Source organism: Cetorhinus maximus, chromosome 9 (genome assembly GCF_964194155.1).
Source record: "Cetorhinus maximus chromosome 9, sCetMax3.hap1.1, whole genome shotgun sequence".
Lineage (NCBI taxonomy): Eukaryota > Metazoa > Chordata > Chondrichthyes > Lamniformes > Cetorhinidae > Cetorhinus > Cetorhinus maximus.
Genome location: NC_135887.1, coordinates 74,246,299 through 74,318,387, shown reverse-complemented (window position 1 = coordinate 74,318,387; position 72,089 = coordinate 74,246,299). Strand labels below are relative to the sequence as shown.

The following is a 72,089-nucleotide window of genomic DNA, read 5'->3' as shown; positions in this document are numbered from 1 at the left end:
TGTTCGCTTTGCAGAACACCTTTGGTCTGTCCGCAAGCATGACCCAGACCTTCCTGTCACTTGCCATTTCAACACTCCACCCTGCTCTCATGCCCACATGTCCGTCTTTGGCCTGCTGCATTGTTCCAGTGAAGCTCAACGCAAACTGGAGGAACAGCACCTCATCTTCTGATTAGGCCTTCTGGACTTAACATAGTTCAAGAGCTTCAGACCATGAACGCTCTCCTCCATCCTCACCCTCTTATTTTAATCCCCTTTTTTCTACATTCATTTTTATTTTTTAGCCACTTATTTTTATTTTTTATTAATTTATTCATGATTTTATCTCCTTTTTTATCCCCCCCTTCTATCCCATCTTCTATTCCTTTTTTCCCCCCACCACTGCCGCCTCCCCTCACCCCATCCTTTACAAGGCCATCTGTTACTTGTCCTATGTTGTTCTTTCACACAATGTGACCCTTGTTCTGCTATTATCACATTCTGCTTTCTTACCTTTATACCACTATCAGCATCTTTTTTTAGCACTAACCACGACCATTAACACGCCCTTTGTCCTTTAGTTCATGACATCTTTGTCAATCCCTCCTTTGTCCCCACCTATCACTGGCCTTCTACCCAGCTCCGCCTGCCCCACCCCCTTGTACAGTATAAATTTCATCACATTTCCACTTCTCTTCAGCTCTGAAGAAGGGTCATACGGACTCGAAATGGTAACTCTGTTTCTCTCTCCACAGATGCTGCTAGACCTGCTGAGTTTTTCCAGCATTTTCTGTTTTTGTTTCAGATTTCTAGCATCTGCAGTGTTTTGCTTTTAACTCATTAATCTCACTGCTGTTTGTGGTATCTTGCTGTGTGCAAGTTAGTTGGTGTGTCTGCCAAATAACAGCAGTGACTACAATTCAAAAGTAATTTATCTACTGACTGTAAATTGGCTTCAGTCACTGTCACAAGTCCCACTCCCTAGTCACTGACTCCATCCCTGTCCTTGGCAGCTGAAACATTTTACCTCTTGGTGTGATATCTGGCTCTGAGTTGAGATTCCAGCCATATATCTGCACCATCATTAAGATCACCTATTTTCACCTCAGTAAAATCACACAACTCTGCTCCTGTCTCAGCTCACCTTGCTGTTCAAACCCTCACCTATGCCTTTACCTCCAAACTCAACTATTCCAACACACTCTTGACCAGCATCCGACATTCTACCTTTGTAAACTTGATGTTATCCAAATCTCTGCTGCTGCTGTTTATCTATTACCCCTGTTCTCGCTGACCTACATTGACTCCTGATGAATCAATGCTTCAATTTTAAAATTCTCATCCTTGTTTTCAAATTTGTCTGTTACTTCGCCCCTCCCTATATCTGTAATCTCCCCCAGCTCCACAACCCTCCAAGATATCTGCGCTCCTCTAATTCTGGCCTCTTGAGTTTCCCCAATTTAAATCGCTCCACCATTAGTGTCCGTGCCTTCAGTTGACGAGGCCGTAACTTCTGGAATTCCCTCTCTAAAGCTTCCTGCCTTTTTAGCTCCCTCTCCACCTTATTGATGCTCCTTAGAACCTGCTTCTTTGACCAAGCTTTTGGTCATCTGACCTAATATCTCATGTAGCTCAGTGTCATTCTCCTGTGAAGCTCTGTGGAATGTTTCATGTTAAGGCTGCTATATAAATACAAGTAGTTGTTGTAAAGCCTTTTAAGGCTGTGAAAATGCAAGTTCTTTCATCAAGTCCAGCAATATCCCTGTGCACATTTAGTAACATCTCAGTATTAACTGTAAATCAGGAGGTGGAAGGGAGGGAGGAACTCAAGAAAATTACAATCACCAGGGAAGTGGTATTGAGTAAATCATTGGAGCTGTGGGCTGACAAGACCCTGGGTCCTGATGGACTTCATCCTAGGATCTTAAAGGAAGCAAGACCCTGGGTCCTGATGGACTTCATCCTAGGATCTTAAAGGAAGCAAGTAATGAGATAGTTGATGTTTTGGTTTTAACTTTCCAAAATTCCCTAAATTTAGGGAACGTTCCATTAGAATAGGGAAAATGTTAGAAGCTATTATTAAAGATGTTATAGCAGGTCAGTTAGAAAAATTCAAAGTAATCAGGCAGAGTCAACATGGTTTTGTGAAAGGGAAATCATGTTTAGCTAATTTATTGGAGTTCTTTGAAGGAGTCACATGTGCTGTGGATAAAGGGGAACCAGTGGATGTACTGTGCTTAGATTTCCAGAAGGCATTTGATAAGGTGCCACATCAAAGGTTATTGCAGAAATTAAAAGTTCATGGTGTAGGGGTAACTTATTGGCATGGAAAGAAGATTGGCTAGCTAACAGGAAACAGAGAGTAGGCATAAATGGGTCATTTTCTGATCGGTAGGATGTAACGAGTGGTTAGCCACAGGGATCAGTGCCTGGCTCTCAGGGAATAGAGGGATACAGACCCCGAAAGTGCAAAATGTTTTAGTTGACGGGCAATATGATCGGCGCAGGCTTGGAGGGCCGAAGGGCCTGTTCCTGTGCTGTACTTTTCTTTGTTCTCTTTGTTCAATCCACCAGCTGCTATGGTGGGGTTTGAATCCATGTTCCCTAGAGCAATAGATTTTTACAATTTATATAAACGATTTGGATGAAGAGACCAAAGGTATGGTTGCTAAATTTGCTGAGGACACAAAGAGAGGTAGGAAAGTAAGTTGTGAAGAGGACATAAGGAGGCTAGTGGGGAGACAGTGGTGTAGTGGCAATGTTGCTGGATTAGTAATCCAGAGACCTAATCTATTGCTCTAGGGAACATGGATTCAAATCCCACCATAGCAGCTGGTGGATTGAACAAAGAAAAGTACAGCACAGGAACAGGCCCTTCGGCCCTCCAAGCCTGCGCCGATCATATTACACGTCAACTAAAACATTTTGCACTTCCGGGGTCCGTATCCCTCTATTCCCATCCTATTCATGTATTTGTCAAGCTGCCTCTTAAACACCACTATCGTAGCTGCTTCCACCAACTCCTCTGGCAGCGAATTCCAGACACTCACTACCCTCTGCGTAAAAAAACTTGCCCCGCACATCTTCTTCATAGTTTTCTCCTCTCACCTTAAATCTATGTCCCCTAGTAATTCACTCTTCCACCCTGGGAAAAAGCTTCTGACTATCTACTCTGTCCATGCCACACATAATTTTGTAAACTTCTATCAAGTCGCCCCTCAATCTCCGTCGCTGTAGTGAGAACAATCCGAATTTCTCCAACCTCTCCTCATAGCTAATAACCTCCAGACCAGGCATCATCCTGATAAACCTCCTCTGCACCCTCTCCAACGCCTCCACATCCTTCTGGTAATGTGGTGACCAGAATTGCACGCAATATTCCAGGTGTGGCCTAACCAAGGTTCTATACAGCTGCAGCATGACTTCCCAGCTTTTATACTCAATACCCTTGCCAATGAAGGCAAGCATGCCATATGCCTTCCTAACTACCTTATCCACCTGCGTTGCCACTTTCAGTGACCTGTGGACCTGTACACCCAGATCCCTCTGCCCGTCGATGCACTTAAGGGTTCTGCCATTTACTGTATAATTCCTGCCTGTATTAGACCTTCCAAAATGCATTACCTCGCATTTGTCCTGATTAAACTCCATCTGCCATTTCTCCGCCCAAGTCTCCAACCGATCTATATCCCATTGTATCATTTGACAATCCTCTTCACTATCTGCAACTCCTCCAACCTTAGTGTCGTCTGCAAACTTACTAATTAGCCCAGTTACATTTTCCTCCAAATCATTTATGTATACCACAAACAGCAAACGTCTCAGCACTGATCCCTGCGGAACTCCACTAGTCACAGCTCTCCATTCAGAAAAGCACCCTTCCACTGCTACCCTCAGTCTTCTATGACCAAGCCAATTCTGTATCCATCCTGCCAGCTCACCTCTGATCCCGTGCAACTTTACCTTTTGTACCAGTCTGCCATGAGGGACCTTGTCAAAGGCCTTACTGAAATCCATGTATATAACATCCACTGCCCTTCCATTGTCGATCATCTTTGTCACTTCCTCGAAAAACTCGATCAAGTTAGTGAGACACGACCTCCCCTTCACAAAACCATGCTGCCTCTCACTAATAACCCCATTTGCTTCCAAATGGTAGTAAATCCTGTCACAAAGAATCTTCTCCAATAATTTCCCTACCACTGACGTAAGGCTCACCGGCCTGTAATTTCCTGGATTATCCCTGCTACCCTTCTCAAACAATGGAACAACATTTGCCATTCTCCAGTCCTCTGGGATCTCACCCGTAGCCAGTGAGGATACAAAGATTTCTGTCAAGGCCCCAGCAATCTCCTCCCTTGCTTCCCTCAGTACTCTGGGGTAGATCCCATCTAGCCCTGGGGACTTATCCACCTTAATATTCTTCAAGACGCCTAACACCTCTTTTTTGATCTCAACATGATCCAGTATATCTACACACTCTTCCCTAGACAAATCGACTGCTAAATTCCTCTCTTTGGTGAATACTGATGAAAAGTATTCATTTAATATCTCTCCCATTTCTTCTGGCTCCACACACACATTCCCACCTCTGTCCCTGAGTGGGCCTACTCTTTCCCTGGCTACCCTCTTGCTTTTTACATAAGTATAAAAGGCCTTGGGATTTTCCTTAATCCTGGTTGACAGTGACTTTTCATGACCCCTTTTAGCCCTCCTAACTTGCTTAAGTTTCTTCCTACTTTCTTTGTATTCTCCACGGGCTTCATCTGTTCCCAGCCTTCTAGCCCTTACGAATGCTTCCCTTTTCTTTTTGACTAATCTCACAATATCCTTCATTACCCAAGGTTCCTGAAACTTGCCATGCTTATCCTTCATCATAGCAGGAACATGCCGGTCCTGAATTCTTATCAACTGACGTTTGAAAGCCCCCCACATGTCAGTTGTTGATTTGCCCTCAAACATCCGCCTCCAGTCTAGATTCCTCAGTTCCTGCCTAATATTGTTATAATTAGCCTTCCCCCAATTAAGCACCTTAACCCAAGGACTCCTGTTATCCTTATCCACCAGTACCTTGACTCTTAACTGCCCTCTGAAATGGCCTAACAAGCCATTCAGTTCAAGGGCAATTTGGGATAGGTAACAAATGCTGGCGTTGCCAGTGATGCCTATATCCCATGAAAGAATAAAGAAAAAAACCCACCAGGAAATAGGTTGTGAATGGGCAAAGATCTGGAAAATGTGAAATTGTCCATTTTGACCTGAAGAATAAAAAATAAGCATATTATCTAAATAGTAAGAGATTGCAGAGCTCTGAGATGCAGAGGGATCTGAGTGTCCTAGTGCATGAATTGCAAAAGGTTAGTATGCAGGCACAGCAGGTATTAGGAAAGCTAATAGAATGTTATCATTTATTGTGAGTGGAATTGATTACAAAAGTAGGGAAGTTGTGCTTCAGTTGTACAGGGCACAGGTGAGGCCACATCTGGAGTACTGTGTACAGCATTGGTCTCCTTATTTAAGGAAAGGTATAAATGTGTTTGAAGCAGTTCAGAGAAGGTTTATTAGATGAATACCTGGAATGGGTGGGTTGTCTTATGAGGAAAGGTTGGACAGGCTAGGTTTGTATCCCCTGGAGATTAGAAGAGTAAGAGGTGACTTGATTGAAACATATAAGATCCTGAGGGGTTTTGACAGGGTGAATGTGGAGAGGATGCTTCCTCGTGTGGGAGAATCTAGAACTAGGGGTCATTATTTAAAAATAAAGGATCGCCTATTTAAGACAGAGATTAGGAGAAATTTTTTCTCTCAGAGGGTCGAGAGTCTTTGGAGCTCTCTTCCACAAGAGGCGGTAGAATCAGAGTCTTTGAACATTTTTAAGGTGGAGCTAGATAGATTCTTGACTAACAAGGGGGTGAAAGGTTATTGGCAGGAAGGTGGGGTTGAGATCAGCCATGATCTTACTGAATAGCAGAGCAGGCTCGAGAGGCTGAGTGGCCTACTCCTGCTCCTAATTTGTATGTTCATATGGTTCCTTGGCCTTAAATCTTAGCCTTAAATCTTAGCAACTTGTGCCTATGTCCTCTGAATTTAGCTAAGTGGGGTGTGTATGTATAGGAGATGTGTGAATTATGGGTCAAACCTTTGTGGATCTCTCAGTGGTTTAGTTTAGATCCTCACAACCATGGTGTTGGAATTCAGCATGAGACGCCCCAGTTTACCAGAACAAAAAGCCTCTAATCAGTTCATTAGCCTAACCGTAAACTCAATTTCCAATCCTCTCATATAAACTGCTTTTACCCTGCTACCATTTTAATTCAAATTTCCAGATCATCACTATCTGTGATCCGGTTTCCGGTATTTAGTCTGGTAAATTTGGCTCGCTTATTCCAACAGAATTGTATAAGCAGTATTTCATCGGTCAAGAACTCTGCTACCAGACAAGGTATCAGTTTTCCTAGTGATGTTTGGATTTCCCATTAATTGTTAGGCGAGGTTGTTTTTAAATGGGCTCTCTTTTCGAGATGAAACTTCACTTCAGTTTATCCTTTTCAAATTACCTGCAACTTCACCATACTCTCCATTCTCGTTTAGCTGCACGGAACTGCACTCACCAGCTTCATTCTTATCTACCTAGTCATAGGCTCTGCTTCAACAGAGGTTTATGGCTTAGAATTCCACATTCTAACCAGCCCACGCATAAAGTGAATCTTTCCCTGATGGAAGTTAATGTGCATGAGGCCTTTAATGGTTGAACATCATGCTGTGACTCCCTGAATTTCCATTTAATTACAGCGCTGAGTCACCCAAGGAATCACCCCTCAGCAAGGAGTCAGTGCTTTCAGGAGGGAGGGATTGAGGAGAGAAATTTGAAGGGAATGTTAGAGAGAGATAAAGCAAAGCCAATACTCATCTGTCATTAAAAGCAAAGAGCTTATTGTAGCTTTTGATGCTGCCATGTAAGTGAAACAAGGCAACATCCAATCCAGGGAAGCAGCAATAACCAGCAATTCAAACAGGAATCCTATAATCCCAAAGGCATTCCAGTAATCTCAAAGGCATCCCAGCTCCACACCCACTGGCAAGTAAAAGACCTCCATTACCAAACATGAGTCAGTGTTCCCCAGAGAAGATGCTGGCTAACACCGGAGGCAAGATCCTGCAAACCACAGCTACTAGCTAACATTTCCAATGTTCATGACATCAATTAATGAGTCAGGGGATGCCAGACAGCAACATATGAATGTTTGTGGCCTTGCAACAAGAAGAGGCAGGAGTGGGAATGGAAAATCAAATCCCTCCTTCCCAGGAGGGAGCCATCCAGGTGATGACTGTTACAATGAAGAGAAAACAACGTAGAAAGAGAGAAGTGCAGCCAAGAGTTTATGGGAGGCTACATTGGGCAACGTAACATCTGTTTTTTTTAGACACCACGTGGCCACATAATGCTTAAAAACTTTCGTTATTCATCGGTTAAGATGGTGGTGGGCCTTTTCCTTCAACCCCTGCAGTGCTTGTGGTGATGGTGCTCCCATTATGGTGTTAAGTTGGGAACTCTAAGATCTTGACCCAGTGACAATGAACCTAACTCCAGCACATATCCAAATCAGAACAAGTGATGGGGCGGTGACAGTTATGTCATAACAGCTCTGCTTTGTCTTTCTCTGTGGTAGAGATTGCTGCATTGGGAGCTACCATCTAAATACTTCTGACTTTAAACGCACTGAATATGTAAAGGTTTGTAATATAAAAACAAAAAATTGCGGATGCTGGAAATCCAAAACAAAAACAAAATTACCTGGAAAAACTCAGCAGGTCTGGCAGCATCGGCGGAGAAGAACAAAGTTGACGTTTCAAGTTCTCATGACCCTTCAACAGAACTGAGTAAAAATAGGAGAGGGGTGAAATCCCTCCCTCTCCTTTCATCCCTCTCCTATTTTTACTTAGTTCTGTTGAAGGGTCATGAGAACTCGAAACGTCAACTTTGTTCTTCTCCGCCAATGCTGCCAGACCTGCTGAGTTTTCCCAGGTAACTGTTTTTGTTAAGGTTTGTAATATGTTGTCTTACAGGGCTGTGATCCTATTGCAACATCTATTAATATGTTATAATAAAATAAATGCGATGTCAATAGTAACTGCAATTCTTTATACCGGGTTAACTTTTTAAACAATCTTTGACAGCAACAATTTTGTTTTAAGGGCCAGTATTCCGAGGCTGCAGGGAGACTACATAAATAAGATGGAGCTTTTAAAACAATTTATTTACATCATTTACTACCTTGGGAGTATGGAATTACCCTCAAGCAGCTAAATGAGCTGGATTTGAGCAAATGAAGATAACGTTATTAGATTCTAAATCTTTATCAAGAAATAAATTAAACATTAGATTTCCTGCCCCACAATGAGAGGAATCTGCATGTGCAAAGAAAAGGGATCTGTAACCAAGAGTATTTTAATGTTGCGGAAATAAGACTTCCCCCAACACAGTAGAGCGGGATCTGTGAGAATAGACTGGACCGAGTAGAATGAGTGGGGAGTCAGTCAGAATAGAGTGGAAAGAGTAGAGTGAGTGGGGGCTCAGTCAGAATAGGATGGAAAGAGTAGAGCAAGTGGGGAATCAGTTAGAATAGAGTGGAAAGAATGTGAGATCAGTCAGAATAGACTGCTCCCAGTACAGTGAGTGCAGGATTAATTACAAAAACAATATGTTTATATAGTGCCTTTAATGTAATAAAACATGCCGAAGTGCTTCACAGGAGCATTAATATGCAAAAAAAGACACAGCCACAAAGGATGATATTAGGGCATATGGTCAAATCTTGGCCAAAGAGGTAGGTATTAAAGAGCATCCCAATGGAGGGAAGAGAGGGAGGGTGATTAGGGAAGGTATTCCAAAGCCTGGCACCTAGGAAGTGTCTGGCACAGCTGCCAATAGAAGGGGGATTAAAATCAGGAATGGTCAAGAGGCCAGAATTAGATGAGTAGAGATATTCTGGAGGGTTCTAGGGCTGGAGGAGATTACAGTGATAGAGAGTGGCAAGGCCACAGGGATATTGGAAAACAAGAATGAGAATTTAAAATCAAGACTCTGCTTAACCGGGAGCCTTTGTAGGTCAGCGAGCACAGGAATGATGGGTGAACAGGACTTAGTGTGAGTTAGGACAGGAGAGCAGAGTTTTCATTGACCTTAAGTTTACAAAGGTTAGAATGTGGGAGGCCAGCCAGGAGCGTGTTGAAATAGTAAAGTGTAGGAGGTAACAAAGGCACGAATGAAAGTTTCAAAAATAGGTGAACTAAAGCAGGGGTAGAGTCAGGCGATGCTACAGAGGTGGAATTTGACGGTTGTAGTAATATGTCGTCTCAAGGTTAATTATAATATTAAGATTGCTAACAGTCTGGTTCAGTCTCACAGTTGCCAACAAGAGGGATGGTGTTAGTAGCTAAGGAATGGAGTTCCTTAGAGAATGGAGGGATCTAAGGGAATGACTTCAATTTTCCCAATAGGTAGCTGGAGGAAATTTCCACTCAATGAGCAGTCTGAATTTACCAAAAGTGCAGGAGTTGAAGTGTTGTAAATTAGAGCTGGGTGTTGTCAGTGTGTGTGTGAAACCTAACGCTGTGTTTTCGGATGATGTCTTTGAGGGCCAGCATGTACTGTAGATAAGAAATAGGAGACCGAGGATAGATCTTTGGTTAGCAGAACATAGAGCTAACAGTGTGGAAACAGGAAGACAAGCCATTTCAGGAGATATTCTGACTATGATTACACAGATTAAAAATGGAACCATGTGAGTGGATCCATTCAGCTGGACAACAGTGGAGAGAGATTGGAGGATGACGAGGTCACCATCTACAGTAGGTGAAATTTAATGCAGAGCATAGAAAAGTTACAGCACAGAAGGAGGCCATTCGGCCCATCTTGTCCATGCCAGCCTGAGGACAGCCAGGTGGCCTTTCTAATCCCACCTTCTTGCACTCGGCCCATAGCCCTGCAGCTTACAGCACTTAAGGTGCAGATCCAGGTACTTTTTAAGAGTTTAGAGTTTCTGCCTCTACCACCAACTTGGGCAGCGAATTCCAGACACCCACTACCGTCTGCGTAAAAAAGTTCTTCCTCATGTCCCCCCTACACCTTCTGCCACTTATCTTGAATCTATGTCCCCTGGTTCTAGAATTCTCCACCAAGAGAAACAATTTTATCCTGTCCACTCTATCTATTCCCCTCATAATTTTGTATACCTCAATCAAGTCACCTCTCAGCCTTCTTTGTTCTAAGGAAAATAACCCCAACCTATCCAATCTCTCCTCGTAGCTACACTTTTCTAACCCTGGCAACATTCTTGTAAACCTCTGCTGCACTCTCTCCAGAGCCCTTATGTCCTTCCTGTAATGTGGTGACCAGAACTGCACACAATACTCCAGTTGTGGCCTCACCAGTGTTTTATACAATTCCAACATTATATCCTTACTTTTATATTCTATACCTCTGCCAATGAAGGAGAGCATTCCAAATGCCTTCTTTACAACCTTGTCTACTTGAACTGCTGCCTTCAGGGACCTGTGTACTTGTACGCCAAGATCTCTCACTTCATTTATCCTTCTTAGTATATTCCCATTTATTGTGTAATCCCTGTAACTGTTTGACTTCCCTAAATGTTTGACCTCACAAAATCCATCTGCCACTTTACCGCCCACTCCACCAAGCCTTCTATATCGTTTTGGAGATTATGGCTATCCTCTACACTATCCACTACTCAGCCAATCTTTGTGTCATCTGCAAATTTTCCAATCGTGCCCCCCACGTTCACATCCAAATCATTAATATATAACACAAACAGCAAGGGTCCCAAAACCAAGCCCTGTGGAACACCACTTGAGACAACTTTCCATTCGCAAGGGCATCCGTCGACCATTACCCTTTGTTTCCTGTTACAAAGCCAACCTTTTATCCAGTTTGCCACATTACCCTGAATCCCATGGGCTTTTACTTTCCTGACCAATCTGCCATGTGGAACCTTGTCAAATGCCTTGCTAAAATCCATGTACACAACATTCACTGCACTACCTTCATCAACCCTTCTTGTCACTTCCTCAAAGAATTCAATCAAATTTGTGAGGCAAGACCTTCCTTTAACAAATCCATGCTGACCATCCCTGACTAGTCCATGCCTTTCCACATGACAGTTAATCCTATCTCTCGGGATTCATTCTACTAATTTGCTCACCACTGATGTAAGACTAACTGGCCTATAATTGTTTGGCATTTCCTTTGATCCCTTTTTAAACAATGGAACTATGTTTACATTTCTCCAGTCCTCCGGTACCTCCCCTGTGTCTGGTGAAGATTGGAAAATCATCCTCAGAGCATCTGCTATCTCCTCCCTGACTTCCTTCAGCAGCCTCGGAAACAATCCAGCTGGCCCTGGTGACTTATCAACTTTCAAGGATTTCAATCCTTCAAGTACTTCCTCTCTCTTTATGACTATCCCATCCAATATCTCGCAGTGTTCCTCCTGGGCTACTATATCTACATCCTCCCTTTCCTTTGTAAACACGGAGACAAAATATTCATTCAAAACCCTTCCCACAGCCTCTGCATCTACATACAAATTTCCATCTTCATCTCTGATAGGTCCCACTTTTTCCTTAACTAACCTTTTAGCATTAATGCATTGGTAAAACATCTTTGGGTTATCTTCAACTTTACTTGCTAATCTTTTTTCATGCCCTCTCTTTGATTTCCTTATTTCCTTTTTTACTTTGTCCCTGCACTTCCTATATTCACCTAGGCTATCTGCAGTGCTTAGTTCTTTGTGCCTGTCATACGCTTTCTTTTTCTGTTTGATCTTCCCCTGTATTCCTCTAGACAACCAGGGGGGGTCTAGATTTGGCAGCACCACTCTTATTTTTGTAGGGGACATGTCTACTTTGTACAATTAGGATCTCGCTTTTTAGTGCTTCTCACTGGTTTTCCAATGTTTTATATTCCAGCAGTGCTGTCCAGTTCACCTCAGCCAAATCCCTTCTCATTTCTGCAAAATTTGCCTTCCCCCAGTTCAAGACTTTTACTCCTGCCTTAACTCTGTCCTTTTCCATGGTAATGCTAAATCTAACTGAATTGTGATCACTGTCCCCGATATGGTTGCCAACTGTCACTTCACCCACTTGCCTCTCTTCGTTGCCCAAGACTAGGTCTAGAATTGCATCTCCTCTCGTTGAGTTTGTCGGTTGAAAAGATTTTCCTGGACACATTGCATGAATTTTTCTCCCTCAGTGCCCCTTATATTGTTTGAATCCCAGTTGATATTGGGGTAGTTGAAGTCTCCTACTATTATTGCCCTCTTGTTCTTACAAGCAGAAATTTGCCGACATATTTGTTCTTCTATCTCCCTTTCACTATTTAGGGATCTGTAGTATACATATGAGACATATGTGAAGTAATTCATTTTGCTAGGAGAACAGGGAGGGGCAGTATAAAATAAAGGCTACAATTCTAAAAGGGATGCAGGAGCAGAGGGACCTGGGGCATATGTGCACAAACCATTGAAGATGGCAGGACAGGTTGAGAACACAGTCAATAAAGCATAGGGTTCCTGAATTTTATATAAAGGAGCATGGAGTACATAAGCAAGGAAGTTATGACAAACCTGGTTCACTCTCAACTGGGGTATTGCGCTCTATTTCCGGGTACAACATTTTAAGAAAGAAAGTGAAGGCATTAGAGAGGGTGTAGGAAAGATTCACGAAAACGCTTCTAGGAATGAAGAACTTTTGTTACATAGAAAGAGTGCAGAAGATGGGACTGTTCTTCTTGAAGAGAATTTGAGAAGAGATTTGATAGAGGTATCTAAAATCATGAGGGATCTGGACAGAGTAGATCGGGAGAAACTGTTCCCATTGGTGGACGGGTCAAAAATCAGAGGGCACAGGTTTAAAGTGATTGGCAAAATAAGTAATGGCAACATGAGGAAAATGTTTTTATGCAGCAAGTGGTTAGGATCTAGAATGCACTGTCTGAGAGTGTGGTTGAGGCAGATTCAATCATGGCTTTCAAGAGAATTGGATCATTATCTGAAGAGGAAAAATTTGCAGGACTACAGGAAAAGAGCAGAGGAGTGACAAGGTGTAAATTATTCTTGCAAAGAGCCAAGTGGCCTCCATCTGGCCTGTAACCATTCTAAGACTCAACAGTGTCAAAAGGGCGCAGGCAGGTTGAGAAGGTTGATTTAACATTCTCACTGACACATAAGATGTCCTTTGCAACTTTGATTAGAGCTTTTTCGGTGCTGTGAGATCAGTTAGAATAGACTCACCCGTGCAATGAGTGCAGGGTCAGTTAGAATAGACTTGCCTGTGCAGTGAGTGCAGGATAAGTTAGAATAGACTGGGTAGAGCACAAAACTTTTAAAATTGACATGTTGCTTAACTGGGAGCTAGTGTGGTCAGTGAGGTTAGGGGTGATGAATGAACAGGACTTGGCGCGAGTTAGAACCTGGGTAGAGTTTTAGATCTCAAGTTTATAGAGGGTGGAAAGTGGGAGGCTGGCCAGGATTGTGTTGGAATAGTTAAACCTATAGGTCATGAACAGAATTTGTGGCAGTAATCAATGACTTCAATCTTCCAAACAGTTGGAAATTTCTGCTAATCTGGCACAGGATGTTGGCCAAGCAGCTTGATCATTTAGAGACCGTGGAGGACCACCAAAAAAAACTTACCAACTTCCAATTCTTTCTCCACAGCTGCCTCCAGTCACTGGGGTTCTTGACCCTAGTGACAGCCAATAGTCAGGCCTCACCTCATTTAGCCAGACTCCATATACCAGCCTAACTCTAGCCCAACATCACAAACCCTCAAATGAGATAGCCATGTACAACACACAGATACCATCTACCTCCAACCTTTAGTGCCAGGTCTAGTTTCACCATGCTCTTTCCCATTGCTCCAAGCATTTTGCCTGCCCCCATCCCTATCCCCTGAACTCCCTTTACAATCCATTCCATGACCCTGAGCCAACAGAGGGAGCAGTAAGAGGTCAAGGTGGCCAAACACAGAGACAGAGGACAACAGAATGAGAGAGAGAGAGCGCGTGAACAAGAGGGCACGTGAGAGAAAAGAAAGAAAAAAAATCCCAGGGAGTCACAGACCAACATTTCCAGATCTAGCTCAATATCCAGCTGCATACTGGTGCTTTCAAGGTGAAAGTTACTCAGTTGCAATGATGTCCGTAGCCCAAATATTTGCCATTCAGAAAGCAACCATCCAATCTGAAGTTCATGGACGTAGGGCTTCTTTGCCTCTCTTCAAAGAGTTTTCAGTGCGCACAACCATTCTGATTGATAAACTTTGCCCTCTAAGGCAGTGTGAGGCCTCACTGAGAACAACTGAGTGCAGGTAACACATACAAACCAACTCATGTTCCAAATGAGCAATGCTCACCAAAGGTGAGTGGGTATTTTTTTTAAAATGAAGATCAATATTTTTCATCTCCGCTCCTGAAAACGCTCTGAATACAGTTTAACCAGTGCTAGTACACTCTCTGAGCCATCAAGACACCAAATAAGTTCAAAAACACAAACTAGATTGACAGAAATACTTTAGATGAACAGTCCAAGGATCACAGGGTGCACTATAACTGTAAAAAAGGTGAAGTGTTTAAGTGTTGTCACCATTGCACTGCAGCCAAGTTCGGCAGCCAATTTGTGCAAAGCCCCAAACAAAACTGGAAAAAAAAATTATCTAGTCATAAATGGTGTTGGTTAAGGGGTAAACGTTGGCCAGGACATTGGGAGAACTCCCATATTCTTTTTTGAATAATGCCATGGGATCTTTTATTTCGACCTGCCAATGCAGCTGGGCCTTGGTTCAGCATTTCAATCCCCAAAAGTGCAGCGATTTCTCAGTAATGAACTGAAGTGATGTATGCTGAATGTGAAGACGACTCTGGAGTGGGGTTTGAACCCAAGTTCCTCATCCAACAGTAGTCTAAAATACACAAGCTGAAACTTGAGGCAAAAAGGTAGAAAATATCCAAAAGCATAACTTGCATTGTTTTCATATTTTTTTAATCACAAGTTTATTCTCATACTTTTTTCTCTCACTTAGACGACTCCTATTGATCAAGCTAGCATTCAACAACTCTTTCTTTTAACAATCTACTGATGTTGCCTGGTGCTGTACTGTTTTATGAATGGCAAGTGCTTTAGACCACTTGCCCCAAGGGTTTATTCTCTCTGTTGGAGGCTGCACAGGTCATTCAACCATCAATGTCATCTCAGCTAAAGCACTGTGCTGTTCTCACCAGCTTCCGATGCTTTAGAGTTGGAGTAAATAGAAGAGATGGCTGGTGATTTGTCCACAACCCAGCCCAGAAGTGCTCAGGGCAACTGCAGCATCTCCCCGCTGCCCCAGCTCATTCGGTACAGAGCAGACTGTCAATCTGCTGACCTACTGACTTGCATGGCCTTTACCCACTGACTACAGCACTGGGGAGGAACTCCACTGATTTGTTTTTAATTCCGAGATGGATAAGTAGCCAGGAACGAAGGTGCTTTTGTAAAAAAAATCAGAGGCCAGAGGACAGTGCAGAATTAATGGGAATGGTTAAGGTGTGGAATTTCTTACCCCGGTGTAATGATCTTTGTCAGGGAAATTGTGTGAAAACAAATATATGGTCACCACTACTTTTACCAGGGTGAGGCACATTTATACTGAAACAAAGCTGACTGCTCCCCATGAACCTGGAGCCACTTTCACTTCACCGGCAGGCAGAAGACACTATGACAGGTCCATTATGTAGCACCTTTTATGCCTTTAAAATTCCCAAAGTGTTTCAATGCCCTCACTGTTCTATTGTAGGGAAACATGGCAGGCACTTTATGCACAGCAAGGTCCCACAAACAGCAATGAAATAAAACTGATTGTATGGTCATTCATAAGTGGTGTGGAGTTAAGGGATAACTGTTGACCAGGATATTAGGAAAACTCCCATGCTCTTCTTTAAATAATGCTGATTGTTCTGAGGTTGGAGCAAGTTAAGGAAGGTCCTATATTCCATGCCAGACTTAAACCAAGTTAGCCAATTTCAGCAGTGACAGAAGGGATGTCCCTGGAATGGGGTGTAGGAGACAGAGGGTAAACCACATTCAGCAAATGTTGCTGGAAATGTGGATATTAAGCAAGGAGAGGGGCAAGGAGAGGGGTATGGAGAGGGGCAAGGAGAGGAGCATGGAGAGGGGCAAGGAGAGGGGCAGTCTTGGCTCAGGCCTGAAGAATGGTACCGAGCACATGTCCTGGAACTCACCCAGCACAGAAACAAGCTTTCAGGAGAAGCGGGAGCAAATCAGTGAAAGGAGGAGGAAGCAGCTCGGCAAAATGGGAAAAAAAAGGCCCAGCCTCTGGCACTTGGAACTGCAACCTGATGAGGCCACAAAAGGAAGCCTGGTTTCTGCTCTTGGAACATGCACTTTGCAAGGCAGGACTGAAGTGTGGACTCAATTTTTGTCTGAGCAGGGGATAGTGGATCAGATTGAAAACAACTCTCATATCTGTGAGCAGGAAACAAACCTCTTGCACATTCAGCCCCTTCCCAGCACCAGTGTCCCTTAAGCTCGACTAGCATAAAAAAATATACATTCGCGTTTATTATACAACAAATGTGTGGTATCATGTACATTAGACACAAATCATCTTAGTCACACTGACACAGTAGATCATAACGTGGTTAAATGTAAATATGAAAATAAAATTCTGTAAATAAATGGCTAGCAACATCAATTCAGATTTACCAGTACTATTACTAGTCTGTAACCAATGATTTTTAAGCACTCAGAACAATGGGCCATTCTGTTTTTGCCGACAGTGACCGAGGGAGGAGGGAGTAGGCTTCCTCTTACCCAATGTAAAGTAACACACTTAACTGGCTATATAGTAATAGGCCATGCCCTTGCCCTGAGAACATAAAGTTATGCTATTAAATGGCAGCGCGGCACCAGCTAAGTGTCACAGACAGCCTTCTGTCGAGCGGGACTGGAAGTCATTCTTCCTCATCCAGTTCAGATCCGACCTGGTCATGACCTCACAGCGGACCAGCAGCATGTCATCTTTCACATACATGCGCTGACTAAGAGCCTTGAGGTGCAGGAAGGTGACGTAGCCGAAGCCCTTAGGGTTGCGCTCCTGGAAGGGCCGCTGGAAGGCCAGCAGCTCGGGTTTGCTTTCCATGATCTCCTCGTGGTTCTGCTTGGTGGGGCCCTCGGATTGGTCGAGAATAGAGAGCCGGATGGTGCCCTGGAAGGGCCAGGACAGGTAGCTGTCATACTCGCCCTGCATGGTATGCACAAAGAGCGATATGTAGTTGGAGCAGCGTTGGGCACTGGGTGTCTGCAGGTGCAGGCGGAGGCACAACTTGTAGCCTGGCTTGCCCGTGTAGAAACCGGGACTGTGGAGCACCACGGGCTGGTCCTCTGCTTGTGCCTGCAGGTGGGCTTTGAAGTTTTCCACCTTCCAGATAAAAATCCCATTGCACTGCTGGGACTCCAGCTCACTGAGGCGCTCCTCCAGTGCACGGACACCCCGCTTCAGCTCCCCCACTTGACCACTCTGCGTCTCCATTTTGGCAATGAGCTCACGGATCTGGTGATCCTGCCGGACCAGGCGCCCCTCCAGCTGGTGGACAGTCTCCTTCAGGTTATGGATTAGAGATGAGCAGTCACATGATGCTGAGGCCCCTGGTGATGGCTGCAAGTGCGAGGCCTGCAGCGGCCCTGGGAGTGTTGCTGGCTGGAAGTCGACCTCTGAACTCAACATATCAATGCAGGACACCTGGGAGTTTAGTCCCGTGCTCACACTGCGCAATGTTTGGGCCATCATCCGCATGTGGGCCTGTGTGTAGTCCTGTAGGTGCATTGCCAGGTCGTTCCTCTGCATCTGAATAATTTGAAGCAGTCATGTTAGCAGGTCCCCATTCTACAGCATGCATTAAATTTAATCAATTTTATTGATGAAGGCAGCAAGTTACATTTATAAGGCACCTTTAACATAGCAAAATGTCCCAAGGGACAATTATCAGGCAAAATCTGACGTGAAGCACATTTGGAAGTATTAGGACAGACAAAACCAAAGCTTGGTTAAAGAGCTAGGAATGTCTTAAAGGGGGAAAAAGAGGTACAGCTCTTAGAGTTTGGAGGCTTTGTAACTGAAGGCATAGTCACGAATGAATGGGGATTGGGAAGTGTGGAGAAGGCAAGTGGGAATTCTCAAGAGACCAGAATTGGAGGAACGGAAAGACTCAGGGGTTCTTAGAGCTAGTGAGATCAAGGATGAGAACACGACTCCAAAAATCTAAATATGATTGTTGGGATTAAGTTTAAGAGAAAGATTGAAAGCACTAGAAATCTTTTTTAAAAAGCAGAAAATGCTGAAAACGCACAGCAGATTAGTAAGTGTCTGCAAGAGGAAAGAGCACTTAATCTATGTTTCAGTTTGAGGGGCCTTAGGTGGAAGTGAGGACTGCAGGACTTACCTAACATAAGGTGGCAGGAGGGGGAATGGGGAAGGCAGGGTGGAGTTGGGAGAGGGAGAACAGGGCAGTGCTGCCAACACTCAAGACTCATCAACTTTCAGAAGATGCCTCAACATTCACCGCTCACTGCAGAGACCTTAATGGCAGGAACAGTAGGAGGCCATTGAGCACCTAAAGCCTGTTGCACCATTCAGTTAAATCATGGCTGATCTGTACCTCAACCCCATCTACCGCCTTGCTTCCATAAGCCCCAAGGCCCGTAACAAAAAAAAAAATCAATTTTGGCTTTAACATTTCCGTTTGAACCCCGGTCACAACAGCTTTTTAGAGGAGTGTTCTCCAGATTTCCACTACCATTTGTGTGAATAAGTGCTTCTTGACATTACTGCTGAACAACCTAGCTCTAATTTTATGTCACTGTGCAGCTTTCTACATATTTAAAACTTACTCTCTGAGGTGTGAGCATTGTGACTTGGGAGTCATTGAAAGAACAGGAGGTAACAAAGTCAAGGGTACAAAATGACTGCTTTTAAAAAGGGGCACCCAGTGTGCTTATTAAACTGCAAAACAACTGGAAACTGCCAGGATGGTGATAATGTCATCCCACGTCAGGAATTAAAAAAACAAAAGTTGGGTAAAACAGCATTTTGCTTTCTAGCTGCCAAGGCAGAGAGGTAAATAGTTTTATAAACTGCATTGGGGGTAGCCAACAATGTTACTGGACGTGACTTCAAGCTCTGTTCATTCCATAACCTCTACAGTCCTGGAATATACAAGGATTTCCTCCAAACTTGCCACAATGTTTTGAGCCTCCCCAACAGGTGTCTCATTCTTTGACACTGCCAGGTTTACCAATCACACCACTGAGGAAGTTAGAGGAAATGTTTTCACCCAGAGGGTTGTTAGGAATATGCAATGTTGCTACATACAGCCACTGAACTGAGTCAGCAGCTGAAAGGGAATGACAGAAAGACTGAAATTTAATAATATATTGCTTCAGCAAAGCCCCATAACCTCCTTCTATAACTCAAGTCAATTCTCCTTTTCTATCCTTGCTCTTATCCTGTCTGGTCACACCGCTCCAGATTTGGACCAAATGAATGTTGGCAATAATATACATGTTTGTCTAACTGCAGCTTCAACCATTCTATCCTGGTACACCCATATCCCTTTATCAGCAGTAACTGATACTGGCATAAGGGTTTACCATCAGGAATATTCCTCACTCTCTTGTGGCATACAGACTCACTTGGCAGCAGCAATCTGCTTATCCTGTTCTGGCATATGAGCATGCAACAATCAGAAGCAGCCCTTGCTCTGTAGCTGAAGAGCATCCCATTATTGGCATTAAGGGATGAACTAGTTACATGGAAGTCTCCTTTCAGGGGTAATCATTACTCTGTGCTGGTACATGGACTTTCAGTTATCAAGGAGTAATTACTATACATCTGTGCATTCAAGCAGAATAACTATTAAGGGTAATTAGTATTCTGTGCCAGTACAGGGAGGTACAACTATCAGGAGGAATCATTACTCTGCTGGTGCACCGATGTATAATTATTCTATACTGATGCATAGATTAAAATAATTATCAGGGCTAATCATTATTCTAGACAAGTATATAACGTACAATTGTCAGGAGTAATCATTACTCAGGACTGTACAATGATCAGGGATAAAGGAGTAACTGGTACCCAGGGGTACTATTAGGATTATGACAGAAGGCACAAAAAACATCCCAATAACAAAAGTAGAAAATCAAGGGGCAAAAGGGAGGAACTTAAAAGAATCACTTTCACTAGGGAAAAAGTGCTAGGAAAACTAACGGGACTAAAGGCTGACAAGTCCCCTGGACCTGATGGCCAGCATCCTAAGGGCTTAAAAGAAGTGGCTGCTGAGATAGTGGATGCATTGGTTGTAATCTTCCAAAATCCCTAGATTCTGGGAATGGAAAACTGCAAATGTAAAATCACTATTCAAGGCAGGAGGCAGATAGAAAGCAGGAAACTATAGGCTAGATGACCTAACATCCATCATTGGGAAAATGCTGGAATCCATTATTAAGGAAGCAATAGAAGGACATTTAGAAAATAATAATACAATCAGGTCATTGTGGTTTTGTGAAAGGCAAATTTTGTTTGACAAATTTATTAGAGTTCTTTGAGGATGTAACAAGTAGGATGGTTAAAGGGGAACCAGTAGATGCAGTGTATTTGGATTTCCAAGACATTTGATAAGGTATTACATAAAGGATAACTAAAGATACAGTTCATGGAGTTCTCGGTTTCTCTCTCCACAGATGCAGCCAGACCTGTTGAGTTTTTTTCAACATTTTGTGTTTCTATTTCAGATTTCCGAAGTATTTTGATTTTAGTTATATAAGAGCTCATGGTGTTGGGGGTAATACATTCACATGGATAGAAGATTGGCTGACTAATAGGAAACAGAGTTGGAATAAATGGGTATTTTTTGGCAAACTGCAACTAGTAGGGTGCCACAGGGATCAATGCTGGGGCCTCAACTATCTACAATCCTGTATTAATGTCTTGGATGAAGGGCTAGAGTGTGTTGCAGGCAAATTTGCTGATCATTCAAAGATAGGTAGGAAAACAAGTTGTGAGGTGGACACAGAGATATACAAAGGGATATAGATAGGTTAAGTGAGTGGGCAAAAAAATTGGCAGATGGAGTATAATATGGAAAAATAAGAGATCACCCACTTTGGTAGGAACAATAGAAAAGCAGATTATTATTTAGAATGGAGACAGACTGCATAATACTGCTGTTCAGAGGGATCTGAATGTCCTTGCATACAGCTAATAAGGTAGGCAAATTGAATGTTGGCCTTTATTGCAGAGAAATGGAGTACAAAAGTAAAAAATATTGCTACAACTGTACAGAGCATTGGTGAGACCATACCAGGACTACTGCATACAGTTTCAGTCTCCTTATTTAAAGGAGGGATATACTTGCATTGGAGACAGTTCACAGAAGATTCACTAGGTTGTTACCTGGGATGAAGGGTTTGTCTTAACAGGAAAGATTGAGCAGGTTGGGCTTGTACTCATTGCAGTTTAGAAGAATAAGAGATGATCTTATTGAAACATATAAGATTCTGAAGGGACTTGACAGGGTGGATACTGAGAGGATGTTTCCCCTCGTGAGGCAATCTAGAACTAGGGGGCACAGTTTAAAAAGTAGGGGTCTCCCATTTAAGATGGAAATGAGGAGGAATTTCTTCTCTCAGAGAGTCACGAATCTTTAGGAATCTCTTCCCCAGAGAGCAGTGGAGGCTGGGTCATTGAATATATTCAAGACTGAATTAGACAGAATTTTGATCAACAAGGGAGTTGAGGTCGCAATCAGGTTAGCCATGATCTTATGAATGGCAGCCCAGGATCAGGGGGTGGGGGGAGGGGTGGGGGAAATGGCCTACTCCCGCTCCTATTTCTTATGTTATGATCTTATGAGTAATCCATATCGTATCTTGGCTCATGGTTTATCAGTATTAGAAGTGAAGATGTAATAATTTATGTGCTTCATTTTCCTGTGTGTGCAAAGAGCGGGGTTTTTTTTTATATAAACTCCTCTGTCTATATTAAATAACCACTAACCCATTTAAAATAAATGATGACACTTAAAATTAACATAACTCATACTTACTTCCTGTTCTAAACTAGAACACAGAGGTACAATTATCAGGGTGAGGAGGCAATAGCTCATTTATTTTACACTAGTTACAGACATTAGGATTATGTTAGTCCCTTGAAAAATGCCTTGAATTAGACTCTACAATGACAGGGAACGTTGCGGCACTGACTCACCTTTTCTGGGCAGCCAAAGACACTAAATGTGCAGGGAACAGGTGCTTTTGGGCAGTCCAGGTTGTAATGATTCGGCATCTGTAGAGAAAATGGTTGCATTTAAGTTAAAAATTAAGAAGTGAGGCATAGAAATGGAGGATAAATGTATCAGTTTGCAGTGCAGTGTCCAAAGGATTTACTCTGGTGTGTTCCTCTTCCTTCTAGAACTTCGCCATCCCACATCTTCCTACCGCTCCCTCTACTGCTGCAGGAAGGACTGTTGGGCAGATTCTACCAAAATTACTTTCAGTACAATCCATGCCCTCAACCACAAGCTGATCAGATAATCAGATAATCTGCTCCCCTCCACCATGGCACAGAAAACCTCACAATCACTAATCTAGGGATTTGAAATTAAAGTCAAAGAATCAACTGGATACATGGACCAGCAATATACCCAGTGGCCCATCATTGTAATGTTAAAGAAAATCTAATGTGCTTTACAGTAAAGATTATTAATAGAAAGCCCATGTACTATGACAATATCAGCAGCGAGTGGCAATGCTGAAAAGCACTTACTTTTTCAATGGACTAGCTGCTAAATATACGCTGGACAATTTTATCCCACCCCTGACCCAAGAGCCACCCAAGCCAATTGCCACTCCAGATCAGCTCCAGATTAGAATAAACCAGAACTCAAACCTGAGATCATCTTGGTATGTACAGTCGCATAAAACACTAGGTGGTCGATATGCCCCAATAAATCAGATTGAGACGTTCCTCCCACACCACTTCAGCTTGACCTATCAGCTACCTTTCTATTGCTTTCTCCCTCATGCACATATGTTTTCTCCTTAGATATATCTATGCTAGAGAAGTCAACAATGCATACCCAATCACACCAATACCTGAATACTCTCACTCGTACAGATAGCTGCGCACTTGTGAATGCTCCCACTTCTTTCACAAACTCAAGGCTACCTGAGGGGTAACCCAACAGCACTTAAGGTGAGTTATTTGCAGTCAGAAGTTAACTTGGTCACATTCTCCAATGCTACTAATGGGATATTCCATAGACAACAGCAGGAAACACCTACCAAACACTTGTGCTACTCAACTTTCCCAAAAAACAGTACACCTGTATTCAGATTTGAGTGCTGCGACTTATGTTGATAAGATTATAATATAGGTGGGAGGGATGCAACATATCAAACAGATAGATCTCTGGCTGTGTACTATATGGAGCCCTAGGAATCATAATACTCTGGTGCTTAAAACGTGTAGCATTTTACACGGGGTGGGGGGGCGGATGGTGGTGGTGGTGGAAAGGAACACAAGACAGGACTGGAATGAGTTTCAATCCGAGAGAGAAAAAAATGTGTTAGTGTGCTCAATAATAAGGTACATCCACAGTGCTGTTAGGGAGGGAGTTCCAGCAGTGAAGGAACAGTGATATATTTCCAAGTCAGGGCGGTATGTGGCTTGGAGGGGAACTTCCAGGCAGTGGTGTTCCCATGCATCTGCTGCTCTTGTTCTTCTAGGTGGTAGAGGTTGTGGGTTTGAAGGTGCTGTAAAACAAGACCGGGCAAGTTGCTGCAGTGCATCTTGTATATGGTAAGCACTGCTGCCACTGTGCGTTGGTGGTTGAGGGAGTGAATGTTTGTGGATGGAGTGCCAATCAAGTGGGCTGCTTTGTCCTGAATCGTGTCAAGCTTCTTGAGTGTTGTTGGAGCTGCACTCATCCAGGCAAATGGGGAGTATTCCATCACATTCCCAACTTGTGCCTTGTAGATGGTGGACAGGCTTTTGAGAGTTAGGAGATGGATTATTTGCCCCAGAACTCCCTGCCTCTGACCTACTCTTGCAACCAAAGTATTTATATGGCTTGTCCAGTTGAATTTCTGTTCAATGGTAGCCCCCAAGGTGTTGATAGTGGGGGATTCAGCTATGGTAATGCCATTGAATGCCAAGGGGAGATGGTTAGATTCTCTCTTATTGGAAGATGGTCAATGCCTGGCACATGCATGGCATAAATGTCACTTCATTAACACTGTGCTGTTACACAGGGAATTCTAGGATTTTGACATGGCAGAGATGAAGGAACAGCTATGTATTTTCAAGTCAGGATGGCGTGCAACTTGGTGGGGAACTTACAGGTAGTGGTGTTCCCATCCATCTGCTGACCTTATCCTTCTCGGCAGTAGAGGTTGCAGGTTTGAAAGGGGCTGTCAAAGGAGCCTTGGTGAGTTGCTGCAGTTGCATCTTGCATATGATACACACAGCTGCCACAGTAGGCTGCTGGTCTAGCGAGTGAATGTTTAAGGTGGTGGATGGGTGCCGATCAAGCTGTTGCTTTGTCCTGGGTGGTGTCAAGGTTTGGGTGTTGCAGTGGCATTCATCCAGGCAAGTGGTTCTCAAACTGGGGCCTACAAACCCTTGGGGATCCGCAATTGAATGTGAAAGCACTTACCAAGCAAGGCTGGACTTATGGGTGGGGGATGTGAGCAATCACCCAGGGCAAGAGTGAGGTGGGCTTGCTTTGAGCTAGGAGCAGAGTACGCCACTCCATATGCAGCACAGGATAGCTGGCAATCACACCTTAGAGGAAAGCGTGAAAAAAGGAGCGCTGAGAATGACACGAAGATCGCAAAGTAGATCCGCAGTTACCAAGGCTGGTGGGTGGGTGCCTGGTAATTTCAGCCTTTATTAAGAGTGGGGAGCTTTTATTAAATATTCAAGTACAATGTACTTAAACTCAAAGAATGGACAACTATATAAAGCTCACCCATAGCAACATTTTCCCCAAGGTCAGGAAGATAAAGTGAGGTCCCGCCTGGAAGTGGAGAATAATTTACGGTATCATTGTGAAACATCAAAGCAAAGGTGAGAAGCAGGTACGCTCATCTCACTGATATCTGCAAATATCTCTTTTCTTAAAAGCATTATTAAAACACTCTTTACATGCAACACTTTCAAACTGAGTATTATACAATATCATAATTTAGATGGGAGCCCACGATTACTAATAAATTTGAAACGTGGCCCTTCAGCCCAAAAATTTTGAGAAGTGTTGATCTCATCAGTGCAGAATATTCCATCAAACTCCCCAATTGTGCTTTGATGGTGGAAAGGCTGGTGAGTCAGAGCAAATCACTCATTGTAGCCTCAGAATTGCTCTTACATGCTCTTGAAGCCACAGTATTTATTTGGCTGGTCCAGTTAAGTTTCTGGTCAATGGTAAACCCCAGGATGTTGATAGTGGGGGATTCAGCGATGCTAATGCTATTGAATGTCAAGGTTGGGGTGGTTAGATTCTCTTTTGTTGGAGATGGTCATTGCCTGGCACTTGTGTAGTGCAAATATTACTTACCACATATCAACCCAAGCCTTGAAGTCGTCCAGGTATTGCTGCATGTGCGTTCGGACTGCTTCGGTATCTGAGTTATCATGAATGGTACCAAACACTATGCAATCATCAGCAAACATCCCAATTTCTGACCTTATAATGGAGATAAGGTCATTGATGAAGCAGCTGAAGATGGGTGAACCCAAGATACTGCTCTAATGAGATTCCTGCAGCAATGACCTGAAGCTGAGACAACTGGCCTTCAACTACCACAACCCATCTTCCTTTGTGCTAGTAATAACTCCACCAGTGAAGAGTCTTCCCCTTGATCACCACTGACTTCAATTTTACCAGGGCACCTTGGTGCCATACACAATCAGATGCTGTCTTGATGTCAAGGACAGTCACTTATCTTGCTCTTTAATTCATGTTTGGATCAAGGTTGTATCAACATCACAGAGTAATCTTGGCAGATCCTAAACTCAGCCCTATTTCTGCCACTGGCACAGTACCAAAACCACTCTTAGTGAAATCATAGTGATTATGAGTATGGCAGCCTATCTGTCCTCGTCCTTCTTGACCTGCCTGTTTGATGTGGTTGATCACACTTGCCTCCCCCCACGCCTTTCCCCCTAGTCCAGGGGGGTGGGACTGCATGCCCTGGTTCCATTCTTATCCAGCCAATCACAGCCAAAGAATCATCAGCAATGCCTTGACTTCCCATTCACGGATGGTTACCTCTTGCTTTCCAAGGATCTATCCTCTGCCCGCTCCTAATTCCCATCTTCATGCTACCCTCGGCAACTTTACCTGAAAACGCAGAATCAATGCTCACCCAGCTCTACCTCACCACTCTCATCACTCAAGTCTCCAACAGTCACAGTGTTTGCCTGACATCCAGAACTGGATGAGCAGAAATTTCTTCCAATTAAATATTGAGAAGACCAAAGATGTTATTTTCAAACTTCATTCCCTAATCATTGACTGCATCTTTCTCCTTGGCAAATGAATGAGGTTGAACCAGATCGTTGACAACCTTGATGTCATACTTGATCCCAACTGAGCTTCCCACCACATATCTTTGCCATCACTCAGATCATCCTCCACAACATTGCCTGACACTGCCCCTGCCTCAACTCATCTGCTGTTGAAACTCTCATCTAAGCCTTTGTTACTTCTAGATATGACCATTCCAACACACTCCTGGCTGGCCCTGCATAAAGTTGAGGTCATACAAAACTCTGCTGCCTGTGTCTTAACTCGCACCACTCCATTTCACCTTTCAGCCCTGTGCTCACCAACATACATTAACTGAGTTAAGCACAGCATCAATTTTAAAATTTAATTTGTTTCCAAATCCCTCCATGGCATTGCCCCTTCCCTATTTCTGTAATCACCTCCAGCCTGACAGCCTTCCAAGGAATCTACATTCCTCCAACTCTGGACTCTTGAGCATCCCTAATTTTAATCACTTTACTGTTGGCAGTTTTGCCTTCAGTTGCCAAGGCCCCAAGCTTTGGAATTCTCTCTCTCACTTTCCTCCTTTAAGATGCTCCTTAAAACCAAACCCATTGGTCATCCGTCCTAATGTCGGTTATATGGCTTGGTGTCAAGTTTTCAAATGACACTCCTCTAAAGCGCCTTGAGGTGCCTTGCTCTCTTTAAGGTGCTAATATATATAAAATATTATATATAAAATATATATATATATATATATAAAATAAAGTTGTTGTTGTCATTGTTATCAGTGAGCAGGTTATTGGTTAGTAAGTGCCACTATTGTCAACATTACCTCCATCATTTTGATAACCGAGAACATTCTGATGGGTGGTAATTGGTCAGTTTGGATTTTATATGGCAAACACATAGCTAGGCAATTTTCTACTTTGTCAGATAGATGCCGGTGTTGTAGCTGTGCTGGCATAAACAACTTGCATAAAGGTGTGGCTAATTTGGAGCCTAAGTCTTCAGCACTACAGCTAGTATATGTTGGCAGGGCCCATTGCCTTTGCTGTATCCAGTGTTCCCAGGTATGTGAACTCCTTCCCTAACAGTTTTGTTGGAGCACCTTCACTGTACAGACTGTACAATGCTCAAGGCAGTGACTCACCTACCACCATATCCAGCTACAGAGTGCTCCTGGCCTTGTCTACATCTCAAGAATTATTAGAAAATATGTCCGCACAGGATTTTTAATAGTATATATAGTGTAACATCATTGGATCCACTCACCTGTTCTCTGATTAGCTCCATGTTGCAGTATTCACAAGTAACATTGGCCAATGGACAATTCAGATCATGATCCTGAATCATAAACAAAATCCATAGTTCGATAAAAGTCAAACAGCAACATTCATGAGTTAGATTAGGAATCAAGGTCAGGGCTCTAATTGTTGTACAATGCTGCCTATATTATACTATTTTTAGTTCACTGACATTGAGAAAAGGTTTGGTCCATAAGAATTCAGTAGAATGGGAATGAATGGGTCTTATGGTCTTGTTAAGGGAATCAAGGGTTATGGGGAAATGGCAGGAAAGTGGAGTTGAGTATTATCAGACCAGTCATGATCTCATTGAATGGAGCAGACTCGACGGGCCGATTGGCCTACTTCTGCTCTTACGTCTTATGGGAAGGGATCTGGTCATTGGAATTTCAGACAGTGGAAATAAATGGGAGTATTTTTGGCCATTGGAGTGTTACCAATATCTAATTTTGTGGTTCATATATTTTAGGAGTATAAATTTTAGCTTGGGAATTAAAATTTTTACATGCAAGATAAATGGAAACACCTGGTTTGGGAAGCAGGGAAACAAACCTAGAGTAATTGCAAATCAAAGGGTGGTCAATGTTTATTTAATAAGGTCACCAGAGTTAGAAGTGGGAAAACACTAATCAATGGGTGGCCCCCTCTTCGAGCTTCTTGGTGGAGACAGGGTGTCTACAGCTAAATCAATAACACAGGGTTTAAATCAATCAGATGGTTTTCCAAATCAAAGGAATGGCTTGGGAATTGGAGATAATTAATTTAAATCTCTATTTGATACATCACAGGGGTGCCACGTTGCCATGGCGATAGATTGCAGGGAGATTTTCTTTTTGGATTTGGGTTTTATCTGTGTGATTTCTCAGAGAAACAGGCACTTGAAGACTGATTCATGAGCTGCAAAGCAGCTGGAACCAGTTGCAGAGGACTATCAGAAACCAGGGGTGTTTCTGATTTGAACTCATCAAACAAAATGCAGTGAGACCCGTGATTGAGTTGGGGGGTCCACAACTGAGGTGTTGAAGAAGAGTTGGAGGGTTCACCTTGCTGGATGCTAGTGGAAGGACCCCAATAAATCTCATACCTCAGAGAATATCAGGAACACAGAAGAATTAAAGTGAATTCATGAGAGCTATGGCACACCTTGTTTGGTCCCGGTAGTGAAAGAATCCTCAAGATCCTGTATAGGAGAACTTTCAAATGGAAATAAAAGTAGAACAGTGTGTTCTGTTGATATTTTCAGGTCTAAAGTATAAGTGTTTATGAAATAGTGTTAAATTCGTAATACTTGCTTTAACTCTTAAACAGTAGAAGTTTTTGTTTAAAATGTGAAATCATGAGTGTAGTAATTTTTCCAATTATTAACTGGGAGCTCAAACTTCTTTTGAAAAGTTACGGGCCTATACCGAGATCATAACAGGGGTCCTGTCCATTTTAATTCTATGGTTGTATAAGGTGCTTGTTTTGCAAGATTTTAGCTTTGTAATTAAGAGTGTGAATAAATTGGTTAGCTAACTACTAAATAAGCAATTACATAAAATCTCTCAGTGGTACAAGTACATGAGAACCAGAGATATAACAGGCAGAAAAATAAAATGGTGTTTGGCTTTCAATGAATTGAAGAAGTTAAAAAAAAGCCTCTTGATTTGCAGTCCATCGTCTGCATACAGCAGGTAATACTTTTTTCAACATATCAAGAATAACCAGTAAAGATTAAAAAGGAAAGCTCATTTTTGGATGGAACACGTTTAACTTGGTTTTCTGTAGCTGAACCTATTAAAATGCTGATTCTGATATAAGGTGTGCAGTAAGACACTGCCCTCTGGTGTACAAACCAGGGTTATTTAAATGTAAAATGCTCATTTCCACACTGAACTTTCAGGTTAGTATTTCAATATGAAAATTATTATTTTTCTTCCTCTTTTTTGCTCTACGTTGTATAATGGTCAACAGGGACCAGGAAATCAGTCAGTCATCTATCATTTTGAACTGCCCATTAAGCAGTGGGCAAGAGCTCTGTCCTCTCTGAATATGTTATTTAACTTTAATTTGAGGGAGTGCTTGTTTCGTGCTCAGCGTCCTTCCTCCAAAGGGTTAGCATTCATGATTGAGCCCACAGGATGTGGCCATCATCCTTGAAGTTCTGGTTCCTGCAGATAACATGAGGTCAGATCTATTGGAGCATTGAATTAAGCAAACACCATCATGCTGTGGCAAAAGGAACTCAATTTGGGTTGGGTGAGGGAGAGGCAGGGAGAAGATCAATCACTAAAACTATTTTATATCCATCTCATATCCTAGGCCTTAGTGGGAGAGGGGACAGGTAGCTAGCTAGTTGCACCAGAGTCCTTGAAAGTGAGGCAAGACAACTTCTATCAAATATCCTCCCTTGCCTGGTGTCAGAGTTACCCACTAGGGAATGGAAAGCTCAATCTGTGTGAAAAACAGCACGATGGCGACTCTCAACAGTCGTAACGTCACTATTTAAAAACTAAGGCGGGGGCCTACATTTTACCATCACTGGTAATGATACATTGGCACTCCAACACATTTTTTTCCTCTGCTTGGTAGGGAAGGTGGTGGCATAGTGGTATTGTCACTGGTCTGGTAATCCAGAGACCCACGGTAATGCTCTGGGGACCTGGGTTTGAATCCCACCACAGCAGATGGTGGGATTCAATAAAACCTGGAATTAAAAGTCTAATGATGACCACATCGAACCATTGTCGATTATTGTGTATTATTATTCCTTTCGGGAAGGAAATCTGCTATCCTCACCTGGTCTGGCCAACATGTGACTCCAGACCCACAGCAATGGGTTGACTCTTCATTTTCCTCTGAACAAGGGCAATTAGGGATGGGCAATAAATGCCGTCATAGCCAGCGATGCCACATTCCAACAAATAAACTTTAAAAATCACTTAAATGAAGAACACCACCCTGCTACTGAGGAAGACAAAGGTGAAGCTTACTGCTCAAGGAGCCCCAGCAGTTAAAGGAAGAAGCCTGCAAAGCTCAAGTGGTTCTGGGAGAAGCTAGTAGCTTCAATTAAACTTCAACTAAAACAGAAACAGGAGATCGCTGCACTCTCCGTCTGTGTTAGGCTCAAAATTCAGCCGTGAATCAGTTCATATTCCACTCCAAACAATTGGGCATATAATCTAAGCTGACTGCAGTACTGAGTGTGCTGCACTATCAGAGTTTCAGTGGAAATGTTAAACTAGACTCCATCTTCCCCTTGAACACTTGTTCACTCAAGAGCAGCAAACTGGCAGTCATGGGAAAAGACATCTTAAAGCCTCCATGTTTAGGGAATGATGCCAGAAGCAGGGACTGCCGCTCTCTTTTTCATTTAGAACAGTCACCTGTTTGAAGTACATCTATGTGAAAAATAACCCCCGCTCCATGTGCATTCAACTGGGTTTGTATCTATGCCCAATTCTTAACATGCCTCGAACAGCAGAATATTACAGATGCTGGAAGTTGGAGATAAAAACAGAAAATGCTAGAAACACTCAGCAGGTTATGACAGCGTCTGTGGGAAAAACAGAGTTAACGTTTCAGGTCTGTGACTTTTCATCAGAACTGGGGAAGAAAGTAAATAATAGGTCAGAATTTCTTCAAGGTAGAAAGGGACCGATGAGGAAGTTCTGACCAACATTTACCTTCTTTCCCAGTTCTGATGAAAGGTCACGTGCTTGAAGCGTTAACTCTGTATCTCTCCACAGATGCTGTCATAATCTGCTGAGGGTTTCCAGCATTTTCTGTTATTATTTCACCTAACATGTCCTCAGTGTTGACAGCTGGGAGACAAGGTGGCGCACAAGGACAATGAAGAAAGGGGAAGGAAACAAAATAAATCACTTTCAAATAGGGAAGCAACACTAGAACATTTTGAAATATCTACAAAATGACAGGAAGTCCACAGGCCAGATGGGCTGCATGCGTTCCTAGCTGGAGGAGGACAGAGATGTGGGAGTGATAGGGTTTGGAAAAAGGAAGCCTGCCTTTTTGTCCTGATAGGCCATCAGCATGGCACAGTTCTCACAGGCGACAGGCCTCTTGGGACAGTCAGATTCCATGTGTTCCTGCAGTTCCTTTCGCCAGAGCAAAGCAGCACATTGCGGACAGTCAACAAAGGCATATTCGCACTGCTCCTGGTGGTCCTGTAACATACACAGCACAAAGTGGCTCACTGGCAAAGAAACAAATTTCTGTACACATTAAATGGTCATAAACTTCCAGCTGTCACCAAGAACTTGCTCAAATTTTATTTAGCACTTTTAAGGTCAATACACTGCAACCAGATCTCCTCTCTCTGTGGACGCCCCCCAACCCCACCAACCAAAGTTGGCCTCAAGGTCCAGTCACGGAAGCACAGGCAGGGAAAGCTGGCTGTGACTGAAGCAAGGTGACTGAAAAGGTTTCCCAAGGAGTAAGGAAACTTGTATTGCCAACAATACTGGCCAGTATTTGTTTAAAATAAATCAGCTCACTTCTGTATGAACTTTCCTTCCCTCCACCCTCACTGCTGTCTCTTGCCTCTCCATGATTAGACTCCTGAGCCCAGACACCTAGCTGTTAATTCAGAGTCACGTTATGTGGGGAAGGGACAGCAAAGTGTACTGGCTGGGTCTGCATGGCCAATGGCCACACTAAATCCAGCATGGACTGGGTCTGTATGGCCAATGGCCACACTGAATCCAGCATGGACTGGGTCTGTATGGCCAATGACCACACTGGGTCCAGCATGGACTGGGTCTGCATGGCCAATGACCACACTGGGTCCAGCATGGACTGGGTCTGTATGGCCAATGACCACACTGGATCCAGTAGTAAATGGGTCTGTATGGCCAATGGCCACACAGGATCCAGCAGTGACTGGGTCTGTATGGCCAATGGCCACACTGGATCCAGTAGTAAATGGGTCTGTATGGCCAGTGACCACACTGGATCCAGCATGGACTGGGTCTGTATGGCCAATGGCCACACTGGATCCAGTAGTAAATGGGTCTGTATGGCCAATGGCCACAATGGATCCAGTAGTAAAAGGTTCCGTATGGCCAATGACCACACTGAATCCAGTAGTAAATGGATCTGTATGGCCAATGGCCACAATGGATCCAGTAGTAAATGAGTCTGTATAGCCAATGACCACACAGGATCCAGCAGTGACTGGCTCTGTATGGCCAGTGACCACAGTGAACAGAGCACTGACCCACTTAAACTGACTGGCACTTTGACAATAGGTTGAGGAAAGGTGGGCTTTGTGGTGGTAATCGGTGTATTGACAATCTGTGGATGCTATACGTTTCATTTTAAAGAATAAGGCACACAATTTGAAACAGGGGAGCCTTCCTATTACCCTATTTTACTAAGTATAGCCAATGAGAATCAGGCGTGCAACTTTTAAAAAAGCCAAAACAATCAATGGCAACAAATCACAAAGTGGTGAAAAATAAACCTGATCAGTGGAAAAGAAACAACACCCCCAAACCAACCTCCAAATGTCGTAGCTCCATTTTCTGATAACAGCCCTTGTTGGGGCACTTGACCGTCAGGGAAAGAATTTCCCGTTTTGCAAAATTATCTGGGAAAAGTTGGGCTTCCATCAGCATCTCGTTATCCACAGGGCACTTGTGTCCAGCATCCCTGAGAGGTTTCAAATAAAGAATGGTTAGAACCCTTGTCTTGGCCTCCCGGCGGCCCCACCACGTCCCAGCCTATCCACCCCTCCTCCCAGCGCAACCACAACCCCCACCCTGCCGCCGCTGCACTCCCACCCTCCCCGCAAAGAGGCAGTAGATAAATTATTTTTTTTATGGTGCTGGTTGAGAGATAAATATTGGACAGCAAACTGGGGAGAATTCTCCAGCTCTTCTTTGAATAGTGCTGTGGAATATCTTGCATTCTCCTGTGATATCGGACATTTTAACATCTCATCCAAAGGACAGCCCCTCAGAGTGAGCACTCCCTCAGTTCTGCACTAAAGTGCCAGCCAGGATTACTCGTGAGTGGGGCTTGCAAGTAATGTAGTTCAATCAGAGACTAGGGTATTAACTCTTAACAAAGGAAACTATAAGGTACAAGGGGCAAAATTTTCTATGATACATTGGAAACCATGTTAAAAGGTATGACGGTAGATAGGCAATGGCTAACATTTAAAGAACTAATACATAGTTTACAACAAAAATACATTCCTTTAATGCACAAAAACTCAGCAAAGAAAGCATTCCAGCCGTGGCTAACAAAAGAAATCAAGGATTGCATTAGATCAAAGGAGAGGCGTATAAAGTTGCCAAAAAAAAAATGGCAAGCCTGATAATTGGGAACATTTTAGAATTTTAAAAAAATTAAGGGAGGGAAATAGAGTGAGAGTAAGCTAGCAAGAAACAAAAACAGATTGTATAAGCTTCTTTAGGTATGCAAAAAGAAAAAGATTAACAAAAACAAATGCAGATCCATTACAAGCGGAGTCAGGATAATTAATAGTGGGGAATAAGGAAATGGCAGAGAAACTAAACAAATACTTTGTGTGTCTGTCTTCAGAGGGAAATACTAAAAACTGCCCAAGAATAACGGAGAATCAAGGGACTAGTGTAAAACTAGAAACTGCAAGATATTAATATGTTTTAAAAAAAGCACTAGAGAAATTAAAGGGATTGAAAGCAGATAAATGCCCCAGAGCTGATGATCAGACCAGAGTGCTAAAAGGTAGCTGCAGAGATAGTAGATGCATTGGTGATCATCTTTCAAAATTCTATAAACTCTGGAATGGTTCCTGCAGATTGGAAGGTGGCAAATGTAACCCCACTATCTAAGAAAGGAGGGAGATAGAAAATGGGGAACTACAGGCCTGTTAGCCTGACATCAGCAGTAGGGAAAATGCTAGAATCTGTAATAAAGGATGTGATAACTGGACACTTAATGGTAGGACTGGGTAGAGTCAACATGGATTTATGAAAAGGAAACCATGCTTAACAAATCTGTTGGAGTTTTTTTGAAAGTGTAACTAGCAGAATAGACAAGGGGGAACCAGTGGATATGGTGTGTTTAGGCTTTTGCTAAAGTTCCACTCAAGAGGTTAGCAAACAAAATTAGAGCACATGGGGTTAGGGGTAATATACTGGCATGGATTGAGAACTGGTTAACAAACAGAAAACAGAGTAGGAATAAATGGGTCATTTTAAGGTTGGCAGGCTGTGACTACAGCAAGGATCAGTGCTTGGGCCCCAGCTATTCACAATCTATATCAATGATTTGGATGTGGGGATTAAATGTAATATTTCCAAGTTTGCAGATGAGACAAAACTAAGTGAAAGTGCGAGTTGTGGGGAGGATGAAAGACACTTCAAGGGGATTTGAAGAGGCTAAGCAAGTAGGCAAAACTTTGGAAGGTGAAATACAATGTGGAGGAATGTGAGGTTATCCACTTTGGTAGGAAAAGCAGAAATACATAAATATTTTATTAAATGGAGAGGGGATGGGAAGTGTTGAACTTCAAAGGGACTTGGGTGTCCTTGTTCATGAGTCACTGAAAGTTAACATGCAGGTACAACAAACAATTAAGAAGGCAAACGATATGCTGTCTAAGACCTTTCTGCCATAGTGCACCAAAGGGCTGGGAAAGGTACAGGCCCGTCGGGCTGTACAGCTCACAATGAATGTACGCATTGAATACCAGTTGTATTATAATTGTATTGAAGCACCTCAGAGTGCAACATGCTGTATGCTGATAACTCCAATATCATTGTCTGATTGTCTGTAATGACCATATTGAAATGATTGTAATATTCATTGATTGTATTGAGGCACCTTTGTGATCCATGTGTAAAAGTTGAATCTGATTGTACTTTTCGTGATGGCGATTTTGAAATGTTTTGTAATGTTCTTCCAGATATTTTATGAACATTTTTTCCCTCCTTATCTAGAGGCTTGTACATCGCGTCCCTGCGGACATGATCCATCTTCGACCTCCAGATAAAGCGAAAGATGGCTTGGGTGATCGCCATTACGCAGGAGTCTGGAATGGGCCAGACCTGCGCCACGTACAGCAACAGCGAGAGTGCCTCACACCTGATGACCAGGTTCTTAGCCGCAATGGAGAGGGAGCGTCGCTACCACATGCCCAGTTTGCTTTGCACCATAGGCACTCGCTCCTTCCAGTTTCTAACGCATGCCCCCGGTCCCTCCGAACCATATCCCCAGCACCTTCAGGCCATCAGCCCTGACGGTGAAGAGGACAAAGGATCGGTCAGCCCAGTTCCCAAAGAACATGGCCTCGCTCTTCCCACAATTTACCTTGGCTCTCGAGTCCTGCTCCTAGTTCTTTTTTTTTTGAAAAATATACTTTATTCATAAAATATCTGGAAGAACATTCCAAAACATTTCAAAATCGCCATCACAAAAGTACAATCAGATTCAACTTTTACACATGGATCACGAGGTGCTTCAATACAATCAATAAATATTACAATCATTTCAATATGGTCAATGCAGACAATCAGACAATGGTATTGGACTTATCAACATACATCATGTTGCACTCTGAGGTGCTTCAGTACAATTATAATACAATTAGTATTCACTGCATACATTCATTTTGAGCTGTACAGCCCAAGGGGTCTTTACCTTTCCCAGCCCCTCGGTGCACTGTGGCAGAAAGGTCTTAGATAGCGACCTTTCCCCATTGCGCCTTTGCGGCGGCTGCCCCAACCTTTAGTGCGTCCCTCAGCACGTAGTCCTGGAGCTTGGAATGTGCCAGCCTACAACACTCAGTCGGGGACAACTCTTTGCGCTGGAAGACCAACAAGTTTCGGACAGACCAAAGAGTGTCTTTCACCGAGTTGATGATCCTCCAGCTGCAGCTGATGTTTGTTTCGGTGTGTGTCCCTGGGAACAGCCCATAGAGCACAGAGTCCTGTGTCACAGAACTGCTCGGGATGAACCTCGACAAAAACCACTGCATCTCTCTCCAGACCTTCTTTGCAAAGGCACAATCCACAAGGAGGTGAACAACGGTCTCGTCCCCACCACAGCCACCTCGAGGGCAACGTGCAGAGGGGGTAAGACTCTTGACGGGGAGGGCCTTTTTCACCACCAGCCAAGCTACACCTTGGTGCTTGTTGGAAATTTCTGGCGATGAGGCATTCTGCCAAATGACTTTGACAGTCTGCTCAGGGAACCATCCCACAGGATCCACCCTCTCCTTTTCCCTCAGGGCCTCTAAGATGTTACGTGCCGACCACTGCCTGATGGACCTGTGGTCAAAGGTGTTCCTCTGCATAAATTTTTCCACGAGGGGCAGGTGGTACAGCACGGTCCAACTACTTGGAGCGTTCCGTGGCAGCGTGTCCAGACCCATCCCTCGCAACACCGGGGACAGGTAGAACCTCAGCACGTAGTGACACTTGGTGTTTGCGTACCGAGGGTCTACGCACAGCTTGATGCAGCCGCACACAAAGGTGGCCATCAGTATGAGGGCGATTTGGGCACGTTTTTTCCCCCCTTATTTAGAAGCTTGTACATCGCGTCCCTGCGGACACGATCCATTTTTGACCTCCAGATAAAGCGAAAGATGGCTCGGGTGATCGCCATCGCGCAGGAGTCTGGAATGGGCCAGACCTGCGCCACGTACAGCAGCAGCGAGTGCCTCACACCTGATGACCAGGTTCTTACCCACAATGGAGAGGGAGCGTCGCTCCCACATGCCCAGTTTTCTTTGCACCATAGGCACTCGCTCCTTCCAGTTTCTAACGCATGCCCCGGTCCCTCCAAACCATATCCCCAGCACCTTCAGGCCATCAGCTCTGACGGTGAATGGGACAGCCCAGTTCCCAAAGAACATGGCCTCGCTCTTCCCACGATTTACCTTGGCTCCCGAGGCCAGTTCGAACTGGTCGCAGATGTGGATCAGTCTGCGCACCGACAGAGGATCCGAGCAGAAGACAGCGACATCGTCCATGTACAGGGAGGCTTTGACCCGAGTGCCTCCACTGCCTGGGATTGTCACTCCTCTTATGCCTGGATGCTTCCTGATGGATTCAGCAAAGGGTTCTACGCAACACACAAACAGGACAGGGGAGAGAGAGCAGTCCTGCCGGACTCCAGGTTTAATAGGAAAGCTATCTGATTCCCACCCATTGATTGAGACTGCGCTACTGATGTTAGTGCAGAGCAGTTGGATCCAATTGCGAATTTCCTCCCCAAACCCCATTTTGGAGAGCACATCCACCATGTAGGTGTGCGATATTCTGTCAAAGGCCTTCTCCTGATCCAGGCTGATGAGGCAGGTGTCCACACCCCTGTCCTGCACATAGGCAATCGTATCCCTGAGCAGCGCGAGGCTGTCAGAGATCTTCCTGCCCGGCACAGTGCAGGTCTGGTCAGGGTGGATCACCAATTCCAGAGCAGACTTGACCCGATTGGCGATGACCTTGGACAGAATCTTATAGTCCACATTCAACAGTGAAATGGGTCGCCAATTTCTAATTTCCTCCCTTTCCCCCTTGTGCTTGTAGATGAGGGTGATGATGCCTTTCCTCATGGATTCTGACATGCTGCCGGCCAAAAGCATAGTCTCGTACACTTCTAGCAGGTCTGGGCCGATCCAGTCCCACAGAGCCGAATACAACTCCGCCGGCAAGCCATCACTTCTGGGAGTTTTACTCTTCTCGAAGGACTCAAGGGCCTTAGTTAGTTTGTCGGGAATTAGCGGTTTGTCTAGGCTCTCCCGTGTACTGTTGTCTAAGACCTCCGTGATAGAGGACAGGAAGGACTGGGAGGCCGTGCTATCTGTGGGCTTCACGTCATACAATCCGGCATAAAAGGATTTGCTGATCCTCAAAATGTCGGACAGCGATGACTTTACTGAGCCATCTTCTTCCTTCAGGCTGCTGATCACAGAGCTCTCTCTGTGTACGTTTTGGAAGAAGAAACGTGAGCACGTCTCATCCTGCTCCATGGAGCGGACTCTGGACTGAAAGATGATCTTGGAGGCCTCCGAGGCAAAGAGCGAGGCTTGCTGGCTCTTCACCTCTTGGAGTTTCTCTTTGCCATCGACCACCATCGACTGCAGCCGGATCAGGTTCTGCATGTTTCTCTGGAGTCAGGACATTTCCCTCTGTTCCTTTCTAGCTTTCTGGGCGCCTTTGAGGATGAAAAACCTCTTGATGTTTCCCTTGATCGCTTCCCACCAGTGTGTCAGGGACTCAAAGAGGGGTTTCACGGTTCTCCAACCTTTGTAATCCCTCTTGAGCTCCTCAATGTTCTCTGGGGTCAGCAGTTGCACGTTTAGCTTCCATGCCCCCCCTGCCCACCCTCTGGTCTTCCTCTAAGTGACAGTCAGCCAGTAGGAGGCAGTGGTCAGAGAAGAACACTGGTTTGACGTCGGTGGATCTGACTGCAAACGCACGGGACACAAACAGCAAGTCTATCCTGGAACAGATGGACCCGTCTGGCCGCGACCAGGTGTATCTACGCTGCGCTCCGTCTGCAGGGTTGCTGAAGATGTCGTGCAGCTTAGCATCCTTTACTGTTTCCATCAGGGATCTGGACGCAGCGTCCAATCTGCTGTCAGCCCTACCGGATCGTCCAGCCGTATCGATGATGCAGTAGAAGTCACCGCCCAGAATGACCGGCCTGGAGGTCGCCAGCAGCAGTGGGAGCTGCTGAAAGACCGCCAGCCACTCGCCCTTTTGTGCCGGGACGTACACGTTAATTAACCGCAGTGGAGCATTCTTGTACATTACATCTGCTACGAGGAGGCGGCCGCCCACCACCTCCTTAACCTCGAAGACGGTGAAGTTGCTTCCCTGCAGCAGAATACCCAGGCCGGGGGAACAAGAGTCGTTTCCGCCCGACCAGATCGATGGCCCATGGGACCACCATCGTGACCATTGCCTGTAGGAGCTGAGGTGCGGTATTGCACACTCCTGCAGAAACAACAGGTCAGCTTTGACTTTGGCAAGGTAGTCCAAGGTCGCAACACATCGCATAGTAGATTTAATGCTACCCACATTTATGGATACAATCTTTACATCCATTTTAAAGCATTTAGTCTCTTACCAAACCTGTTGTCTTTGAGAGTTCCAGACCTTTGGTCTGCTCCTGCATATCCATAGTGTTCACAAATTGCCTCACTTTGGATGGGCTGAGGAAACTGTCCTGAACCACCGCACTGGAGATGTTCCGCTCAGGTGGCATCTGGGGGTTCGTGCAAGGAACGAGATTTGAAATGTTCTCTGTTGGAGAAGTCTCTCCGATCCTCTCCCCCTCTGGGGCGTTGCTGCTCTCGGCTTCCCGGAGCTGGGGTGCGCTGAGCTCTTCACTGCTCCCAGATTCCTGGGGCTGGGGTGCGCTGGCCTCTTCGGGTTGTAGGCAAAGTTGGGGTGTGCTGGTCTCCTCATTGTCTCCAATGTTCTGGAGCTCGGGTGTCTCATCCTCCAACTCCCTAGAGCTTTGCCACTTCTTCTGTAGGTGCCGCCCTTGCCCTTCTTCGTCCGAAGAGCAGCTGCCCTTGTCATCCATGTCAGATGGGAGATGCCTCTTGCCACTTGTCTGGGAAGTGGCTTGGTCCCCTCTTAGTCCGTTCTTCCTTTTGGCTCTCTTCACCAGCTGCCACTCCCCCTGTTGATTTTCTGCTGCTTCCTCCTCCATTGATTCGCTCTCCTGAGGAGTGGGAGGTTCAGGGGGCAGTGCAGTTGATTGGCTGTCTGCTGCCTCAATCTTTTCCTCCACCTTGTCTCTCTCTGTGCCCTCCTTTGTCCCGTTGTTCTCACTGGAGGCCTTGGTGTTGGAGGGTTGCAAGTGTCCTTAGTAGTAGTGACACGAAGCATATCATCTGCTTCCCCCTCGTTGGCTTTGGCTGCCTGTGCATAAATGAGGCAGCGTTTGGGGCAGGTCCTGTAGAGATGGCCTGCCTCGCCAAACAGGTTGCAGCACTCAGTCTGTTTGCAGTCCTTTGTCTGGTGCCCTTCCTGTTTGCAGTTCTTGCAGAGGCCGGCACTGCAATTGGCCGCCACATGACCAGACTTGCCACATGAGTGACAAAGTTTGGGCTGCCCAGCGTAGAAAAGGTAGCCACGGCTTCCCCCGATAGCGAAGCTGGAAGGAGGATGGAAGATGGCTCCCTTCCCATCGGTCTTGAGCGTGACCTTGATCTGGCGTTTGCATGTCCAAATCCCTAAGGCGTCTCTAACCTCAGCGCAGCTCCCAACCCTGTCGACGTACCTGGTGAGGAAGATGAACACATCGGGGACAGGGACGTGGGAGTTGTAGAGATACACCGTCACCACACGGTCCTGTTGCAACAGCAGAGCAAAGAGCGGTTCCACCGTCAGGATCTTCATCTCCGGCTGGTCTCTCTTCTCCTCGAACACCTTCAGGAACTTGACGCAAGCTGCCACACTCCTGAAGGTCACGTCAAAATATCTAGCGCTGGTGAAGTCTTGCAGGCAGTAGATCTCTGCCGCTTCAAATCCACACACCTTCAACAGGATCCGCTTGCTGAAGAAGGCCCAATCCATGGGTGCCCCTCCTTCGCTGTCCTTCACCGTCACCCGAATGATGTTACGTACCCCATGGTATGGGGCTCGACTGCTTATAGCTTCACGACTACACTTGATCTTAGCCAAAAGGCCGAGAAGCGATCTAGTTCTTTTTTTTTTGAAAAATATACTTTATTCATAAAATATCTGGAAGAACATTCCAAAACATTTCAAAATCACCATCACATAAGTACAATCAGATTCAACTTTTACACATGTATCACAAGTTGCATCAATACAATCAATGAATATTACAATCATTTCAATATGGTCAATGCAGACAATCAGACAATGGTATTGGAGTTATCAACATACATCATGTTGCACTCTGAGGTGCTTCAATACAATTATAATACAATTAGTATTCAATGCATACATTCATTTTGAGCTGTACAACCCGAGGGGCTCTAAACAATTCCCAGCTCCTCGGTGCACTATGGCAGAAAGGTGACCTTTCCCCATTGCGCCTTTGCGGCGGCTGCCCCAACCTTTAGTGCGTCCCTCAGCACGTAGTCCTGGACTTTGGAATGTGCCAGTCTGCAACACTCAGTCAGGGACAACTCTTTGGGCTGGAAGACCAACAAGTTTCGGGGAGACCAAAGAGCGTCTTTCACCGAGTTGATGATCCTCCAGCTGCAGCTGATGTTTGTTTCGGTGTGTGTCCCTGGGAACAGCCCATAGAGCACAGAGTCCTGTGTCACAGAACTGCTCAGGATGAACCTCGACAGAAACCACTGCATCTCTCTCCAGACCTCCTTTGCAAAGGCACAATCCACAAGGAGGTGAACAACGGTCTCTTCCCCACCACAGCCACCTCGAGGGCAACATGCAGAGGGGGTGAGACTCCTGGCGTGTAGGAAGGATCTGACGGGGAGGGCCTTTCTCACCACCAGCCAAGCCACGTCTTGGTGCTTGTTGGAAAGTTCTGGCGATGAGGCATTCTGCCAAATGACTTTGACAGTCTGCTCGGGCAACCATCCCACAGCATCCACCCTTTCCTTTTCTCGCAGGGCCTCTAAGACGTTACGTGTGACCACTGCCTGATGGACTTGTGGTCAAAGGTGTTTCTCTGGTGGTACGGCACAGTCCAACTACTTGGAGCGTTCCGCGGCAGCGTGGCCAGACCCATCCTTCACAACACCAGGGACAGGTAGAACCTCATCACGTAGTGACACTTGGTGTTTGCGTACCGAGGGTCTACGCACAGCTTGATGCAGCCGCACACAAAGGTGGCCATCAGTATGAGGGCGATGTTGGGCACGTTTTCTCCCCTTTATCTAGAGGCTTGTACATCGCGTCCCTGCGGACATGATCCATTTTCAACATCCAAATAAAGCGAAAGATGGCTCGGGTGATCGCCATCGCGCAGGAGTCTGGAATGGGCCAGACTTGCGCCACGTACAGCAACAGCGAGAGTGCCTCACTCCTGATTACCAGGTTCTTACCCGCAATGGAGAGGGAGCGTTGCTCCCACATGCCCAGTTTTCTTTGCACCATAGACACTTGCTCCTTCCAGTTTCTAACGCATGCCCCGGTCCCTCCGAACAATTATCTTATGAACCCATGACCTTCTGATGAAGAGGTAAGATCTACCACTGAGCCAATGCTGACACAAACTGTGACAAAGCACTCACTGATGCAGCTCCCATTCGGTAGGGAAATGTCACAATGTTATTACTATAGTAACAAGCATGTTGCAGTCCTGGAATCCTTTGTTCACACTTTGTTATATAATATTGCCACTCCCATGGTTTAAGACCAGCTTAAACTATCACAAACAAAAATGAAAACCACATACTTCCTGGTTGTGATTGACTGTAAGTCTGACTAAAGAGGACTGAACCAACACAGGATGCTGGGGGATGCTACCAGCTTGAGTAATGTGCCACAGCTCCCTCTCATACGCAATTGTAGTTACTGGTACTACAAGCACAGAGATAAACTCATTTAATGCATATGGCTGCAAATCTTGACAAACAACCCAAGGTTGTTAAGGTCATTTGGGATTATTAATGTAGGGGTAGCAGTAGGAGGTATGCTTTCAGGTAGGTGGCAGCTTACTTAAGTAAACAAAAATCTAAAAATATTCACAAAGGAACATGTCAGCTTTAAATCTTTTACAATTTGGATGTATTCAAGATATTTTCTTCGTGGCCAAAGGCAAAATGCTATTCCACAGGTAAACTGACGCTTCACATGAATCAAACACAGCATTCATTGTGAAATGATCTGAGATAGCTGGATGCAGATTGAACAATGAGCCTTTTTCCCAATGTGCATCACACTGCAGATAAGATTATCAGATAGGTTACCTATGTTAGGAAAGTCTTCAGCCTCAGGCCCAAAATCCATATTCTAGCCATCGATTCCATTCCCCATGCCACTATTCCAGTTGAACCAAACTCTTTGTGACCTCAATGTCCTATTTGAACCCAGCTTCCCAACCCATACCCTCTCAAGCACAAAGACTTCTTCATTCCAGCATCGCAACATCAACAGAATCTGCTCCTGCCTCAGCCCACTGACAGCTGAAACCCACATTTATGGTTTTGTTACCTCTGATCCTGACCAGTGAGCTCACTAAGAACATCCTAACCCATGCCAAGACCTAATTCATCCATCATCCTGTGCTCACTGACCTGATCCTCTATCCCAGAAATTTAAAGTTCTTATCCTTATGATTAAATCCCTTCATAATCTCCCAACCCCTCCCCCACCCCCAAAGTTCTGTAATCTTCTCCGGCTCTCCAACCCTACAAGAATTCTGCATGCCTCTGACTCCAGCCTTGTGTGGATGCCCCACCCCCTTCAGCATCTAGGCCCTGCACTCTGGAAATCTCTAAAACTCTGCCTCTATCCTTTTGAAACCCAACTCAAAAGCTCCCCTCTGGAGCAAACTTTTAATTGCCTCTCCTAATATCTCCATCTTTGACTCATTACCCATTTTTGTCTGGTCAAACCCATGAAGTGCTTCGAGATGTTTTTCTATTTTAAAAGTGCTATATAAATGCAAGTTGTCATTGTTTGATATCAGTGTAAACTATAGTTTATTAAGTAAAATTAAGCAGAAGTAACAGCAAGCACAGATTTAACTAGGCTGCAGGTCTTTACTTAATTCTTATTCCAAAATACGAATGTCTCACGTTGTTATTTTCTCTATTACACCTTTAGTTAACAATGAGAGCTTCAATGCAATTCTTTAGAAAGAAATTTGATTCATTATTTTCAGATATGTTTTATAAACGGAGTTCAAATTCTCAATCTGCCACTGTTCTCTGGATTAGTCCAGGCCTAGGGATTTCTAATCCAGTAACAATGAAGTATAGAATTAGGGTGGATATTAAAGCAATAGTCAATAAACATATAAACATATAAAATTAGTTAATAAACATACTTAAAGTAGATAGCTTTAATTAGTCACCAAGTTTTGCAGAAGGGGTTTCATCCTTTTCAAAAGTAGAAGACTGGTACAAAATGGTTAGGGAGTTGTATCAGTCCATGGAAAAAGTACTCGTTAAGATTAAAATTATTCCACAGGTACAAGACAGCCAGAAAAATCCCTTTGTTCACAGTTTGGAAGGGCAAGTCAAGGAGCAGAGATGAAAGGCCGAAGATAAAAAAAAGTTCTGAATTTTTTTGTGGCAAAGAATTGTGTAATCATAGCACTTTTTAAGATCCGTGGTGAATGCAAATGCTTACGGCCACATCAAATAGGCGAAATTATTGGTTCCAAGAGGGTAGAAACGTTAATTTTCCCTTTGTTTACCATCTATTACTGTCAAGACTGTGGACCAATGCATTTGTATCAAGTTACCAAGTGACCTCTGCGTTTCACCATTCAGTGCAGTCAGTGCATGTAATATAGGATGAAGCCCATGCTAACAACAGAACATGACCTTGCTGGATTATTTATGTGAAGCAAAGCAAAGTACTGTGGCAGTGTTTTGCAAATATTTTCCAATGTGACTCCATTTTAACTTACCAACCCCTTCTCCAGCACAATTAGGGATGGGCAACAAATACTGGCCTTAAATTAAAATTCACGTATTACAGATCAACATATAAAAATACACCATATAAATATGAAAATATGCATTTTAAGTACTCTGGAAAAAGATTATGTTACATACTCATGTAGGTTTGAGCAAAGTTCTCCATATTACTGAGTCTTCGGCCACCAGGGAAAGTCCCTCCTCCTCCAATCAGCCCCCACCATACACATGCCCCTCTTCCCAACCCCTCCCATCCACTCACTCAGCAGCCCCTTTCCCGAGCCCCCTCCTCTCTCACCCACCCACTCACTCAGCAGCTCCTCTCCCCACCCCAGTCTGCCTAAACTCACCGTGGCTCGGGCTCTGCTGCTCTGCCTCTCACCCACCTGTCCAATTGCCGAATCCCGCGGCTCCACCCAAGCAGCCAGCAACAGATTCTGTAGCTAAAAACTCAAAAGGTTATGTCCTAAGTGCTGCTTTTAACTGTATGTTTAATAATAATTACCATAAGTTAACAAAATCGGTGACAGAAGACATCAAATGCTGTACCCCATCACTCTGAGGAATGAATTATAAAACGGGGTGCAGAGGAGATTCACCAGGATGTTGCCTGGGATGAAACATTTAAGTTATGAAGAGAGGTTGGATAGACTTGAGTTGTTTTCGTTGGAGCAGAGAAGACTGAGGGGTGACCTGATCGCGGTGTACAAGATTATGAGGGACATGGACAGGGTGGATAGGGAGTAGATGTTCCCCTTAGTTGAAGGGCAAGTTACGAGGGGACACAAGTTCAAGGTGAGGGGCAGGAGGTTTAGGGGGGGGATGTGAGGAAAAACTTTTTTTACCCAGAGGGTGGTGACGGACTGGAATGCGCTGCCTGGGAGGGTGGTGGAGGTGGGTTGCCTCACATCCTTTAAAAAGCACCTGGATGAGCACTTGGCATGTCATAACATTCATAACATTCAAGAATGTTTGAATTGAGTTTTGAGAGAGGACGCTTTCATTTTCCGCTTTCACTTTCCTTCTCGTCCTCTCTCAAAACTCAATTCAAATTTTCAAGCTGTCATGGTGGGGTTTAAACTCTCATTCTCTCTGTATGATTTGTCCAGTTACACAGTGACTCTCAAAAGGCTTTTGGTTGAAGGGCCCCTTTCCAAATGAATTAATGATCATGGACTCTATGGAAATTATACTCAGAACACAAAAGTGCAAAATTTGAAGAATGTTTTAATAGTACCTGTTAAGAAAGCAGGTCATTACTGAGAGTAGTGATTTGAGGACTATTTCATTGGTGTAGACAATGATAAGACAAATCAAAGTTAAAAGATATGTATAACTCCAATAACATTTAAGTGCATGCCAACTGAATAATGTGAAATGCGATTAAAGAAATAGGTAACATTAAATACAAACAGCTATTGGCTAAATCAGAATTAAGAGCAGTTTCATGCTATTTAGATGTTTAACAGGCTTAAAGCAGGTCACTATTTTAACTGAAAAGAAAACTTCACTCCAACTCTATTACAGAGCACTCCAGAATGTGACAATCTAGGCAATATTTTACAGATCTGTGCAAACTCAGCCTGGTTTCTCTATGTTATTTAATCATTCAAGGAATATGTTGAAGCTTTTCATCTGCATTCATCAGGATACTTAGCAAGAATACCAATATAAGGGGAAAATAACAATTTATTTTGTATGTGAGAGTGCTGATTGGTTGACATGTGGGCTGATTGGTAGAGGCAGTGCCATGGAGAATGCACCAGTGATGGTGACTGACAGTTAACTGCCAAGCATCATTTGAAATTTAAACCAGGCAGCTTGACCCTGATTGGTCAAGGCGTTGTCCTGAGGAATGAGTCAGCAAATGGCTGTCACTTATTTTGTTTAGCTGAAACAGGTGCAATGTGTCTATGTGTCCTTTCTGTCTGCAAGGAACAGGGCCCTGTGTATTAATATATGTAGCTTCCAGTACACGCAAATGTGCCACACTGAGAGCCCAACTGACAATCTTCAATTGGTTGTCAGTGTAATTCTTAGCGCACTGAGGGTTATTAGTAAAAGTTGTCCAATCATGGAATCACATCTAATGTTGAACACCATGTTTAAGTTTTGCAAGCATGGGCTGGTTGGGTACAGTCTGTACTTTGCCTATTGTGAACAGCGGCTGGGACATGCTGTTTGATACGATCCGCCAGTCTTTGGGACGTACAGCCTACATACCAAGCATCACACTAGACTTGTGTAAGAGTGATGAGCTACCGCACGATATATATGACAGGGTTCGTCCTCACAGTTCGCTATGTTCGCATATGTATGGGCTGCCCCAGACACGCAAAAGTGACGTCCCTTTATGCCCTATCTTATCTATGACTGGTTCTGCACAACATGAATTCACCAAATGGTTGGGCGAATTGTTAAAACCAGTTTTGAACAAGTTTTTCACATACATGGTGAAGGATCACATTTGCGAGGGCTATACAGGACTTGCATATCGATAGCAATGTCATGTCCATGTGCTCATTTGACATTGCCAGCCTATTCACCAATGTTCCACTTAAGGAAACCATTGATATTTGTGCTGCAGCACTATATCATGGAGATCTAAACCCACCACCATTGCATGAACCAGTATTCATTGAACTTATGAACTTGGAAACTCGCACAGTTGAGTTCAGTTTTAATGATATGTATAGATGCTGTTGCCATGGGGTCCCCTCTAGGCCTAGCTCTCGCAAACATCTTTGTTGGGTTCCATGAGAAATGTGTCTTCAATGGAATGACACCTAACCTGCCACCCCTCACATATTTCCGATATGTGGATAATACATTTGCTATATTTAAATCTGCAGCTGCATGCAGTGATTTCCTTACATGTCTTCATGGGCTCCATCCTGTGCTCAATTTCACCTTTGAAATGATGCAGCCAAATGAACTCTCCTTCCTTGACGTACTAGTTGAGAAATCTGCCAGGGGGTTCTCTACCACTAGCTACCGCAAACCTACCTTCACTGGTCAATATATGCATTGGGCTTCTTACAGTTCCACATGTTATAAGATTGGTCTTATTGACAACCTTGTAAATTAGGCCCGAGCCATTTACTCACCATGCAAGCTTGATGCTGAAATAGGGCATCAAAGGCATCCTGCAGGATAATGGCTACCGACCAGATCATTTCATACATTATATCGCGCAAACTCATGAACAGGCCGAAGGCCATCACTCTCGGCCCTGAAAAGTGCCCCGTCTACCTCAGATTACGCAGGAAGGGCAAGGTATCTCAAAAATTTGGGCAACAGGTGAAGCACACTGGTTCAAACTGCTACTATGCAGTAGCAACATGGGCAGTATTCGCCACTAACAGGATGCTGCCGCCAAGCCAAAAAGACGTTCTGCCTATCACACAAACGAGTAATGTGATATATGAATTTTAGTGCCAGTGTGATGCTTGGTATGTAGGCTATACGTCTCAAAGACTAGTGGATCATATCAAACAGCATGTCCCAGCCGCTGTTCGCAATGGGCAAAGTACAGAAAGTACCCAACCAGTCCGTGCTTGCAAAAACATTAGATGTTATTCTGCAATTGGATAACATTTGCTAAATAATCCTCAGTGCGCTAAGAATTACACTGACAACCAATTGAAGATTGTCAGTCAGGCTCGCACTGTGACACATTTGCATGTACTGGAAGTTACATATATTACTGCACAGGGCCCTGTTCCATGCAGACAGAAAGAACATGTACACACATTGCGCCTGTTTCAGATAAACAAAATAAGTGACAGCCATTCGCTGACTCATACCTCAGGGCAATGCCTTTACCAATCAGGGTCAAGCTGCCTAGACTAAATTTCAAACATTGCTTGGCAGTTAACTGTCAGCCACCGTCACTGGTGCATTCTCCATAGCAATGCCTCTACCAATCAGTCCACTTGCCAACCAATCAGCACTCTTTAAACATATAGTATAAATTGTTGTTTTCCCCTTAAATCCTCAAATTCCCCTTTCTCCTCAAATGCGGCAAAAACAATTCATTGGCACCCTGGCATAGGTATGTCAAAGCAGGGGATCTGATTTATCCTGAGTATTTGGGGTGGGGTGGGGTGATGGGGTGAAGGGGAGAGTGGGGTAAAAGTGTGGAAGAGGCCACTATGCTGGGCAACAAGGAAAAAGAAGATTAGCCACTAACCTAATAGATTTCACAATGCAGCCTCTACAGAACCTGTGGCCACAGGGTGTCTGCACCGCCTCCCTTAATGCCATCAGACAAATTGGACACTCGTATTTGTTTTCCAGTGGTGGGTCAAATTCCACATCGTAGCCTTGCATCTCCTCAAACACAGTCTGGGAGTACTGTCCATGGTTGCTGCAATCGTCCCTCGTGCCACTGCTCATAGTACAGCATGAGCTCTGGAATGTGGAATCGCAGCTGCTGTCGCAGTCCATCATGCTCCTGGTAACTGCCAGACGTGGCATACGCTGGCTTCAGTGTGCAGAGCGATTCATCATCCTGTGATGGAAAAGCATTGAGAGAAGATCAGGCACACATAATGGGCATAGTCACTTAGCAAAAGCATTCACTATTAGACTCAGGTTACCTGACAACTACTGCGCAGGTAACCAATACCCAGAGGTATGAAAGCGCAAAGACTTCCTCAGGATTGATTTTCCATGGTGTTTCTCATTAGTAGCATGGTTCTGACGCTTAGCTGTTAAGCTGGGTGGTGCTTAAAAGGCTTGCCCCTTGAATGCTGCTGCTCAGATACTCCCTGTACAGAAGTGATGACAACTGGCCTACCTTGTGGTTAACCAAGTGTTAATTGCTGAGGGGATATGGCAACTGCTCAGAAATCCCTGTCTCCTGCCCTTGAAGAGAGGTTAGGTTACCAAGGTCAGAAATACCAGGAAGTGGCAGCTTTATTTTTATATTTTGTTTCATTTTGAACTGATTAATTTGTACTACATATTAAATTCATAGTTATGGACCATGATTTTTGGTCACACTTTTCTATCAATATTTAACTGATATAAACATTTCGAATTGAAATCCAATATGTAAACAGTTGTTTGTAACAATGTAGTTGCAGGCTCTGAATAGTAGGTGGTGTTATGAAATTTTTGAAGTCTGCCACCTAATACCATTATCATAATGCACTGACGTTAATGAATTATCCATGGGAAACACTACAGGAGATTTATTGTATATGATACGAACTCCCTAAACAGCCTCCAGTTACTCTAATAATTGCAATAACTGGACAATAATTCAGGGAAGTCGAAGCCTCTCTCCTCCTGCCAACCAGTACAAAGAACAACAGAGGTCAGCTTAAGAATTGTGTCCACTCATTAAAAAGGCTGCATTATCCAGAACCCCTGCCAATTCCCCCAAGTGCATGCATCAGAAGCGACTATACCAGCTCTCCATTACGACAAGTGCATCTGTGAGGCTAGTCAAATGTCAAACCACAACTTCAACATTGGCTGCCAACAGGCACCTAGCTCTTAGATCACAGCTCTTCTGCTCTGGCATAAGCACCAGCACAGGCTGGACATATCCGGAGTGCATGTAAAGGGTAAAATTTAAACCACCAGGCAACTTTGCACGCAGGTGCTTCACTTCCTGCCACCTTAAAAGGGACTGCCCTCACTTCATAGTGATTCACTGGTGGTCACGTATTGGAGACATGCCTGAAGTGATATCAGCAAAGGAAAAGCAAAGCGCTCCAGAGATTCTTCCACAATCCTTGGAAGTGTCAAAATACATAGAAATTTTAACCCGTTTTGGTTGTTGTCTTTTCTCTTATCAATCCCCTCTCTTCTAGTTCTCCTGGTTTGAACAGTGAGTGCGTTTTAATCCAAGTACAAGTTAACAACTAGTTTAAACCACCACTGCCCATCCCCTGACCACACCTGCTCTCTACCTCCTCAATGAGCACTGGATCTTTGTTCAAATTTGGCTTCGAAATTCCTGGACTTCTCTGGACATCAAGATTAATTGACTTGGGCAATGGCACGAAACAGGGGACATCGGATTTGCTGCCTGTTGCAGCCAATGGAATTAAATAACAGGCAGCCAATCGATATCGCCTGACTCGAATTTCTAACCCTATGTTTCCGTACCAGGCCATACCAAGACTCAGCCCGTGTATCGGATCTGCTATTCTATTGCTTAAATTTTAAACTTCTCTGGTGAGCCAGGAAGTGGCCTACTGGTTTTTCAGATTCAACGACAGGCTGGTTCCTGGCCAGGGATTCACTTTCCTGGGTAGAAGAACATTCATCCACTGCTTCTGGATCTTATGGTGACCTCCAATTGTGCCACTATTTTTTTTCTGCTATGCAACCAATTCTGCAACATCTTCTGGATTTTCATCCAAAGGCATCCTAAAAATTGTTACATTACTAGGTTTACCTGAGTTTTCCTATGTCCATTCACAGCTGCATTTTGACTGCTGCTCTCGACCCAAATCTATCACATCTACTTCCGCTTCTCTTTTTCCCTCCAAGGCCCCTCTCCCCTGTCATGCTGCTTCCTTAAGAGCGGCAACACCAACCACCCTATCCCACTCTCTTGCCAACCCTCCTGGCCAGTGCACCCAATGAGAGCTAATCTTGTCAATCTCCATCCATTCAATTCATTACTGCTTGCACTAACCCTGGACACTCCACCAGATCTGCTATCACTGTCCCTCTCCAAAATGGCTGTACACTTGTGAACAAGGCACATGTTATCCATAAGCTCACTGTGCTTCAACATCATGGCCTTGACGAAAATCTGGCTGAGGGGGTGAAGCCTCCCCACCTGGTTATACATTCCCCCACTTATCTGCCCAGACTGTCACAGTGGCAGTGTGGTTCTTAGCACCAAATCACACCTTCCTTGGTCTGTCCTTTTCTTCTCAGGCACATTTTCATCCTTTAAGGATCTCACATTGTTCTATCCATCACACCTTTCACTTAAAATCCTCCGCTCTCCATGGTGCACCAAGTACCAGTAAAAGTTTCTCCCCAAATATATTCACTGCTTTCCTCCCCAGTCTCTACAGTGAGTGGCTTCAACTTCCTTCTCATTCATCAGGGTCTCTCTCTTTCCCCTCTGGGTTCAGTGCCCTCCTAACCTCCCTGAATCTCTCTCTCCATATAAACTTCCCAGCGGAGCTCGATGGACACTCGTGGATCTTGCAATTTCAAGGGGCCTCGGCACCATCTTGTCAATCACAGATAAGGCCATCTCTGATCAGCTTTTTGTGCTAATCTCCACCCACCTGGCCTTCCCAATCCTATTTTTTCCTGTGTTCACCCCTGGAAAAACCTCTTCCAATTCCCCTACAACTGCACTTTCAAAATCCTAACAGTCTAGTCTTTCGCCCTCTATTCACCATGATATTCACACCACACGACCCTCTATTCACCACGATATTCACACCACACGACCCTCTATTCACCATGATATTCACACCACACGACCCTCTATTCACCATGATATTCACACCACACGACCCTCTATTCACCATGATATTCACACCACACGACGCTCTATTCACCATGATATTCACACCACACGACCCTCTATTCACCATGATATTCACACCACACGACCCTCTATTCACCATGATATTCACACCACACGACCCTCTATTCACCATGATATTCACACCACACGACCCTCTATTCACCATGATATTCACACCACACGACCCTCTATTCACCATGATATTCACACCACACGACCCTCTATTCACCATGATATTCACACCACATGACCCTCTATTCACCATGATATTCACACCACACGACCCTCTATTCACCATGATATTCACACCACACAAGTACCAGGCAATGACCGTCCCCAACGAGAGAATCTAACTACCTTCCCTGAACATTCCATGGCAGCTCCTCCTTAAAAACCATCACTGAATCCCCCTCCATCAACATCCTGGGGGGTTACCATTAATCAGAAAATTAACTGGCCCAGCCATATAAATACTGCAAGTCGAAGGTTGGGAATTCTGTAGCGAGTAACTCACCTCTCGACTTCCCAAAGCCTGTCCACAAGGCACAAGTCAGGAGCGTGATGGAATGATCTCCACTTGCCTGGATGAGTGCAGCTCCCACAACACTCAAGAAGCTTGACACAATCCAGGGCAAAGCAGCCCGGCTGAGAACACCAGCAGCCCCAAGTTTCCCTCCAAATCACACACCCACCCTCACTTGGAAATAAACCATCAATCTTGTGCTTTTGCTGGGTCTCCATCCCTAGCGCTTCTGTGGGTGTACCTCCACCATATGGGCTCAATGGTTTAAGGTAACAACACACTATCATCTTCAAGGGCAATTAGGGATGAGCCTTGCCATTGATGCCCACATCCCATGAATGGACATTTCTGCAGCTACCAATCTGCTTAACCAAAACCTCCCCTTCATCTTCAATGCCCCAGTCCCCACTAAAGCCATTACTCACCCTAGCCATTTTCACAGTACAGCTCTCACCTCCAGCCCTTGAAGTCCAAGAGACGCAGACTTAAAAGGATATGTTAGACAACCGTTATAGCCAAGCTCCGCCAAATCTGGCTGGACCACATAAAGCACCATTGAGTGCTGCAGTCTATTCCACAATCATCCTGGAATACAAAGATAATTCCCGATTCTTTTGGCCACTGAAAAGCATCTTCTTAAACCCCTCTCATGTCTCCTTCACCCACATCTCCAACATGCATGAGGGGTTTATGGACTTTTTTAGCAGTAAGATTATCATCCAATCAGAACATATGGCCTTAAGAAATAGCAGTAGGCCTCTGAGCCTTCTCCACAATTCAACACCATGGCTGCTTGTACTCAACTTCTTCATCCCACACTATCCTTATACCCTGCGATTCCCTTACTATCTAAAAATCTACTGATCTCTGTCTCGAATATACTCGACAATACTGCCGTTTATCTCCCTTCCACTAGCCCACCAAGTCAAGCTACCTCTAAGGCTCCCCCATGCCCTAGCCCTGAACTCATAACTTTCTCCAGTTTCTCTATGGCCTCCCCTCATGCTCTCTCTGAACTCATGTGCCCATGAGACCCAACTCCTGCTCTCTCAACATTATTCCCACTAAAATCCCTTCCCAGCTCCCATGTTAGTTGATATTGTTAACTGTTTTCTCTCTTTAGGTGCTGTGCCCTCGCCTTCAAATTTACCATCATCACCCTTCTCAATAAAAATGACTGACTCCTCTATCATTGCAAACTATCGCCTCATCTGCAACCTTATTTCCCTTTTTAAAGTACTTTAGCACACAGTAGCCTCCCAAATCCCTGCCCACATTTCCCACAACTCCACATTTGAATCCCTCCAGTCAAGTTTCCATCCCCCACCATAGTACCAAAACTGCTCTTAGCAAAGTCAGAAATAATATCCTAAATGACTGTGACCATGGTAAACTACTCCTCCTTGTCCTTCTCGGAACTGTTTGGAGCCTCTCTCCCAATGCCTCTCCACCACCACCCCCAGCAGGGCAAGAGTGCACTCACCTGGTGCCATTCTTACCTATCTAATCATAGTCAGAGAATCACCTACAAAAGCTTCCCTTGCTCCTTAGCTCTTGGCTCCTTCCTATTTCTCAACTACATGCTGCTCCCTCAGCAACATCATCCCAAAATGTAGCGCTTTGAACATGTACACCGATGACACCCAGCTAAACCTCATTCATTATTAAGGTTACTGCTTTTAATGATATATATTAATGACTTAGATGCACAGGGCAAATTTCAAAATTTACAGTTGACACAAAATCTCGAACTATTGTGAATTCTGGGGATAGTGATAGACTCCAAGGGGACAGGCTGGTGGATTGGGCGGGCACATTGCAGATGAAACTTAAGGCAGTGAAGTGTGAATTGATACACCTTGGTAGGAAGAACAAACAGAGGTAATAGAAAAAGAGACAGTACAATTCTAACGAGGGTACAGGAACAGAGGCAGGCAAATCATTGAAGGCAATAGTGCAAGTTGAGAATGTGGATAAAAAGGTTCAGGATGCTTGACTTTCTAAATAGAGTCAGAGTGCAAAAGCAAGGAAATTATGGTGAACCTTTATAAAACACTGCTTCAGCCTGAACTGGAGGATTGTGTCCAATTCTGGGAACCACGTTTTAGTAAGGCTGTGGAAGCTTTTCGATCCTGCATAGAATCAAGATCATCCAAAACTCTGCTGCCCACGTCCAGACTTGCAACAAGTCCCATTCACCCATCACCCTGCCCTCACAGAGCACACTGGCTCCTAGTAGAGCAATGTCTTGATTTCAAAATTTTCATCCTTGTTTTCAAATTTCTTCATGGGCTCACCCTCTCCATTATCTCTAAACTCCTCCAGCTTCACAACCAAGAATACCGGAGCTCCTACAATTCTGGCCTGTTGAATCCATCTGATTTTGATCATTTCACTAGCAGTGGGCATCCTTTCAGCTCCCAAGGCCCTAAAGCTCTGGAATTCCCTCCCTCTTTCCTCTCTTAAGACACTATTTAAAACCTACCTCTTCGGCCAAGCTTCTGGTCACCCATCCCAATATCTCCTTGTCTGCCTGGGTGTCAAATATCGTTTGATATCACTTCAGTGAAGTCTCTGGAATTTTTTTCTACTGTTGAACACATTTTATATAAATACAGCTCATTTTTGTTTACAAAACTTGCTCTGGAATCACATTTCTTTAACCAAAAGAGGCCCCATCATTGCTTCCATTTTCTCTCTCATCTTCACCTCACTTGACCTTTCTCTTGTCAATCCTATCACCAATTCCACTGACAACTCGTACTAAATCTATGGGTTCTGATCCATGTTTCACGCACAAGCTTGATAGCAAATTTTAACAGCCTAACTGAATGCAGCAGCAGTGAGCCACAATAGGGTGTTTAAGCGATCAAAAGCGAGAATCCTGGCTGAAGTTTTCTCCCCTCCATAGCCCAGGTGTACACAACTATACTGCCCCTGCAGCTGCACAGGTTCAAGCCAGCTAACTTTACGTCAGTCAGGAACAGAATTGAATCTTCCGTGCCACATTGCATGATATTACACAATTATACAGAGCTGTCAACGTAACTCTTCAAATACTAACTCAGTCCAGAGGCCATGCTTATTTTGGGCAGAGTTGTCACCATCTTTGTAAACTTTTCCTTTTTTGCTCAGAGCAGTTTTTAGAACTGGCAGAACTTTAGGATGTGGTTTAATGGAACATCACCTCTTTCCGTTAGTCTACGGTTCAATTCACCTCGAAAGCGTCACTTCCGCCCACAGTACAAGCCCAGTCTTCACCATAATGCAAGTTCTTATATTACACGGCTGACGTGGAACACAGTTTTACTTACAACCCAACATAGTGAATATGGAACACCAAAATGTAAGTTAGTGTGTTCCTTATTCACTGTGTATTGTGTCTATATATAAAATGAATTGCGATCTACATTTCCTACATTACAACAGTGACTACACTTCAAAAGTACTTCATTAGCTGGAAAGTGCTTTGGGATGTCCTGAGGTCATTCAAGGTGATGTATAAATGCAAGTCTTTCTCTTTGCTTACAAATAAAATAGAGCTAGTGTGGAACACTATTTTACACACATCCAATATGGCTCAGGTTATTATAAACAGGTAATCTGGGACACATGCTGTCTACAATATATTGAAAAATTTTACATGCACACACTCTTCCTCCCAACTGTTTCCATTCTACATTCCCAAGTCTGTGTTAAAGTTTGGGGTACAGTGGTGTTGGTCATTCCCTTAAGTTGCTGAGCGTCATCTGGTCCAGTGTGTGCCCGTAGTGGTCAATAACTAACTTTGTAATCATTGGTTGAGTAGGACCCCTTATGACCTGAGCATGGAAGAGATATCTTTCACACATATCCCTGCGTGCTTCTCAACCTCTGTCCTAGAACCAACAAGGGGCCAGGCCATATTAGATGCAGTAATGAGCAATAAGCCAGTTTAGCCAACAGGTTCATGGTCTATGAACATATATCTCTTAATCAAAGTATGATCGAATTCAACACTATGTTTGAAAAGAGAGAAAACCAAAATATCTACTAAGATTCTAGATTTAGTTAAGGCCAATTTCAACGGGATGAGTCAGTCAGAAACGGTCCACAGTAAACTGAGCAAATCTGTTAATGGGTGAAACAGCGCAAGATCAGTGGGAGATTTCAAAGACTTTAATGGCTTACAAACCTGTTTGCAAAAGGTTCAAGAGTTCTACTTGCCAAAAGAAACAGCCATGGATGACTGAAGAGGTAAACGACAGCAATAAACCAAAAGAAAAAGCATACAAGAATGTAAAAAATAGCACAGCTCCTGGCAAATGGGAAAGAATCAAAGAACAGCAAAAGGGACGGAACAGCTTGTAAAAACTACACAAAGAGCGCACAAAAGGAAACTTGTAAGGAATATCAAAATGAACACAACAAACTTTTACAATTATATTATTAGGACAAAGCAGCATTATGAGCAATGTGGCCCTTCCAAATCTAACAATGGTAACATCGTAAATGAAAATCAAGAAATTGTGGACATGTTAAATAATAACTTGGCGTTAATAGTTAAAGTATGCCAGATGTCCCAAGGAAACTAATATTGAATCAGAGATGGGGTCTCTGCAAAATTGATAAACAAATTAATGATAATAAAGAAAATAAAGAGTGACAAATCCCAAGGATAGTTTTCATCTCAGGAAGTAGGTGAGGACATTCCTGATGTCCTAACTATAATCTTCTAAAGTTCTCTTGATTCAGTGACCGTTCCTTTAGACTGGAAAACTTCACACTGCACTCTGCTATTTAAGAAAGGTGAGAAACCAGGGAATTATAGATCAGTTAGCCTATCATCTGCTGTTGGGAAATTGAAAGGATCTAAAAGGATAGAGTGATGGAACACCTTGAAAATTTTAAACTAGTCAAAAAGAGCCATCAAGGATTTGTAAACGTTAAGTCCTACCTGGCAAATCTGACAATGTTTTGATGAGGTGACTGTAGTAGTAAACAGGGGAATGTCTATGGATGTTATGTATATGGACTGTTAGCTAAAATTAAAGTCTCATGGAATTGAGGGGAAATCATTCACCTGGTTAGGAAATTGGCTGGGCAGAAGGTGATAGACAGTAAGGATAATAGGCAGTTACTCTAATTGGCAGGATGTGACTAATGTTGTCCCACAGGGATCTGTGTGGGAACCTCAACAGTTCACCATATTCATTAACAATTTAGGTGATGGGATCAAAAAGCCACATATCCAAATTTGCTGATGAAACAAAGATAGGTGGTATTGTAAGCATAAAATTACAAAGAGATATTAATAGATTAAGTGAACGGGCAAAATTATGCCAAATGGATTTCAATGTAGGCAAGTGTGAGGTCATCCACTTTGGACCCAAAAAGCAGAAGTGGGTGTATTTCTTTAAATTGTGAAAAGCGAGATGCAATAGAGATCCAAAGAGACTTAAGACGTCTATGTATATAGATAAAAATGTTATGAACAGGCACAAAAAATGATCAAAAAGGCTAATGCAACGCTGGTCTTTATATGTAGAATACAAAGGGGTAGAAGTCATGCTGGCTAGACCTGTCTGGGGTACAGTTTTGGGCATCACACCTCAGGAAGGATAGATTGGCTCAGAAGAGTGCAGCACAGATCTACTAGAATGACATCCAGACTACAAAGGTTAAATTAGGAAGAGAGAGCACACAAACTAGGGACGTAGTTCCTGGAATTTAGGAAGTTAAGGGTGATTTGATCAAAGTTTTCAAGACATTAAAGGGGAACTTAACAGGGTAAATTGAAAATACTTCCGGTGGTTGGGGGCCTAAAAATGAGGGCCAGGCCATTCAGGAGCAAAGTTAGACGACACTTCTATATGCAAAGGGTGGTAGAAGCTTGCTTCTTTCTTCCACAGCCAGCAGTTGATGCCAGATTGATTACTGATCTTTAATCTGAGATTGATGGATTTCTGGTAACCTGAGGTATTAAGGGATATGAGGCAAAGGTGGGGATAGGTCACAGATCAGCCACAATCTTAGTGAATGGTGGAATAGGCTCAGGAAGCTAAATAATCTATTCCAGTCCCGATGTCACTTTCTGAGGTGAACTGAGCTTGACAAAACAAGGTCAAATGTAAATTATTAAACTGCTCTATTTGACAAAAAGTAAATATATGGAACAATCAAAGCAAATCCCGCTTAACTCTTTTTTCTCTCATCCGAAAATGGGAAGAAATAATAAATCACTCACTTGTCCCTTTCTTGGTTACAATGCTTTTGACACTACCTATCTCAGTATATCTCACTGTAAATACACTGGCGACCTGCACATTTGCTTCCAGCTCTGGATCTCAGGCTTCAATCACACAGTTTCTTGTACTAAGGCCTGATTGCCCAGCTATGCCTTTGTGTTCTGTTCTCTGTGTTCCCAGCCAAGTATGAGGGTTACAGCTGACGCTGACTTCCTCCCAGACAGCAACTTACTAACACATCCATCAATAAAATAAAACCAGCTACCTGTCTTCCATGTTCTCGGGCTGTGGATTTAAGGAAAACATCTCCAGATGTTCTCAAAGTGAACAGGAGCCATCTTAAGAGGCCAGATATGAGACAACCAGAGCAGGTGATAAGCTGGCGTGTTCCACAAACTGGTCTGTCTTGCTTCAATACACATCTCGAATCCACTTTGCTTTAAAATGCTTACAAATAACTCAATCCTAAAATCCTTTCCATTTAGAAAAAGAAAATCTTGAAATGGCATATTTATGATGGAAACTACCCATATCAACTTATCAGGCTTATCAAAGGTAGGTAGGAAAGTAATTGAGAGGAGGACATAAAGAGTTTACAAAGAGATTCAGATAGGTTAAGAGTGGGCAAAGATTTGGCATATGGAGTGTAATGTGGGAAAATTTGTCCACTTTGGCAGGAAGAATAGAAAAGCAGTAAATTAGTTAAATGGCAAAAGATTGTGGTACAGAGGGATCTGGGTGTCCTGGTACGTGAATCACAAAAAGTTAGAATGCAGGTAGACCAAATGATTAGGAAGACAAATGGAATGTTGATGTTTATTGCAAGGGGAATGAGATATAAAAGTAGGGATGTTTTGCTACAATTGTACAGGGCATTGGTGAGACCACATCTGGAATATTGCTGTTTTGTACAGTTTTGGTTTCCTTACTTGAGAAAGGATATAATATTTTTAGAAGCAGTTCAGTGAAGGTTCACTTGACTGATTCCTTGGATGAAGGGGTTTTTTTAATGAGGAAAGGTTGGACCGGTTGGGCCTGTATCCATTGAAGTTTAGAAAAATGAGAGGTGATTGTATTGAAATATATAGAATCCTGATAGGAATTGACAGGATGGATGCTAAGAGGAGGGTGTTTCCCTTTGTGGGAGAGACTAGACCTAGTGGACACTGTTTAAAAATAAGTGGTCTCCCATTTAAGACAGAGATGAGAATTCTTTTCTTCTCTCATAGGGTTGCAGGTCTGTGGAATTCTCTTCCCCAGAGAGCAGTGGAGGCAGGGTACATTTATTGAATATATTTGAATTAGATAGATTCTTGATCGACAAGGGAGTCAAAGAGTTTAGAGGCAGACAGGAAAGTGGAGTTGAGGCCACAATCAGATCAGCCATGATCTTATTGAATGACGGAGCAGGCTTGATGGGCCAAATGGCCTACTCCTGCTCCTAATTCGTATGTTTGCATGTTATGTTCGTATAATCACACCCTTGGCCACTGCAGCCTTTCTCTATTGGTGGGAGGACACAATTCAAGGATGACGAATATATATAAGCAGCTTCCGTTATAAATGTAGAACTTATAACGGAATTACAATAATGAGAAAATGTATGACTTTAAAACAGGGGTTGAGTTACAGATCTTAATTTAAACATCAGCAGTCCTCCAATCACACTTCATCAAAGACTACACCCAATCTTTGAATCTCCATGTTCAGTGCTTCAGAAACTCAGCATAATATATCTGTATATGTTTCTGCATGCTTCAATATAAACACTGAACATCTCCTGTTATGGGCACAAAGGACTGAGGAGCAAGAGCAGACCTTTCAGCTCTTCGAGCCTGCTCCGCAATTCAATGGCTGATCTGGTTGTGTCTCAACTCCACTTTTTCCCCCCCCCAAACCCTTGATTCCCTTGTCTAGTCTTTTGCCATGTTACACTTTCACGGTCCTCAGTCATTAGATGTTCCATTGTTCAGAAAGCAACCTCCAACACATTAACATGGTCCACTTATTACAAGTTGGCATTCACTTATTACAAGATGCTTCAGTTCCCCAAATATATGACAATATTCCATTGTCACAGAGTTTCCACAGTCCTTGAATGCAGCCAGCATTCCAACCTCTGTGCTTGGACAGCGGGAAGGTAAACAGCAATAAGGTTAACTCCACCAGTCCCGCCCGGCCAGCCTGCTGAGGCTGCCTGTTTGCTCTCTCCCTGGCATTTGATGAATCTTTTTAAAATCTCCTCTTCACCTTCGCAGTCAGGTTTTACACTCTATAGCACGTTAAAGGAATTGAATTGGCTGAAGACTGGCACGTGTGATGGCAGTGAACCCTAAGAGAAGGCCTAAAAGGAAGGTTGTAATTGCTGCAGCTTTGCCTTTTGCACTCACATGCTGGGCTCCACCATCTTTGAGGATGGGAATGTCATTGGAGCCTCCACCTCCTGTAAGGTGCTTGGTTCATCATCTGATATAGTGGAGTTTTGGAGCTTTGGCCTGATCCATTGGTTGTGGGATCGCTTCGTCTGTAGCATGCTGCTTTTGTGGTTTAGCATGCATGTAGTCCTGTGATGTACCTGCAACAGGTTGGCACTTTATTTTCAGCTGCCTCAGCCAGGCTCTTCTACACTTCCTTACTGCTGCCAACCCTCAGGACCATGCACAAATGCTCCACTTCCTTTCATCGCTAGATTAGAGCTCTATAAAACTCGTAAACCCTGCACACTATCTTGCCTTACCAATGGTAAGAGCAAAAAGTTAATTTATATCGCTAAAGGAATGTGTGTAAAAACGTCACATAGTTTTCAACAAATTACGGACAAAATTGTGGAATACAATCTCCAAAGCACCAGTAAAAATTCCAGTATATCACCTGTGGAAGGAGCTCTAATTTTTATAAAATAGCTCTGCCCTGACTTGCCCTGTGCATGCTACAGAAATTTTGCATAATGCACAATCTTCATGCAACACTTTCCCATGACACTTGGTTGATTTGATAGAACAGCATTTGACTTATCCAGTCACCGTAAATCAGAGGCCTGGATTACATGTTATATGGTTTGGCGTCTCAATTGTTATAAACCAGCATATGCTTCAATTCCCGAGGACAATGCGGCAGAAAATCTGACGGCTACGTATAAAAATTTTTGCAACCTGTGTGCACTTGCCACTCGCTGACACTTCTATAAAATTAAGCTTTCGCCATCATGTTATGGACCAGCTCAGAGTAAAACAGCAGCACATCAAAATTGAATAGCGACAAACCGAAGCAGCTGCGGCAAAGCCGTAACGAAATTATGAAGCCAATCAGAACCAATACTTTCAAAAGAACACATGGAAAAGGCAAATCAGCAAGGGTTCTCTAATGCTTTTTGAAAATGCAAAATGATCCCATTTCTATTTCTCAGAAACTGAAATTTCCAATGATAAAATTAAGCAAGACGTATTTTCAGAATAACATGATTAAATTTGTCTGCTGAATTCTCTTTTGCATCTTTAATTAAAGTTTTAATCGCAAGGCCTATGCAGTACACACTGGTTTTCAGTTTCAAAGCCCTAGGTTTTGATCATATATTTTCACCTAGAACAAGTGAAGGGATGTAGCATTTGCACATCATGCTTAAAGGAAAGGGTATGGGAGAGAGGGATGAAAATTAAGGAGGGGGTATGAAGGAGGGGGAAAGGCTAGGAAAATAGGTCCATCTGCAACCTACTAAAATGGAATATAACACAAGGTATTCTTTCCCACAGCTGCCTAACACTGTCAAAATGGTGAACATTTCTGAGCCACAGTCTGAAAGCAATGAGCACATTCCAAGCTACAAAGATTATTGACCTAACAGCAATTACACTGCGATTGCTTAAGTCTTTATCCTAACAGTGAAAAAGAGATGAAAGCCAGACAGGCTTGTTGTTGGCCCCAATCTTGAGTTCAAGAATGCAAAGCAATTATTCTCTGGTAACAAAACAAAAACAGAATTACCTGGAAAAACTCAGCAGGTCTGGCAGCATCGGTGGAGAAGAAAAGAGTCGACGTTTCGAGTCCACAGGACCCTTCAACAGAACTATTATTCTCTGGTACCTGGCGCCCCTCCCCCACCATACACTTCAGAACACACCGTGCACTACAACGTATGATTCTCTGTCTTACCGTGAGCAGTACCACTGGAGAGCTACTGTTATAGAGTGACATAAAAACAGTACATCTGGCCCAGGACTTCACTCATCACACTTCACAAATCACAGTGCAGTTGTCATACTTTGCTACAGATCTTTAGCAAAGGATAAAAGCCAGTCAATTCCTGCTCAAGTGCTTCCGATCTGAAGGCTGCAAAATAGACAAGAATTTTACATTTTTCCATGTTCACGGAATCATGGATCAGAGAAGGCAGCCATTCAGCCCACGTTCCAGCTATTTGAAACAAATTATAATTTATGTAATGTCTTTAATGTAATAAATTATTGCAAGGCATTTCACAGAAACAGTATAAAACAAAATTTGACACTAAGCTACATGAGGCAGTTGGGCAGATAATCAAGAACTTGGATAAAGGGTAGGTTTTAAGGAGCATCCTAAAAGAGTAGGCAGAGGTACTGAGGCGGAGAGGTGTAGGAGGGGGTTCCAGAGCTTCCGGCCTTGACAACTAAAGGCCTGTCCGTTGAAAGTGGAGCAGTTAAAATTACTACGTTCATAAGGCCTGAATTAGATGCGCGGATATCTCAGACAATTGAGGTGCTGGAGGAGATTACAGAGATGGGAAGGGGGAACGCTATGGAGGGATTTGCAAACAAGATGAGAACTTTAAAGTCAAGATGTTGCTTAACCAGGGACGAATGTAGGTCAGCAAGTGCAGGAAGAGTTAGTTAATTAGCCTCTCTACCCCCTGTTTTTCCCATAGTGCTGTAAATTTTGCCATTTCAAGGAGATATCCAATTCCCTTTTGGAAGATACAACTGAATCTGCTTTCACCATTCTTTCAGGCAGTGCATTTCAGATCATAACTTGCTGCACAAAACAATTTCTCTTCATCTCCCCACAGGTTTCTTTTGTCAATTATTTTAAATCTGTGCCCTCTGATTACTTAGCCTCCTGCCACAAGAAATGGTTTCTCCTTATATACTCTATCAAAACTCTTAATAGTTTTGAACATCTCCATCAAATCTCACTCTAACCTTCCATGCTGAAAATAGTTCCAGTTCTCTAGTTTCCCCTCAGTCATTAATCCCTGCCTTTATTCTGGCAAATTTCCTCTGCACCCTCTCAATGGACACTCCATTCTTCATCAAGTATGATTCCAGAAGTGAATTCAATAGACTACCTACTACCAATGGGGCCTAGTCAGTGACTGCCAAAAGTTACCCACTGTTTAACCTCAGGAATTCATAAGTAGCTCAATTTAACCGCAGATAAAAGCAAAATACTGCAAATGCTGGAAACCTGAAACAAAAACAGAAAATGCTCGAAAAACCCAACAGGTCTAGCAGCATCTATGGAGAGAAACAGAGTTCACGTTTCGAGTCCGTATGACCCTTCTTCAGAGCTGAAGAGAAGTGGAACTCCCTTTTGAGTACCAGCATTGTGGGTGGTTCCCGTCAAGGCCGTCAGCGCTGCAAAAAGTGTCCCATTTACAAGGAAACTTGCATGGAACCAACTGCAATCACACTCCAATCCTGAGCTTCTCAGTGATCTGAGACTTGAGGCTGCTGTACTTTGAATGATAGGTTACCCCATGATGAATTGGAAGCTGAGGTGCAGGCCAAAGGGCAGAGTACAGGAGGGCTGAACACTCAACATTGACATTGTATACATTCCCTTGGCCTGCCTCCCCTCCCCTGGTTGAAGGGCGAGTAAGAACAATACACCTTGAGGTCTGTCACTCGTTTTTTAAACCTTACAAAATATTGTCAAGCCCAGCCCTGGCACCAGCAGCAGTGCTGCATGGTGCGCCAATTCTAAAATTATCCTCATTTTCAGATCCCTCCATGGCCTCTGTCCTCCCCATCTCTAACCTATTCCAGCTCTATATTCCTCCAAGATATCTGCATTCCTCCAATTCTGGCCTCTTGTGCATCCCCGATTTTAACTGCTCCCCATTGGCAGCCATGTCTTCAGCTGCCAAGGCAATTTTTTTTCTAAACCTCTCCACCACTATATCTTCCTAAAACCCTTTGACCAAGCTTTTGATCATCTGCCCTAATGTCTCCTTATGTGACTCAGCATCAAATGTTTGTTTGATAATGTGCCCGTGAACCATCTTGGGACATTTTATCATGTTAAAGGCACTATATAAATGCAAGTTGCTGTTCTTGTGCAAGGACAAACATTTATCTCCAAGAATATACTAACCAAATGGTAACAGTGCTTTATGTAGGGAATGAGCAAAGCAGCAAGGTGCAGAATGATCTTAAGTGGACAGCAGGCAGCAAAGTGTGCACCAATAATATTTTAAGTTGAATACGAGTGTGGATAAGCCCCTCTTCCACCTGGAGAAGTGCTTTCTACAGTCCCAATGTTCTAAAATCAGATACCCAGCTGAGCCATAAAGGCAAGTCTCCATCCATGGACCAACCTGCAGAAGATAAAGGTGCTGTTTTGAAGCAGATTCTTGACTAATCCCTCCTTCTCCTTCGTTCCCCCCCTCCTCTTCTCCCCCGCTCCTACCCCCCTTCCCACTACTGCCCCCACTTGCCCATTCTGCCCCATCATCTCCCCCTCCCCCCTGCCCCCATCCTCTCCCCGCCTCCTTCTGCGCCCCCACCCTCCTCCTTCTGCCCCCCCACCCTCCTCCTTCTGCCCCCCCACCCTCCTCCTTCTGCCCCCCCACCCTCCTCCTTCTGCACCAACCTCCTTCTGCCCCCCACCTCCCTCCTTCTGCCCCCCACCTCCCTCCTTCTGCCCCCCACCTCCCTCCTTCTGCCCCTACCATCCTACTCCTGCCCCCCTCCCTACCCTGCTCCTGCCCCCTACCCTCCTGACCCTCCTCCTTCTATCCCCTACCATCCTCCTCCTGCCCCCTCCCTACCCTCCTCCTGCCCCCTCACTATGCTCCTCAAGCCGCCATCCCTACTATCCTCCTGCACCTCTAACCACCCGACCCTCCTCCTTCTATCCCCCACCCTCCTCCTGCTGCCCCCCACCTACCTTCCTCCTGCTGCCCCCCTATCTATCCTCCTCCTTCTGCTCCCCCCCACCCTTCCTTCTGCGTCCCCCCCTACAGCTCCACCACCCACCTCCTTCTGCTGCCCTCGTATCTTCCCTCTTCTGCCCCACTCACCCCCTCCTTCTGCCGCCCCCCCGCCCTCCTCCTTCTGCCGCCCCCCCCCGCCCTCCTCCCTCTGCCGCCCCCCCCGCCCTCCTCCTTCTGCCGCCCCCCCACCCCCCTCCTTCTGATGCCCACCCTCCACCCCCCTCCTTCTGATGCCCACCCTCCACCCCCCTCCTTCTGATGCCCACCCTCCACCCCCCTCCTTCTGATGCCCACCCTCCACCCCCTCCTTCTGATGCCCACCCTCCACCCCCTCCTTCTGATGCCCACCCTCCACCCCCCTCCTTCTGATGCCCACCCCCCACCCCCCTCCTTCTGATGCCCACCCCCCACCCCCCTCCTTCTGATGCCCACCCTCCACCCCCCTCCTTCTGATGCCCACCCTCCACCCTCCTCCTTCTGATGCCCACCCTCCACCCTCCTCCTTCTGATGCCCACCCTCCACCCTCCTCCTTCTGATGCCCACCCCCACCCTCCACCTTCTGATACCCACCCCCCACCCCCCTCCTTCTGATACCCACCCTCCACCCCCCTCCTTCTGATGCCCACCCTCCACCCCCCTCCTTCTGATGCCCACCCTCCACCCCCCTCCTTCTGATGCCCACCCTCCACCCCCCTCCTTCTGATGCCCACCCTCCACCCCCCTCCTTCTGATGCCCACCCTCCACCCCCTCCTTCTGATGCCCACCCTCCACCCCCCTCCTTCTGATGCCCACCCTCCACCCTCCTCCTTCTGATGCCCACCCTCCACCCTCCTCCTTCTGATGCCCACCCTCCACCCCCCTCCTTCTGATGCCCACCCCCACCCTCCACCTTCTGATCCCCACCCTCCTCCTTCTGATGCCCACCCTCCTCCTTCTGATGCCCAGCTCCTCTCCCTCTCCCTCCAACACGGACACTCGGCTGCTTCTGACTAACCTCTTCCTCCGCCGGACTCCGGGCTCTGTTTACACAATTCTCACTCTCTCTAAACACCATTTCCGGTAGCGGCACAACTCAGGGGCCCAGGTCCCAATTCAGCCGAAATACCAGGCCGGCCTCCCAAGGCAGCCCCACCAGCTGGGATTCCCGGGTACTGCAGCTAACCGCGCAGAAAACGAGGCTTCAGGGCCCAGCACCCCCGCTCCCCAACAACCTCAACTCCCACCCCCTCTCCCCGCCAAACGCCTCAACCCCGACCCCCACCTCCCGCAACCCCCGCCCCACCCCCCCCAACCCCCACCCCCTCCCCCCCCCCAACCGCCACAACTCCCCCCCCAACCCCCGCCCCTCCCCCCAGCAGCCTCAACCCCGACCCCTTCCTCCCCAACCGCCACAACTCCCCCCCCCAACAGCCTCAACCCCGACCCCATCCCACCCAACCCCCGCCCCTCCCCCAACCGCCACAACTCCCCCTCTCCCCACCAACCACCTCAGCTCCCTCCCCACCCCCTCAACCGCCTCAACGCCCTCCCCACCCCCTCAACCACCTCAACTCCCTCCCCAACCGCCTCAACTCCCTCCCCACCCCCCCAATCGCCTCAACTCCCTCCCCATCCCCCAACCACCTCAACTCCCTCCCCACCCCCAATCGCCTTAACTCGCTCCCCACGCCCCTAATCGCCTCAACTCCCTCCACATCCCACAACCACCTCAACTCCCTCCCCAATCGCCTCAACTCGCTCCCCATGCCCCAACCACCTCAAATCCCTCCCCAGCCCCTCAACCACCTCCCCACCCCTCCATCCGCCTCCCCACCCCCCCAACCACCTCAAATCCCTCCCCACCCACCAACCACCTCAAATCCCTCCACTGCCCCTCAACCACCTCAACTTCCTCCCCTCCCCCAACCGCCTCAACTCCCAACCCCTCCCCAACCACCTTAACTCCCTCCCCACCCCCCCAACCACCTCAACTCCCTCCCCAACCCCCCACCACCTCAACACCCTCTCCAACCCCCACCACCTCAACTCCCAACCCCTCCCCCCAACCACCTCCCCACCCCTCCAACCACCTCAACTGCATCCCCCTCACCCCCAACCACCCCCCCAACCACCTCAACTCCCTCCCCACCCCCCAACCGCCTCAACTACCACCCCCTCCGCCCCAACAGCCTCATCTCCCAACCCCTCCCCCCAACCACCTCAACTCCCTCCCCACCCCCCAACCACCTCAACTCCCTCCCCACCACCCCCAACCACCTCAACTCCCTCCCCACCACCCCCAACCACCTCAACTCCATCGCCACTCCCCCTTCCCCAACAACCTCAACACCCACTCCCCCCTCCCCAACAACCTCAACTCCCTCCTCAATCCCCCTTCCCCAAAAATCTCAACACCCACTCGCACCGACCCCAACAACCTCAACACCCACTCCCCCCTCCCCAACAACCTCAACACCCACTCCCCCGTCGCCAACAACCTCAACACCCACTGCCCCCTCCCCAACAACCTCAACTCCCTCTCCACCCAACCTCATCAACCTCAACTCCCACTCTGCTCCCAACAGGTTTAACTCCTTCTCCACTCCACCACTCCCCAAAAACCTCAACTCCCACTCCCACATCCCCAACAACCTCAACTCCCACTCCCCCTCCCCAACAACCTCAACTGCCACTCCACCCTCCCCAACAACCTCAACACCCCTCCCCTCCCCATCAACCTCAACACCCTCTCCGCCCCCCCGACCCCAACAACCACAACTCCCTCTCCCCGCTCCCCAACAACCTCAATTCCCACTCCCCCCTCCCCAACAACCTCAACTCCCACCCCTTCCCTCCCCAACAACCTCAACTCCCTCTCCGCACCGCCAACCCCAACAACCTCAACTCCCTCTCCCCCCTCCCCAACAACCTCAACTCACACTCAGCACCCCCAACAACCTCAACTCCCTCTCCCCCCAACCCAACAACCTCAACTCCACTCCCCCCAAACCCAACAACCACAACTCAAACTCCCCCCTCCCCAACAACCTCAACTCCAACTCCACCCCCCTCCCAAGAACCTCAACACCCACTCCACCCACTCTCCCAACAACCTCAACTCACACTCCACCGCCCCAACAACCTCAACTCCCACTCCACCCCCCCAATAACCTCAACTCCCACTCCACCTCCACAATAACCTCAACTCTTACTCCACCCCCCCAATAACCTCAACTCCCACTCCACCCCCCAATAACCTCAACTCCCACTCCACCCACTCCAACAACCTCAACTTCCACTCCAGTCCCTCTCCTAACAACCTCAACCCACACTCCACCCCCACTCTAACAGCCTCAACTCCCACACCATCCCCCCTCCAACAACTTCAACTCCCAATCCCCCTCCCCCACAACCTCAACTCCCACTCCACTCCCGTCCCCCACAACCTAAACTCGCACTCCACCCCTCCCCAACAACCTCAACTCCCACTCTCCCCAAACCCAACAACCTCAACTCCCACTCCCCCTCCCCAACAACCTCAACTCCCACTCCACCCTCCCTCCGCAACAACCTCAATTCCCACACCCCCCACCCCAACAACCTCAACTCCCACTCCACCCTCCCCAACAACATCAACTCTCACCCCTTCCCTCCCCATCAACCTCAAGTCCCTCTCCGCCCCCCCGACCCCAAGAACCTCAACTCTCTCTCCCCCCTCCCCAACAACCTCAACTCCCACTCCCCCTCCCCAACAACCTCAACTCCCACCCCTTCCCTCCCCAACAACCTCAACTCCCTCTCCGCACCCCTGACAACCTCAACTCCCTCTCCCCCCAACCCAACAACCTCAACTACCACTCCACACCTCCCCCACTACCTCAACTCCCACTCCACCACTCCCCAACAACCTCAACTCCACTCCCCCCAAACCCAACAACCACAACTCGAAACCCCCCTCTCCAACAACCTCAACTCCAACTCCACCCCCTCTCCCAACAAACTCAACTCGCACTCCACCGCCCCAACAAACTCAACTCCCACCCCACCCCCGCCAATAACCTCAACTCCCACTCCACACCCACAATAACCTCAACTCTCACTCCACCCCCAATAACCTCAACTCCCACTCCACCCACCGCAACAACCTCAAATCCCACTCCACCCCCCCAATAACCTCAACTCCCACTCCACCCTCCCAAACACCTCAAATTCCTCCCCAACCACCTCAAATCCCTCCCCACCCCCTCAACCACCTCAACTCCCTCCCCAACCGCCTCAACTCACGCCCCACCCCCCAACCACCTCAAATCCCACCCCACCCCCTCAACCATCTCAACTCCCTCCCCTCCACAACCACCTCAACTCCCTCCCCACCCCCAACCACCTCAACTCCCTCCCCACGTCCCCCACCACCTCAACTCCGTCCCCACCCCCCCAACCGCCTCAACTCCCTCCCCACCTCCCCCACCACCTCAACTCCGTCCCCACCCCCCCAACCGCCTCAACTCCCTCCCCACCTCCCCCACCACCTCAACTCCCTCCCCAACCCCTCAACCACCTCAACTCCCACCCCAGCTCCCCAACCACCTCAACTCCCTCCCCACCTCCCCCACCACCTCAACTCACTCCCTACCCTCCAAACCAGCTCAACTCCCACCAAACCCTCCCAACCACCTCAACTCCCTCCCCACCCCCACCACCTCAACTCCCACCCCACCACCTGAACTCCCTCCCCACCCCCACCACCTCAACTCCCTCCCCACCCCCACCACCTCAACTCCCTCCCCACCCCCACCACCTCAACTCCCCCCCCCCCCCAACCACCTCAACTCCCACCCCCCAACCACCTCAACTCCCACTCCACCACCCCAACCCCCACGACATCAACTCCCACTCCACCCCCCTCCTAACAACCTCAACCCCCACTCCACCCCCGCTAACAGCCTCAACTCCCACACCATCCCCCCCTCCAACAACTTCAACTCCCACTCCCCCCTCCCCCACAACCTAAACTCCCACTCCACCCCTGTCCCTCACAACCTCCACTCGCACTCCACCCCTCCCCAACAGCCTCAACTCTCACTCATACCTCCCCAACAACCTCAACTCCCACCCCTTCCCTCCCCAACAACCTCAACTACCTCTCCGCACCGCCAACCCCAACAACCTCAACTCCCTCTCCCCCCTCCCCAACAACCTCAACTCCCA

General features: G+C 45.4%; 1 protein-coding gene across 1 annotated transcript; it reads right to left on the bottom strand.

Moving 5' to 3' along the window:
* Positions 1–15,021: 15,021 nt before the first annotated feature.
* On the bottom strand, positions 15,022–68,015 carry traf6 (TNF receptor-associated factor 6). The gene is made up of 10 exons (XM_078548874.1): positions 67,897–68,015; positions 66,060–66,282; positions 63,864–64,040; positions 49,641–49,961; positions 33,411–33,561; positions 31,917–32,075; positions 27,878–27,949; positions 25,085–25,132; positions 22,321–22,398; positions 15,022–17,901 (listed from the first exon to the last, which is right to left on the bottom strand). The coding sequence occupies exons 4-10, from the start codon at positions 49,925–49,927 to the stop codon at positions 16,975–16,977; spliced, it is 1,722 nt and encodes a 573-aa protein (XP_078405000.1). The 5' UTR covers positions 49,928–49,961; positions 63,864–64,040; positions 66,060–66,282; positions 67,897–68,015; the 3' UTR covers positions 15,022–16,974.
* Positions 68,016–72,089: the final 4,074 nt, after the last annotated feature.

What these genes read in the sequence shown, in the direction of transcription:
- traf6 (XM_078548874.1), bottom strand. Translation starts at nt 49,927, where the DNA reads ATGCCACGTCTGGCAGTTACCAGGAGCATGATGGACTGCGACAGCAGC. An exon ending in TGCATTGTGAAATCTATTAG is followed by an intron (nt 33,562 to 49,640) that starts GTTAGTGGCTAA and finishes GAAACCTCTCAG; the next exon opens with GGATGCTGGACACAAGTGCC. An exon ending in TCTTTGGCTGCCCAGAAAAG is followed by an intron (nt 17,902 to 22,320) that starts GTGAGTCAGTGC and finishes CAAATTATTCAG; the next exon opens with ATGCAGAGGAACGACCTGGC.